Source organism: Rhipicephalus sanguineus, chromosome 1 (genome assembly GCF_013339695.2).
Source record: "Rhipicephalus sanguineus isolate Rsan-2018 chromosome 1, BIME_Rsan_1.4, whole genome shotgun sequence".
In the NCBI taxonomy this organism is placed as follows: domain Eukaryota; kingdom Metazoa; phylum Arthropoda; class Arachnida; order Ixodida; family Ixodidae; genus Rhipicephalus; species Rhipicephalus sanguineus.
In genome coordinates, this window is record NC_051176.1 from 214,401,801 (window position 1) to 214,467,530 (window position 65,730).

Below are 65,730 nucleotides of genomic sequence, written 5' to 3' on the forward strand. Positions count from 1 at the left end.
CCGGAATTGGTATTGCGCGACGTGACTGTGTGACGAACATAAATAACACGAGTTAACATGAAAATCATGAAACGCATGTCATGTACCGCATGACTTACGTGCCACGCTCATGGTGCGCTGGCGGCCGTTTCGCGAGCTTTATCTACCCCGGAATTGGTATTGCGCGACGTGACTGTGTGACGAACATAAACAACACGACTTAACATGAAAATCATATGACAAGCATGTCATGTACAGCATGACTTACGTGCCGCGCTCATGGTGCGCTGGTGGCCGTTTCGCTAGCTTGATATACCCCGGAATTGGTATTACGCGACGTGACTGTGTGACGAACATAAATAACACGACTTAACATGAAAATCGTGACAAGCATGTCATGTACAGCATGACTTACGTGCCGCGCTCATGGCTGGCGGCTGTTTCGCTAGCTTGATATACACCAAAGTTGGTATCTTGCGACGTGACTGTGTGGCGGACATGAATAACACTAGCTAATATGAAATCATGACATGCATGTCATGTACAGCATGACTAACGTGCCACGATCATGGTGCGCTGGCGGCCGTTTCGCTAGCTTGATCTACCCCGAAATTGGTACTGCGCGACGTTGTGTAAAGGACATAACACGAATTAACGTGAAAATCATGACACACATTTCATGTGCAGCATGACTTACGTGCCGCGCCCATGGTGGGCTGGCGGCCGTTTCGCTAGCTTGATATACACCAAAATTGGTATTGCGCGACGTTACTGTGTAACGAACATAAATAACATGAGTGACAGGCATTTTCCTCAGTGAGAGACAAGACGATGTATGCAGCTATTTGCTGGCTGATTCGCATTACATCGATTCACATAATGCGTGGGATCTGGCGGTTGTTTTTTTATATTTCTTTACAAATCATATGATTCAGAAAATATCGCTGCGGTGCGTGCAAGAATGGGCACCTGTCACAGTTTCGTATTGACACGCAAGTCGCGGGCAGTCGCGGGGTGCAACGGTGCAACGTAGCGCTCGGCTAGGGTGGCTAGCTCGGCCTTGAAGACGTGTACGTGATATCACGAAAGCTTGGCAACGAAAAAAATTGACCTTTCTTGGACTGGCCTCACCAACAGTTCATTTTGTAATTAAATAAGTACAGTTATAATAACCACAATTAACAGGACACATACCAGCAAGTGTGTCACTCAATTCAGAAGCGTAGCCAGAAACTTTTTTCGGGGGGGGGGGGGGGGGGGGGGGGTTCAACTCCCCCAGCCCCCCTGGCCACGCCCCTGACTCAATTGTACTTGGCGCACTACAAGATGAATGAATACGTTTTTTAAAGGGGAAACAAAAAAAAAAAAAAACGCGCGTAATCAGAGAACGTATTCAACACAAAGGAAGCTGCAGCACGCAGAGGAGGAGGCCGAGGGAGGCTCGCACTACACGAGAAGGAATGCGACAAGCGGGACGGGCGATTCGGCCGCTTCGAGTTTTGATTCGACGCCTCAGCAGACAGACAATCGAAGGGCAACCGACACCCGGCGCAAGGAATGTACTGAGAGAGGATCCCGTCGGCGCCGGCACGGCGCGCGCTGCCTGTTGTCTTCAGTGCGCGAGCTACTGATTTCGATTCCCAGCGCCGCCGGGCATCCACCAGTTTTTCTAAATGGGGAGAGAGGTAGTAGGTACCCCCGGCGTGACGCTCGGTGTTGTGGGCACTAATTTCTCGAGAAGGTGCCCTTTTCTTTTCACTTCCCCCAACGACGCTGCGCCGTGCTCCCTTATGTGTTGCAGAAATACCGAGTCTTTCCTCGCCTCAAACCATGCAGCGCTCGACGCACCGATAACCCGGTCAGAACTATTTGCTGCAGCCCAAGCAGCAAAGCGCAATACTGCCCCCGGACCTGATCAGTTAACAAACGCTATGATCCGGAACCTGAGCGACGAACACATCGAACAGCTTACTCGGTATTTTAATGAACAGGTATGGGAGAGAGGAGTGGTTCCACAACATTGGAAGGAAGCCAAAATCGTCCTTATTCCGAAACCAGGAAAAACCCACGCCCTACAAAATCTCAGACCAATATCACTAACATCCTGCCTTGGCAAATTATTTGAAAAGGTGATTCACACACGTCTCACGTCTTACATCGAAGATCGAAACCTTTTTCCAACTAACATGTTTGGATTTCGTCAACATTTATCAACGCAGGACGTTTTCCTACTCCTTCGGGAAGAGGTCCTTTGCAATACCACGGTTGGTACAGAACATCTCGTCGTAGCTCTTGATTTGAAAAGCGCATTCGACACTATGTCACATGAGCTTATCTTATCTGAGCTAATTGACATCGGTTGTGGGCAAAAAATCTATAACTACGTCCGCTCTTTCCTGACCGCTCGCACTGCTACAATAGGCATAGGCGCTACGCGCTCAGATCCTTTCCACATGCCCAATAAAGGTACACCGCAGGGGGCGATACTCTCCCCCCTTCTCTTTAACATCGGCATGAGACGCTTAGCCAAATCACTCGACGGCATTCCAGGGCTAGGGCATGCGTTATATGCGGACGACGTTACCCTATGGGCCGCCAGTGGCTCTTTAGGACAAAAAGAACAAATCCTACAAGACGCAGTGACCGCTGTTGAAAACTTCGCTCGCCGCAGCGGAATGAGCTGTGCCCCCGAAAAATCTGAATTTATTAGAATCCGCGGCCGAGGCCGTAGAATTCACGAGCCGGTCAACCTCTTTCTAGGAGACTACCAGATAAGAGAGGTCCAGAAAATGCGAGTCCTCGGACTCTGGCTTCAGAGTAACAAGCGAGTGGACCACACAATCAAAACTCTCCGAACAACGGTGAAGCAGATCTCCCGTATGATTTATAGAGTCACCTATCACCGAAAAGGTTTCAAGGAAGCTGAGACGCTCCGGCTTGTTCAGGCTTTTGTCCTCAGTCGGCTGACATATAGTCTTCCTTTCCAGGACCCCAATAAGACAGATCTAAAGGCCCTAGATGCGTTGATCCGAACATCGTACAAAGCGGCTCTCGGCCTACCTATCGGAACATCCACTGAACGCCTAGAAGCCCTCGGTATCCACAATAATTATGAGGAGCTACGCGCGGCAGTGCTCATTTCTCAACGCGAAAGGCTTAGCTTAACCGCTCCTGGAAGAAACTTGCTATGTCGTGTAGGTTACCCATCTCGTCCTCAGTATGCGGGAGAAGAACTGGAGTCCATGGCTAAACAGGTACGTGAAAGGATCTTAGTAGCCCCTATTCCCAAAAACATGAGCCCACAATACCACAAAGGTCGTAGAAGCGCTCGAGCTCGCAAGTTACAGCGGCAATTCGGGGCAAATCCTGACACGGTGTACACAGATGTCGCCCGATGCGGTACCAACAAGTACGCCCTTGCAGTCGTAGGAGCGGCCGCAAGTCAAGGGCTTCTGACATGCGCCACTACTCGAGCTGCGTCCGCGAATACCGCAGAAGCTTCAGCAATCGCGCTAGCTATTAAAACTAAGGATATCCTGGGACAATCATCACTTATTCTTACCGATTCCAAGGTCGCATGTAGACTCTTTCTCACCGGGAGACTACCACACAGCACCATTCGCCTATTAGGACCCGACCTAACGCAGGACCATGCGATCATCTGGTGCCCGGGTCATGCAGGACTCGATGGCAATGAGAGAGCGGACGGCGCAGCTCGTGCTTTTATCAACCGAGCGGCCGACCACTCCGACGAAAGCCCTTTCTTACCGCGAGACATCCTTGAGCACCAACGGCTTGAGCGACGACAGTACAGTCCACCCCACCCTGATCTATCCGGGCGGGACTCTTACGACTGGCGCCGTATACAAACACATACATATCCGAACCTTTCTTTGAAACATGCCATTCACCCCACAATGTACAGCGATAGCTGTCCGTGGTGCGGAGGCAGGCCCACTCTCGCCCACATAACGTGGGATTGCCAGAACAGGCCACCCGAAATTAACTCGCCGCAAATAGCCGGCAAAATTTCCGGAAGGGAGCAGTGGGAGACTTTGCTCGCCAGCGGGGATCGGGTGGTGCAACTAGCACTCCTCGACCAGGCGCGGCGGGCCGCTCAAGCCAGTGGAGCCCTGGAATAGGGGCCCCACCCACCCGCTCCCTAAACACTTTTTTTTTCTTTTCTTTTTTTCCTCAATAAACGTTTTGATATATATTCACTCTTCGCAGTTTTACCACCGGCAGAGCAATGGAGGCACTTCACGAGTCTGTATCCTTTTTCGCAGATGCATCCCGACCAGACCTGATTTTGTCTGACTACTGCACTAGACTACGTGTGCAACGGACAACGTTCGCTTTCAGAAGTAGTTGTGGTGGCCGGGCAAATGCCATAATTTGCCCTCCAATTTTTTAGTGCGGAGGATCAAGTGCGGTGCTTAAGGTCTTTGTTCAAGATGAGGAGGTGGCAGAAGGCAGCCCACAATGGCTGCTTGCCGTAGCATATTGTAACCAGAGTCGCCAGACAGCACCACCCCCCCACACCGCCTTTTGATTTCGGTGAAATATATCCCTCTTAGATCCCTCACTTTAGGTCCTCAAGAGCTCCGCAGCCCCACCCCCACCCCGATAAATACACCTATTCAAGCGGCGCAAGCTCAAATGTGCTTCGATAAAAAGGCAAGGTGCGAAAGCGCGCCGCCCCCCCAAAAAATCTGGCTATGCCCCTGGTGGTGGGCACGAAAGATAATCTCCACTGCAGAAGCAGGGCATACATGATAAAAATGCCTGGATGGTAATTTTCTATTTAATAAGTGCACCCACATCAAAGCAAAAAAAAAAAAAGGAATGCAGGGGTTCCACTTTGATTGAACGCCTCAGCATAGCATACATCACACAGACAACGCTCTTTGCTCACAATGAGGCTTCTTATGCCAAGGCATTAAAAAGTCATTAATACTATTTGCATTACAGAAGGTGTACCGTTTAGATTCCAGCACTGTGCAAATCTGTGTGCTGTCATAAAGCTGAAATTTCATCTAGGTTTCCAAAGCATTTCTCTGTGCCGTAATGTTGAAAACGATAGTGGACGAACGGAGGCTTCAGAGGTGTTCTTCCAGTGGGGGAGCTCAGCGGAGGAGCTTGAAACATTTGTGGAGGCAGAGTTTTGGTTGGCTTTCTTGTATCAAGATAGCAAAAAATGTTATTTTACCAGTGCTGTAGCCAGAATTTAAACATCTTTTGGGAAGGAAGAAGTGGGTGGAGGTGTTGGGGGGGGGGGGGCTAAAAAGGCAGATGTTGTCTGGCGCTGTTCTATGCTAGGTGTCCTATCGTAAACAGCTTTTTCTATGAAGGAGGGTGAATGGGTCACACACTGTGTGCCACACCCTCGCTATGCCCCTGGATCTTACTACAGAGAGTGATTTCGATAATTGTGGAGGATAACATAGAACATCTAATCAGGAAAAAAAAAGTGAGTCCATCTGGAAATGCGATTTTCAGGATTAGAGAATAACTGAACGTAAAGAATAGGTGCGCGTGTTCACAGTAGATAAAGACTAGATGCATGCTCATGGCTGACACACGGCAGGCATCTAAGACAACGTATAGGGTCACTGCACCTATTCTTATCAAGTTCGGTTTAAATGGTGATGTTCCTTACTGCAAAGATCACACAGTTGGCATGGACATTGCACTGTCCTGCATAAAGATAATGGAATGGGGTGACGGCAGATGTCAGTTAACGTGAAGGTGTCAAGGCATGATTGCCCACTGAGCCGTGATGTAGCAGGCTGACAATGCACCGGCAACCAAGCCCAGGTCTGGCTTTCCGGCATCCTCTGGTGCTTTGCAAGCTACACTTATGCCATTATAGTACTATACGTACTTGCTTCCATTGCTGGATCAGCACTACAGTGCACTGTGATATACTGCATCTGCATCAATTATTGAAAGTCAACGGCGAAACAGCAGCACCTTTAAGAGCCATTATCAACCAAATTTTTCCTAGTTCATTATGAAGGAGAATTTGCTTAGAAATCAATGCTAGAATTGCCTACAATCTTGACAGTATAGCCATGAAAAGAATCACTCAAGAGCCACACTCTATCTTATGCTGCTCACAGTATCGTTCACATTTTATCCTAGGATAATACGCAATCAAATGCTCAAGCAGATTTGACATCAAAGTTTTTGTGGATATGTTTATAAATAATGCATACAGCATAAGAAAAGTAAAAGAAAAAAGCATACGCTGTAATATCCACCGGGGAGAACACCAAGACAGCTTAACACAAGAGCCTGTGGTTACAGTAGCCCAAAAGCACCATGCTCACATTATGACATTAAGTACAGGAGCATGTGCTGTCTGGTACAAGTGGAGCACTCTGGCCAGTGGTTGGCACATTATTGTAGCTAATAAGCGTAGCGGATGCACCCCCTGATAGCACACTCGCGTCTGCTGGCGCCTGCTCCCCAGCAGAAAGACTGTCTTTCACTACGTAACTGGAGAGTTAGAAGTGTCATATCCATACATGCAACTATTCTGTATGCTGTGACAAAGGTACTGCAGCAAATGAAACACAACTGAATGCTATCAAGAAGTGGGGGTGGGGTTGCTAAACATACAAAACGAGATAGCATGACAGCCACACAACAGAGTGCTCTGCTTTTACTAGATAGCACGCACACCCATGCCCACTGTCATAAAGCTCACGACTGTAAATAGGCCCCACCTGCACCGTTACTTTCAGATATACTGCCATGTTCAAAACGTAATCTTGAGTGGTGTAGGTCACTGTGGAGCACTGCATCAGTTTAGGCTAATTATTGTATTCACCCAAAACTCAATTTTTCTTAATTTCATAGCGGCAGATTACACTAGAAAACCATAATGAAAGCCATACTTTCATTTTTTTTTTCATTTCACGCATGAGCCCCAGCACCGATATGCCAGCATGTCATAGATTTCAAATTATTTTCTTGTACTTTGGCAGCTGTGGCATAGTAAATGTTCTTGAAACTTGTTAAGCTCAGTCTTTACATGTTTTTGAATATAATGATGAGCACTTTTACCAATAATTAAACTAAACTACTACTAACTAGGCCCAAGCTGAGGTGATCAATATTCGTGACTTCACAGCAAGCTGGCGCAGAAGGTGGCATCACTACCCTTACTTTGTTTTCCACCTTTACTCTGGGTTGTAAAGCCTCCTTTTAGAGTTGGAGTACCTTTCCTTGTATTGCATAAGCATAGCTTACTAATAAAACTCGGCTTATTTTTCTCTTTAGTAAAAGCTACTCACTTAACAATGAAGCTTTATGTTTGTAATAAACTTAAAAAAAAGGGCATTGGGCAAACTCAAAAGTGCACAGTAAAAATTAATTTGTGGACAGCCCTGAGTACAATCCTGCAACTTCATGTGGACTCGCTGTGACGTTACAGTACCTAACAAAAATATGTTTTTGTTTTCAGAAAACAAAAAGAGAATAAGTAAGTAATGCCAACAATTCATCCAGTTTTGTGTTCAAAAGCAACACAGAAGCTAGTAGAGACCCCAAAACGTAAGGCACTGTGGTAATGTCGACCACCCAGCATTCTCTAAAATACACCTCAAACAAAGTTAACGAGCATATTTATTTTTGCCACCATTGGGATGCTGCTGCCAGTGTCAGAAACTGAACCAGTAGCCTAGTGCTCAGCAGCAGAATTCCCTCAACATCGAGTCAGGGTAACAGTAAGGCAAGATGGACGACTAGCAGCTGAGGGGTCAAATGCCAAGTGCACAGAGATCTATCCCAACCAGGGACTAGACAGCACATTGCTAAATGCTTGGTGACAATGAAACGTGTTAGCCATTACAATTACCAGTACCCGTAAAATTTTAATAAAAAAAGACAACTGTCTTCTTCGACTGACATATCTAAGACCTCTTTGTCCAGTTTAGTAAAGCCATTAAATTGAAGAAGTTCATTACTTTCTTGAAATGAACAGACACTTAAAGAAAAAGGAGATAAAAAAGTCAGAGCTGCATACATCACTAAGGGATTGCAAAAAAACAGTTCCACTGTTGCTGCTGACTGATACAGAGAACTTTACTTCGAGTCAATGGGACATACTTTTGGCACCACACACACACACACAGAGAGAGAGAGAAATACTCGCATGCACCGAGGCCTGCTCCAATGGCCACTTGGGGCGTTTTTTTTTTTTTTTTTTCAACTTCAGCAGTACACATGAAGTTCCACTATTGTCTCCACAAAGTGTCCAGACAAATACCCACAAATATTACTGCATCAGGCTTATTTTGTTGCATACAAGTGAAAAGAAAATCATCACTGCTGTGCATGCAGCAATGAAAAGCAAATTTCCCTTCAAGTGCAGCGGTATGCACATTTTTTTTTTATAAATGTATAGCATAAAGTACAGCATTACATGTTCTGACCATAAGGCTTCTTTATCTTTTCTATGTACTACTCACTTTTTATTAAAAAAACTGCCTGTGAGTACAGTGCACAGGGTGTTCTTGCAGAACTGTTAAATGAGATAGGCTCGCTTTACCACAACTAAAGTTGACGATGACTAAAGCCTCATGTCCTACTTTTACACAAATAATATTACAGACATTTTTTTAATTATAAAGCACCAACAATTAAAAAAATCACTCATGTGACGGAACGGCAGCAGTACCAATCAACGTCGGTTGAAAACGTTCGTTTGTACTGCTTTTATGGTCCAACTAATTAAAAGACTAAAAGCCTGAGTTGACCAAGGGGCTTTTGCACTCGTGCTGCAACGCTGCTGGTTCTAAAGAAGAAAGCCTGTCCCCGCACCAAAACGCAACCGATATGAGAAAAAAGAACATGCCAGTCTTGTGCTTACATCTTTGTCATTTGCAGTTTTATGTGAGAGCCATAAAAAGAGTAACATACGCCGTTGATAAAAGCTTTATGACCGAAATGCGTTCGTCCTGAACCAGCACGTGCTGTAAACGAAAAATTCAATGCACCTGTCCCACTTTAGAGCAAAATAAAAATAAATCAGGCCGTCACTTATTCCACGCAGTTGACAAATTGAAAAAGAACACATTCAATCACTTCACGCGAACCGTTCTGCGACGCCATACACAAAATAATTGGTCTTGTCGTCATAACTTGCTCAATTCAATATCACTCGAGCATTCCGTAATCAACTACCAGCATGTCATAAATTTGGTAAGAAACAAAAGAGAAACCACCGTTATTGCAACGACGAACGCGGGCACCGGTACACCCTTGCATTAGTTCCATGATTCAACCTATGTACCGCTCTACCGTGCACAAATATGAAAACAAAACAGAAAACAGCGATACACACAAGACGCGTAAGCGCGGCACATCCATCAGTGCCGTGTTTATCACACGGTGCTATGACAGCGTTCCTCCGAGTGTGACAACGGTGTGACGTCAGGTATTCCCCAAATGCAGGTGCGCGGAAGGTGTGATTAGGCTACGGCTGGGATCTTCGTCTATGGCCGACCACTGGCTTCTGTTTATGTCGCACCCATATTGTGTCGTTTCGCCGTATTTGGGAAGGGGTTTTATTTACATTATTTAACACGCTTTGGATATAAATTTACAATATTTCTCAACGTAAAACTGTTTCAACGCGTAATGTTCTTTAACAAATCATGCTTGTGATAGCCTTCTCTCATTTTTATAGCAGCTTACAACGGGGGAACTATTTCTTTAGGCGCCCGTGGCTCATGTGGCGCAAGGTGCACAGGCCTCGTTCCAAAACAAAGATTGAGCGTGTTTGTGTGCGTCCAGCACGAAGTGTGCTCGCTGTGCTCTCCGGCTTCATTGAGGCCTCGCCTAGGACCGTGGACGAGTCGCAGCGAGCACGTACCATGCCAAGGAATGGAAACATCCTCGTTGTGGAGAGTGTCGTCTCGCCGGAGGGGTCAAATGTGATGGGCAAAGCGGCCGATGTCGAAGAAGACCTGGCGTCGGCCATCAAAGAGAACCTCAAACTCAAGTCGCACCAACAGCCGTGCCACGTTTGTGGTCAACAGCGTCATCCCCGGTACTCCCCGTATTTTGTGCCTCGTCGGTCGGAAAGCAGTGGCGCGTTGTCTGCCGTGGCGAAAGATGGAACACGGAAGACCTGCGCTGCCGGCCATCACCACCAGCCGGAGGATCCCGACAAGGACCCCTACGAACTTTTGCAGGAACTCCTTCAGCAGGGAACGCTCATACAAGAAGCCGTGCGGAGGCTCCAGGGAAACGTGGTGGGCAAGAAAAAGACTCCTCACTCTTTAGACAGCTCGTCGAGGGACTCGTTTTCATTTTAGGTTCGCATAAAAATGCAAGTTTTGCATCACATCACGGACTTTAGCAATTTCTTCCTGCCCATCATGACAAACGCTGAACGCGTGTGGCCGGCTGGCTCAAAACGTTTTACCCATGTGCGCGTCTCAGTGCGTTCCTCAGCCCCTGTTCGTCTATAAGCGACAGGCTTTCGAGTTGTTTGGTCCCCGCGTGTGCTGTGCGATCGGGTAAGGCCTCGTGTCTCAAATAAATCGGGACTTGGTTCCGTGTTCTCCGTGTAAAGTGTGTTTGACATTGTGTGTGTCGGCCCGTTTCGTTGATCCTTGGGCCAGATGTGTGGCACGTACGCCGCGTCATTTGCCTTAAAGTAGGCTCTGCGATGCCTACAGCGTCCATACCGGAAAATTCCATTTTGAGGAGAGTCGGTTGAACGGGAAGGACGCGGTGGTGCGGTGCTGCAATCGCGACTAGACACCGCCGGGACGCCGCAGTGAAACGCAAGGCTTTGCCATAGATTTTGCCCTTAAAGTGCTGTCTCGTCACAGACCGATACAGTGTACAGATTTTGCTGCTGTAAAACAGCAGTTGGTGTTGAAATCACTGCCAAGCGGTATTTCCTTTCCGTGCAAACTTGTAGTCCATTGCCGTGCATACGTCGCTCGCTACCCACAACCACCACTACTTCCTTCTAAATCGGTTGAAATTTGATCGCCAGGTTGGATTTTTAACATATGGTCAAAAACGTAGGTAGAATGATTAATATAAATTAAATGGAGCAGACGGCTGGCGTTCTTGTTTATTTTTCTGGCATACAAACGCTTCCAACCAATCTCAACATTTTGCCACAATGTCACGTGACTGGTTTGGCGAATCTCCTTGCGTCATTTCACTTCCCTCCGTTGCTGTGCGTTAGGCCTATTCAGTGTTTTGGCTGGTGCGTCTTGCTACGTCTGCCGCTGCCTGCTATTGCGAAACTAGGTTCCAAAATGTGCTTTGCGCTGGATGTAGACAACAAGAACTGCTAGTCATGGCGTTACCTATTTGAAGCCTATTTGGTTAGTTTCATGATCAGTACGAAATACTTGTGTCAAGCGCCTGGTTCTCTCGTTTGTTTGGGGTAAGTAGTTTGGTTGCATATTTACTTGTTTCTGCACTACAGGTTCACGTTTCGTTCTCTTTATGGAATCATATGTGCTCTCTTTTAAGTGTGTTGTTTTTGATAGCTGCAGCCTTTTTGTATCTATGCATCTTTCGTTCCGGTGTCTTCCACATTTAAGTCTTATAAATGGGATTCAAGGTTACCTCCCCCTCCAGAAAAAAAAAAGAAAATAAAATGGTGGGTGGAGGATATGCATAACAGAACGCTTGGCAAGTTTTTATACCGGTACCTGCAAGTGCCACCATAAAGAGAAAGATGGATTGCGTCTTCTGTAGGTGCTTTCTACTCGCGGGTTCAGGTTGTCAGCGTTACGGATTAAAACAATCAACAAAAAAGCGCATTCACTGCGGCATTCACTGGTCTGTAACTTAGCCAATGTTAGAGCTTTTGAAATTGAACCATTCCTTGCGAAATAGTACAATGGGGAAGAAATCTGTACATGCATGAGTTGGATATTGTGCTGAACAATCCAGCGATCTACTGTTCCCGTTATGTGTAGCTTGCACCATTGTCTCTGGAGTGCTCGCCCTTTTCCGTCAACGATTCTTGCGCGATTTGTTCGCTAAAGGAGTTTCTGGTGACGATCGTGTCGCTGTGTGTCTATGATTTATGCATGCCTTTTGTTTCTGCAACAATTCGTTGAGGGCAGGGCAGTGAAGAATACGTAATACAGAACCACGTATTCTCTAACGTAGCGCATTGACGTAGTGCGTTTAACGTAGCGCATGCTGTCAACTGCTGTACCCCCAAATATGTTGCACGTGTCGCATACGGTGTCCAGGAGCGTTTATGGCGTAACTGACGTTTCATGTTTTTTTTTTTTTAAATATAAATATGCACTGTACTCACTCACATGGTCATGCACTGCAAGCTTGTGGCAGAGAAGCATATTCGCTACTGCTATGCTGTGTCACTTTATCTGCTCAAGTACTGTGGGAAGTCATTGGCCAGTGTCAAGTGCATAAAGACTGAATTAAAAAATATATATTTGTGCACACACACACACACACACACACATATATGCTGCTGCAGTTGTTTTTATTATCTTCTTTTGAATCCTAGGGTGACTTTCTCTATCCAAAGATGTCGAGTGAAGCAGAAACTGCCCAACAATCTGCCGCAGCTGATGGCTTAGACAGTGACAACTGTGCTACATCAAAAAGTGAGCCAGTGCCCCCTCAAGGAGCAGCGCATGAGATGTCACGTTACCCTATATCAAAACAAGATAGAGAATCTCTGAGTAGTGTGAGCAGTGACTCTGGTGATGTTTCCAATGGCCACTGCTGCGACATTGAAGAAGAAGGCATAGTTGTCATCCCCGAGTACAATACTCCCATTATCGGCTACGAAGTCATGGAAGAACGTGCAAGGTTTACAGTAAGTTCACCCTCACTGTTCATGTAGTTCCTCTTCATTCTATGCAAGTTTACACATCCATTTTGGTTATGTGAATCATGGAGCACTAAGTACTACTAGTGAAGAACAAATGGGCACTCGTCATAGTGCTTTTTAACATGATAGCGATAAACAGCTCGTTTTGCAGAAATTATGGTGTTTGTATCAATCTTGATTTCTTGCTCACTACCTCATAGGTAGTGAGCAAGAAATCACGATTGATACAAATCATAAAATTGTGGGTCTGAGCTCAAAACTAACCCAGGACTTTTGTGTAGCGAGCAGGTATTCTACCACCGAGCCACGCCACTGCTCGAAACTGTTTTGGGAAAAAAGAACCATATACAGGTGTCATGTAGTGTGAAGAGTCTCGTTAACACATGTAATATCGCATGGCAGAAGCGTAGAATTGCACCAGGCATCAGACCATTTGAATTGTGCAACAAGTTGGTGGTTTAAGGGCCCACCCATTACAAACTGCGCAGGCATAATTAATAGTCGGCAACAGCATCAACAAAGTGTGCAGCTGCATGGGTGTGCGTATTCCATTTCAATTGTATAGTGGGTACTTCACTAAATGATGAATTATGGCGTAGTGGGCACTTACGCAACTGTACTTGCACTAGGCATTCTAGGATTGTTTAAAACAGCCAATTTTACATTTTCAGAAATTAGTTTCCTCAAAGTACGGTTAAGGTCGCCACCAAGAAATGAAGCCTGGCTAGCTAATGAGAAGACGATGTGAACGGGGCCCGATTACACTATTGTGGTCTACTCTTGAAGGCGAAGCCCAAGCGTCCTCCAAGTTTTTCAGGGTGCCAGTTTAATACTGCTCACTTTGAGATTTATTTGTGCATTAACACCTTCTGTGCATCTTTTTAGTGCTTTTACTGTAATGATGTAAAAATGAATTAGTCACGGTATTTTTCATATCAGATTGTGCTGTGGGCAAGTGACAATAGCATGTCTGCAGCACATCAGTTCTCTCTGCCCTATTCTGTGCGGTGTTTCCTAAGCAGGCTGTTTTGATATGCTTTTGCATTAGTGTAGTGTAACATTTAGCAGAATCTACTTATCCATTTCTTAATAGTTAATGGATTACTTGGCTCCCTTTACATGGGATGCCGTGGCTAAGTTTACACAAGCTTGAAGAAAAGACAAGCAAAAACTTGTACAATGTATGGTTATGAGAAATCTACAGTAATTAGTGATTTGGCTAATTTGATAATAGCTAAAAATAAAACAAACACCTCGGCTAATGTTAGCTGGGACACCCAATATATGCATGGCGGCCCCCATTCTCAGCAGAAGTCTGCTTGTTCTGGACTGCTATATTTGGCAGGTTAACTGAAAAACTTTGTGTGTTGGCAACATAGTTTGATTTGTTGTACATTAAGCAAACCCAGTGTGATGTATGTTCAGGTGTTCAAGATCAGAGTGGAGCATGTTGAAACTGGCCGCTACTGGTTTGTCTTCAGGCGGTACACTGATTTTGCAAGGCTGAGCAAAAAGGTAAGCTACCATGCCAGTATTGGTTGATGAGCTTTCTTCTACAAGACACAGAAATAATTATAATACTGTATAGATGGCTGTGAGAGATATGCGTTGGTGTGCATTTCAAATGCATGCCAGCGCACATACTGCACACGTCAAACACTTTCTTCTTCATTCAATGTGGAAGTATACTCTTTGTCAACTGCTTCAAAACCATTGCACAAATTACCAGACTTGTCAAGCTGCATAGAAGAGGTCTTTGTAGAAATTTTCTTGGCTCAAGAATCACCACTTATTGAGACATCACCATTGCTTAATGGCACATGACATACAAGCGCTTAACCTGGTGCCTCATGGAGTGGCTTTGAAATTTTTTGCAAAGTCTATTCCTGAACCAATCGTCAGCTGCTGTACAGGCTTTCTCTAGTTTGTTTTTACGTTCTCTGGTCATTTGCGTGGCAGCATGGCAGAAATTGAGCAGCAAGCTGCTGTTGTCACTCAAAATGCATTTATGGTGGAATAGGTGATTAACAAATAGTTCACGTTTAATTCTAGCCATGAAAAGTAAATTTGTACAAAAACACAAGACTGAGTAAATAAAGCATTAATTAGTATTAGGAATATTTCTGTGGTACTATGCACCCTTGGAACTTCAGTCCAGTGTACAGATATGTGATTTTGGTTTGCATTAAGTTTCTTGTTCTGAATTGGAATTTTCTGGTATTAAACTAAAGGTATTTGGAGACACACTGGGATTTGTGGATTCAAAGGCCAATTCTTATGAGATTTTAGGTTATATGAAAAGTTTATTTTCCTTGCAGAATTCTGCTATTGAAGTACAACCAGGTATGTGATGAAGAGCTCCCAGAAATGTATGTTTAATTGGCCAAATGTAAGAAAATAAAGTGCCATTACCGCTCACTGGAAGCGATGCTGAAACCAGAAAAATGAAGGCCAGCTTTACACCTTGGCATGCTCTCTGACATAGGGCAGCTGCATGTCGAAAAGCTCGTGTTCTGGTATCTGTGTTATATCCACTAATCACTAGGGGCCTACATCATTTACTGACGTGTTATTGAAAGGTTGTTACCATTGCTAGTGCTGCAGGTGCGCTAAAATGGTTAAAATTATGTTATATAAATGGCAGGTCAAGTGATGCTCTGATCACACTCTCCAAGCTTGAGCCTATGCTGCGTGTTCTCCATACCCTTGCCTTTGCACAAGAATTTTTTGTTTTTGCTGCAATGGCTTATGGGAAAAAAAGAGGAGCCGTCCTGGTCACTTTGTCTAATGGAGGGACAGCAGAGTCATGATGTTACAGCTTGAGCCGCAGGACATTGACTACTTGGTAGTTGAGACATTGCATTTCAGATGGTGGTGTGAACGGCTCACTAAGATGGTTGATGGGAGACAGTTCAGAATATGATATGGTTCATCTTACTTTGGAGGAAGCCTTGAAGTGAGCCCTGATGCAGTGTGTGGTGTAGTGTGTGGTGCAGCCACGTCAGTGTTCTTGGCTCAAAAATGGCATTTTAGTTGCGGGTATTCTGCGTTGCTTTTTGGTGGTTGGTGGTCATACAGAGTGAATCTACAGGCCAGCTGGTGGCATTGTTCTGCATGTTGGTGGCATCCAAGATTGGCAGGCACAGGGATTGGTCTGGTTGCTAGGGCAGAATGGTATCAGTTGTGTACAGAGGATGATGGCTGTAAAAGAGGTAGAAGGGCAAGAAATTGGCAGTGGCTTGAGTAACAGTATAGGTGACTGGTGTAGGTGACATGGGGGACAGATGGGAGAACTGAATCGCAGTTGGAGTGATGGGACGTTGTCAAGGGTGCAATGAAAGCACAACATGGCACCATTGGTCTGAAGGCGGTAAGCAATGTGCATGCGCTAGTCCTGTTGCGTGTGTTCCTATTTTTGTCATCGTTTTTTTCGCGCTGCTTCTAGTTTTCGCATCATGAACCGACTCGCCCAAACCTACAAGTTGTTGCTAACACAGATCTATTATACTGTTCGGGAGATACTGTCGGTTACGCCTTACGCGGGACAAGGTCAGACTAAGAGGAGCTTCGCCCCTAAAAGCTGCATCTGTGCTTGCTCTATGCTGTGTATTGATGCCACACTAGTTTCAAACGCTTTGCTGACTCAAGTAGTGCGCATGTGCCGCATAAAAGAAAACCCCAATGGATGCCGTTGATCAGGACTAAAGGTTTGAATACAATGGTTTACAGTCATGATAAAGCCCTGTCTCACTTGGTGTGCACTGGGCAGTCACAAGCAAGCGTCCACCTGGCAAAAGTGAACTAATAGTCTGCTGCCACACCATCCACATGGTAGGCAGTAGTAGTTGCAAGCTTATGGAATTGCAGTGATTCCACTCCTGCGCCAACTGCGCCAAAGTGCGCCAAATTGTATTTACTGTGCCATCCTGATAATATCGACGAAAATTGCGCCACACTGCGCCAAAGTCTCGAGTTTGGGGGCGTCTATCACCGGCAATCGCACGGCCGGCGCGTCAGAACATGTGTAGCTTGATCTTGGGGCTGCCAAAGTCGCAACCGTGGATCAAGAATTATTCCACTGAATAAATAGCGCTCGCGCGTGTGTCCCGAATAAGCCACGATGCCATGCACGGTGCTGACGCAGCTTCTGTTCTGCAAGTCGGCTCGACAGCCAAACGCGCTCTCCGCAGAGGCTCGTGACGTCTAGGCCTCTCGGTAGCGAGAAAGTGCGACGGCGATTCATCGGCAGACGTCGTCTGTTCTAGAAATGCTGCTGATAGCTCGTTTCAAGCATCGCACGGCACGTAAGGAAAGCAATGTTCAGTAAAAACTACATGTGTGCTGCTAAAATGTCTGTCACTTCTGTTTCCGGACATCGCGGAATGAAATCTGGGATCGCTAGCAGTATATATATATGGAACAATATCGAATTTTCCTTGCTTCACGTTTATGGAAGAGCACGCTAACGGTGGAAACGCGTTCACACTTTTCCTAGGATATACTTTATCCATGGATCTTCATTCGGAAGAGCTTTTTCGTAATTGCTTATACCAGCACGTCCGAGTTTAATCACTCTGCGGTAAATACCCCCTAAAAGGCCCTGCCCTTTCTAGCTCACGTGCTAGGGTTCCAATTCGAATTTTTTGCTTGCTTTTTAAAAATCTCATCTCATTAATAAAAGCATATATCCTGGTCGGAGCAGCCGCAAATGCGCAGCTGTCAGTAGCGGGCCCGTCGCTGACGGCCCACAGTGAAGTGGCTACCACATGTTACATGTCCGCCCCTCGCTTTCGGGGGTCAATAGCTGACGGGTAAAAAAACTCAGTTTCGCTTAAGGGCGAAGCAATGAATGCGATAGCAACAAATTGTATTGTTAAACGAAGTAAGGCTAGCAGCTAACCCTTTTGGATTCGATCTCGCGTAACTCAACAAAACACTGGTTTAAGGGGATATGGCCCACTCCAGGAACCGAAGCGTTTTCTTGCTCTGAGTTCTCTAAACACGAAGTAAGCGTTGAGAGTACAGCAAGTTTACGAGCCGCCTCCTGATGCCTCGAGATGGCGCGCGCGCAAGCGACTGCGCCCTTCGAAAGATGCGATCCCCTCCCCGCTCCTCTGGCGTCCTTTCATGCTCCTTACGAAAGACGGGCGGCGCGTTTCCTCTCTGTTTGATGAGCAATCGACGGCAGGCCCGCACGCGGGAAAATGTTAGCTCATGCGCTGCTCCAAAGTGCTCCAAAACGGAAATTTTGCTGCTCCAAAAATCGCTCCAAATCAGAAGTCCTCGGTAGCATCACTGGAATTGTAATATTAGGGACTTTTAGCTTGTACGTATACTTTTTAACGTTACCATGTTACCAGATTACCGGATTGCGTTCACCGTGTTACCGGAACGCATCTTTTAGAAAAGTTTTAGCATGTCATGCGTAAACGTTTACGTACGTACGTAAGTGTATACCTTTACGTTCGCGCAAACCACTAAATGGTGATAACTGAATTTAAACTACATTTAATTTAGATAATATTGAATTACACTGCAGCAAAATCATGAGAGGTTTTTAGCATGTGCAGTATCTCAGTATATGCCAAAGGAATGTAGCAATACCGGGTTACCGGACGATGGTGTCGACATCTTGTGACGCTTCGTGCAACCACAGTCATGGACACGTTTGTTTTCGCCTTGTGTTTTTGAGAGAAAAAAATTATTAAAAAGGCAACTCATTCGTAATTATGCCACTGCAAGGCATTTACACTGGAAGTAGAATGCACGATGTTTCTGCCGTAACAGTTTTGTGCTTGCCTGGTTCACCTTGTCCCCGCTAGATGGCGCCACCTATCCAGCCTGTCAGGGCCCTTAGGCCCCAGAGCCGTATATTCCTTCGGAGAGTTCGGCGGAGGGGCGGAGCCAACAACCATCCAAATTTAGCGGCGGCGCGGCGCTGTCCGCCATTTTGTGCCGCGGCACTGTAAGCTCGCGTTGGCGTGCGCCCGCAACGCTCCGTCTCTGGCGAACCCTTTCTTCAGCGACCGCGCTGCAAGCCCCCATTGCGACGTCCGTGCAGGTCCACGATGTTCCACGCAGCCGACACGTGCACGATCAGCAGCAAAGACACACCAGGTCGGTCACAGAGGAAGCATAAATGCCGACAGGGACGTCACGGGTACAGCATCACGAGAAACCTCGGCACGAAATGGCGTCGGCGGCGCGGAAGCGCGCTGTTGCCAGACTGGCGGCGAGATCAAAAGAGCGCCGAACTCTCCCAAAGGGAATATACGGCTCTGTTAGGCCCCTAACGTTTACGGATTCGGTATTCTAGGTGTTTCTAGCCTCGGTAATCCGGGTGAAATAAGGTAATCGTAAGTGGCACTCGCACGAATTCACCTTATTTTGACTTGGCGGCTGGAGTCTCCGCGGAGCGGATATCGCGTGTAGCCACGAACGAAGGTGGATTTGCGAGATAGGGCCGTAAACGTAAAGCCTCTCCGGCGAGTAGTTTACGTTGCACAAAGGTTCGCGCATGCGGTAACACGGTAACGTAAAGAAGTATACGTACAAGCTAAAGGACTTTAATATCCCTGGAAGGCGAGTTCCTTGCGTAAGAACAGTCATCAGTGTAACAGCATTTAAAATGCCTGAACTCCCTCACTGTCTGCCACAGGTGCAACCCACAACAATAAACTTTCTTCATGGTAAGCAGAAGGAATTCATTTAGAATGTGTGCAACTCAATTGGTCAAGACGAAAAGAAAGTCTCATGTTGGCAGGGCATTTAGAGACTGCATTGTTCTCTCTCAAGAACAAACATTATGTCGTCGATGGACAATGTACATTTGTGCAGCTGCACTGCTTAGCTGTGACCTGCTGTAGCTTCTACTTTACTGCCAACAAAATGTTCAATAACGAAGTAGTAGGAAGACATTTATATAGCAAGCCATTGTAATCTCCATCTGATAGCATGGGAGTAGCAACTTAAAAAATGCCATAACAAAGAAAAAGAAAAGCAGTCACAGGGGCAATATTCAAATAAGCATTTTTATTTATTTTTGATTATATGATGGTAGTAAGAAATAATGCGATATTTCTTTTTTTTTTCTTGCCTAATTGACAAGACACGCTCTTTTGTAAGGAAAACTATGCTCTTCTTCTGTGTTAATTTAGGCTGCACTGTACATTAATTTTTTATATATATAATTTTCTCTTACAAAGCTCAAACCACGATTCCCTGGTCTGCAACTCTGCTTGCCTCCCAAGCGCTGGTTTGGAAACAATTTTGATCCCATGTTTCTTGAGGACCGTGTACTAGGCCTCCAGGCATTTGTCAAAAATATTATGGGCCACAGAGATATAAGCAAGAGGTAAGTGAGCTGCTGTATCTTTAATTATCGTCATTCAAAATGTCGCTGCAGTTATTTACTGCAAATACTTGTTTTTGTCATAAAGAGGCAATTAAACACCAACTTGCCATAGAAGTTCTTTTGCACTGTACAGTAAAGCCTTGTTATTTGGAATATCCACAGTAATTTTAATAGCTGAATTGGAAGGTGGCATGCCTCATTTGTATCGCGCATTTACAGAAATTTGTGCTTTATGTATGTTACGGATTGTCTGAATTATACCAGTGCACGCCGTGTTCGGCACCATTAGATAATACATTATTTTATTAAGATAGCATAATCAGTCTGAATGTTGGAAAACAGTTCACAGAAGCCTGCAAGGTGGAGCAAATTTCATAAAAAGGTAAATTGTCATCCACGTGTTCTGTAGCACAAAGCTACAAAAGACAATACATTCGGATTTCATAAGGAGAGCGCTTCAAGTTAACGAAAATTTTATCTTGTCTGTATGGAAATATCTGTTAATTTCCTTTGTAGCTAGGTGCTACAAGTGGATCACAATTTACACTTTTATAAACCTTGCTTCACCTCGTGGGCTTCTGCAGGACTGATTTGCCGCATTCTGTGTTCCTGTGCTTGAAGTTGTCGATTAATTCGTCCTTGTGCTGCAATCTGCTAGCCTCCTAGTTAGCTCAGATGGTAGAGTGACCACTCCTGAAAAATGTTGGTCTCTGGTTTGAATCGCGTACAAAGATGGATTTTTCACCAACTGGAAGCCTTCCTTCCAAGAAATCTGTATGGACTCTATTTATGCTGCACAACTGGTGGATGGCAATTTACACTTTCATTAATGAGCCTGAATGATCCAGTTTTCTGAATTTGTGATGTGTTACTGTAGCACAATGCACTTACTGAGGTTAATTGGAGGATTACATAGGGCCAACACTTTCAAGCAGCACAAGCAACATTGCAGACTCTTAGCATTACGTTTAAGGCTGTATTAGCTTATTCGTTAGGCTATTAGTTTAAGATGTGTGGGGTCTAAACAGCGCTGCTTTCGGAACAAATGGACGCAGTACACGCCGTTGTACAACGAACACTGGACATTTATTAATACCTTTTACAATAACGATGAGCTCGCCAGCCAAATCTTATAAATAACTGAAGTAACGTGCTAAATAACCCAATATAATGCCGATACAACACACAAACAACATAACACATACATTGTACCGAGAATGCGGCGTCGCTGACGTTCGACTTGCCGCACGAGCTCGTGGACAGAGCCGCGGTATCACCCCCACAGACCCCGCGTGAGAGCTGACCGCCGACGAGCACTGCCAGACCCCAAAAGAGAGAAACAGCTCATCCTCATGTGCCCCGCATAACTTCGCTCACTGCCAGGCGGCACCACTGGTGCCGCCACATGACCACAGCGACATCTCTCACTCGGCGGCAAAGCTAACTGGGCTAACTACGACACGTGTGCACCATGAGGCGAAAACGACTTTATAGGGGGTGATAGCACCCCCACAGATGTTGGCTTATCACATGGGAACATTGACTGACACAAACCTCAGAGGAGTGCCAACTAGAAAACATTCAGCACCATGTTGCAGAGCATGCGCAGTAAGCACTCTTGTCTGACCATTGTGTTCTTAGCTGTTGCAAGTGTATAGACACTAAGCACACTCTTGTCTCAAAATTGTTTTCGAGGCCATTTCATTCAGCCCCACATAGCCTCTTGCCGCTTACTCACTTTGCAACACAGAAATGTGTACACATGCTGTTGTGCACATAAGGGTTACATTGACAATTGCAAGCAATCTATAAGCTTGTGGCGACACAATCTGCGCAGCCACCACACAGCCTACACCTCGCTATCATTTCGCTCGGCGTGACACGGCTGCACAATGCGCACCACAATACGATAAGCCACAGCGCCGAGCAGAATCATCCGAGGCTTACGTCACCACTACTGGCTATATAACCCAAGCTACCAAGCTTGGTTGCCCCTTGTTTATCTAACAGCGAGCGCAGCATCGGCATGTTCGCCCCGCTGCTACTGACACGTTAATAAACGCTGTTTTGTTTCATGTTGGGATGCTACGTTCCTTCGGCACCGCATCCCACATCTGGTGACCCGGACCTTCGAACACGCAACCGGCGCTGCACCGCTGCCACCGAGCTCCGCAGCCATGTTCAAGCCTGCTGAAGCCTGGCAGCCACAGTTCGACCCGCCTCTGCCACCGTTCCGGACATACAACCTCGAGTCCTGGTTTGAGGAATTCGCGGCGGCGTTGCGGCTTAACGGCATCTGGCTGCAGGCATTCATGTTTGAGGTACTAGAGTACCACCTTCCGCGTGACCTCAAACGCAGCCTCACCTATTTCGCGTGGAGCCCTCGCCCTTACGATGATCTGCGGGACGCCGTGCTCGAGTTTTACGGCATCGCATCCAGATGTGGGATGCGGTGCCGAAGGAACGTAGCATCCCAACATGAAACAAAACAGCGTTTATTAACGTGTCAGTAGCAGCGGGGCGAACATGCCGATGCTGCGCTCGCTGTTAGATAAACAAGGGGCAACCAAGCTTGGTAGCTTGGGTTATATAGCCAGTAGTGGTGACGTAAGCCTCGGATGATTCTGCTCGGCGCTGTGGCTTATCGTATTGTGGTGCGCATCGTGCAGCCGTGTCACGCCGAGCGAAATGATAGCGAGGTGTAGGCTGCGTGGTGGCTGCGCAGATTGTGTCGCCACAAGCTTATGAACAGCAGGGACTATGCCATGATCAGTGAAACGACACTCGGACTCTAGGATGCTCTGCATGCAAGTGCCTACGTTTGCTACTTCTGCGGCTGCGTTCCTTGACCGAATGCTAACCAACGTGCTGCCTGGCACTCCTGTGAAATCAAAAACATACGGTAGAGATGTACAGGCTGTTTCACACTTAGGCGAAATCTCATAGTGTATAGCATCACGATGCAGCAAGCGCTGCAGTCACACACTGGCAGCAGTTCGCACAGGCGCAAACGCTCAAAGGGCGTATTGTTGAAGCGCATTGTCTGCTACGGAAATGCACGCTCGCCACATCGTTGGGAAGCGTGCTGCTTTCAAGGTGAGTGATCGGAGACTGAGCACGTTTTGCATACATGTTGATGCCTCTTGTTGCTGCGTGTTACAGTAGCACACACAGTTAAGAAATATATGTGCATGCTCCAGTACCCTGGCTTTTCGGCCAGACAAAGGAAGCATGCTGTCAAAAGAGGTTTGTAGCACTCCATTTTTGCCATTGAAGGCTTACAGGTTGGCGTCGCACAATGTTTAGTAATGATTTCCCGCAGTATTCCCGCGGTAGCAAGGAAATCTGTGCATTGCCCCCGAGAGTAGCACACGCGCTTCCGGAAAATATGGCCAGCGCATGAGTATGATATACTGTGGTAGTTTGGTAGAAGGATTTATTTCAGACAGATTACGTTGTGTTCACAGCGTTCATCATTATATATATATATATATAATACTTCGTCCAGGGAATTGGTATCACAGGGAATGGGAGATAGAAAACGCAAGTGACGCAGAGAGTAGATCAAGAAGAGAAGTGTCCAGCATGAGGGTATAGAGGTATCGAACTGAGGGCTTCATCTTTTCGAAAGTGTAGAAGAGGCAGCTTTCATTCACACTGGACAGCGTGGCAGAGCATCGGCATCAGGGTGCCTATGGCTTGAGTGGCACCCCGCAAGTATTTTGTAATCTTGGATTATTTCTAGAGCAGCATGCAGCATTTGGCCCATGCAATACTGCACCATACATACAAGCACTGAGCAATGAACTAAATCTGCAAATGTCTACCAATAAAGCAAGCAGACACACACACACTCAGTAGTAGAAGTATCTGAGCATGCAAGAAATAAAAAAATCTTCTTTCAAGTCTTCAAAAAGAGCAGGCAATGTGTGCTTTGATATATCAGTGCTGAGTGCTGTCCTTCTGCTCAAGGATCTCAACTGCTCAGTATTGCACTGTAAGATAGAAGACCTTCCTTTTTTGTTTGGATAATCAAGCAGTGCATAAAGGTTTTGCAACTCCCGAGAGGTGGCAGTACCACCCAAGTATTGCCTGGCCTTAATGCTGTGTAAGTATGAAAGTTAGAGCTGCAAGAGCTTAGATTTTCTCATATTCTCAGTGTTTTTGAGTTCATTTATAAACCACAATCATTAAAATTAGGGCAATAAAAAGATTCCTAATGTGCCATCGTGCATTTTGTACTGTGCTTGCAATTGAATGTCATACTCATGTATGATCCAAAAAAGGCAGAAGTTCAGGGGAAGATGGAACCTTAAAGGGGTACTGATGCAAAAGTTTTGGCCTCGCGTTCTTTTGCTGCAGTGTGTTGCTGAGGGCTTGTCAGTCATAACATGGCACATCGTTTGCTGCAGCACGTGACAGATAATTAATTACAGGCTCCTCATTACTGACCAGTCTTGGTTTCGGTTTGAGAGAGCTCAAAAATATGACAAGCCGCCGGGTGCAACTATCACCACCTAGCGTGTGCAATGCTCTACCATGTCAGCACACAGAACTGTGATGCACTTCCACGCCGTCCGCATCAAGAAGTCCTTTTGAACAGGAAGTGGAAACAGGAAATGGGAAGTGTTTTATGCCACCAAACACAAAACTTTCAATGCATGCGCCGCGGCCACGGACTCACGAGCAGCCACCGAAAAGTAGTCTGCTGGCACAACCACGGCAAAAGAGAAATGGCGACTATGACGTCATCATAACTCGGTGTAGTGGACACGACGTGGTAACGTCGGGGAAGTGGGAGTGGTCACCGTAGAGTCACTTTCAAGGGTGTCAATGCCACAAGGTGCGGCGTATAGTGCTGGATTGCGCACGCAAACTTCAACATTCATATAGAATAGCTTCCAAGCCATATTCGTTGTTGATATTTTGCAGATGACATATGCATGTTCATGGGAATCAATCCCACAGGCTACCTCGCCCACGAAATTTTTTGTCACTACCCCTTTAAAGAGATGAGAAATTCTTGAACAAGGGGTGTTGCTGGAACCAATGTTTCAACAAGTAGTCCTGTCTTCAAGTTGCCACCTTAAAGAAGACACGACAGCTTGTCAAAACGTTGGCTCTAGCGGCATCCCTTGTTCAAGAATTTGTCATACTCATGTATGGTATCTTGCCCTAGAAAAACGGTAATGTGTGCAGATGAAATTTTAACTCAGTATGGTGCAGTTACTACAAATCCTGCAAGCAACTTTCCCTGCAGTACATAATGCTATGCGCACAAAAGCGTCTTGACACATGGCAGCATTCACTGGTACACAGTGTTCTACTGCATTATGTGCTCTGCAGCAAAGGTTGTTTGAATTGATTTTAGTTATATACCTGTTACTGTCTATGCATGAAAATTTATTAACCCTTTGAGGGTCGAATTTTTTCGTGAAATCCAGTCCAAAAATGTGTAATTTTTTTATTGCTGAAATTAATTCTTCAGACGATTGTATTTAAAGGGACACTAAAGGCAAATATTAAGTCGACGTTGATTGTTGAAATAGCGGTCCAGAAACCTCGTAGTGCTGCTTTTGTGCCAAGGAAGTGCTTATTTTGAAATAAAATCACGTTTTTAGTGGTCCGCATCGTGTTAGCGCGCTTTAAATCTCCCGCCTGAAAATACGACTTTCATACGTCACTGCTGCCGTGCCCAACGTTGCCCGCTTTTACTGCGCGGCCGCCGACACTAGTAGCAGCCGAGCGGAAGTATAGCGGGACCCACAGTAGCAACAACGGCGCTGCGGCAAAGACTTGCTCGGATGGGCACATTCAAAGCCTTCACCAAGTTGCGGTTGGTCTCGTAATCCTCAGTACGAAAGTGCAGCGAGCACACACGCAGAGGTTTTGACTGTTTAGCACACTGGCGCAATGGCATGACGCTAAGCCACTTCGAGCGTAAGGGTTCATTCCGCGGCACCCAGTGAAAAGACACACCAGTTTCCTTGCTGCAGCACTGGCGTTGTGCAACATTCGGGCATCCGGCAATATCACACGCATGCGGCATTTTGTCGAACTTTCTGTCAGAGCGACTTTCACGAGCGCGCAAAACACGCACGGCAGTACGTGATCCCGAAACTACCACTGAGACGGGCGAGGCGCAGTTCGGCGAAAACGGAACCTTTGAACCACGCGCGCCGTTCCCCATGGCAACGCCACGGAGGTTTCGTTTTCCATGAATCAAGCGGAAACGAACAAACAGCATTTTATTACGTCTTTTGATGCTCGGAATGTTCTTTTTTTACTGCTGCTAGTTTGATTACTAGTGATTTATTGTAGGCCGACTTCCATATGTCATCGGGATCACTTCGAAAATGTCCCACTCGTGGCGCTCATCATGTGATACATTTAGCTTAATTTCTCGGTAAGTAGAGCACTGCTGTTGATAACATTGCCGTTTTAGAAGTTGTCATACATTGGGCTTTCACTCTGACATAAATTGTTATTTGCCTTTAGTGTCCCTTTAAGAAAAAAATAGTCTTAAGTTTTTTTTCGTGACCGTAAAGTGACAAAAAAATCATTTTTGTTGTTACATACACATGGTTTATTCGTAGTAAAATCAAGCAAAATCCTAAAAAAAGAACCTTAACTGTTTTTTATAAATAAAAATTATGCATTGTATTAAACATAGCTCACAGACATACAAAAATAAGCGCACCAGAGTACTTTTCCAGTTAAAAATGTTCGTGTTGTAACACTAAAAACTTTCCAGCGTGTGATAGTCTTTGAAGCATGGCTCGTTGCGCACCCTTTTCAGATGTCGCTCCTTGATCGTCGTCGGAGTCTGAACTCGTCAAAAAATCCTGCTCTAACAAACTGAAATCCAATGAATCAGATTCTGATTCGGCACTTGGGGAATAGTCCGCATCGGAAGAATCGCTGCTCGACCCACCAGCAGCAGAGCAACCGGTGCGCGCTTCCATAGCGTAAGCGAACTGCGTCAGGGAGCACACGGAAGAAAACTCTATGGTTGTGCGCCCGTCCGGAAAGCAAAACGAGTGAAGAGGCTACAGTAATCCTTCGTCTTATCGCCAACAAGACGTAGTTAGTTTTTCCGAGACCCCAAAACAGGAAACGGAATCACGGCGGCGTGGTTTATGCAATTTAGCGCCGCACGGAAACAGATGTAATCGCGCGGGGAGCAATAAACGAGAGAGTAACAAGCGGTCACCCTTTGAGAGATTAGAAACCAAACAGCCATCAGCTTCGCGGGCGCAAGAAGCGACAACCGCCCAAAGGACGAAACCGAAACCAGCCTGACCGCGTGCGCGCGTTCTGATGCGCAATGAAAGCCGCCGCGCCTGTTTGGAAAGGAAAAAAAAAAATGACGGAGAGACATCGCCGCATTAAAAATATTTCACGTATTCCCGAAGAGTGGCAGCACATTTCAAGCAAGAGAAATGATCGAAGAAGGCGCGCTTTTGAAACCAACCGCGCTGTGGGCACGCTCGTTTGCGCAAGCGATAGCCGGCGCGCGGCGCGCCGTTTTGCGAAGCATAAAAAAAGCAACAACGAAGAGACATCGGCGCATGAAAAAGATTCCACGTATTCCCAAAGCGTGGCAGCACATGCAAAGCTAGAGAAATGATAGAAAAAGGCGCGCACTTTAAACCAGCGACACCGCAAATGCGCTCGGATGGGCGAGTGATAGCCGGCGCGCCATTTTGGGAAGCAATACAAAAATACAACGGAGAGATATTGGCGCATGAAAAAAATTCCACCTATTGCCGAAGTGTGGCAGCACAAGCGAAGCAAAAGAAATAATCGAAAAAGGCGCACGTTTTAAAAATAAACGCTATGCCGTACATGTACGACGAAAACCCTTTGTTACCAGGAAGCTTCTGCCGTACATGTACGGCGAAAACCCTCTAGGGGTTAACATTCATTTTTTGTCTAGTTTGGCATCTTGTGTGTGTTAGTATCTTCTAGCACCAGAATTGCACATTTTATTACTTATCAATATCTATGTAATAAATTTATAGAAGCTGTAATACTTTACTGAAAAGGGCAATGTACAAGCATTCTCCAGATTTTTTACATATATTATGTCTGTGCATTGTGCTTTGTTTCCTTTCAGTCCACCGGTTAGAGAGTTCTTCTGCTTGGATGATCCTCCTGAGCCATTAGACACCATAGAAGAAAGCAGGGTTTGTGAGATTTTATTGTTTATAAGATAGCACTACACACACATGTTACCTTGTAGGTTAGTTATCAGATTTCTCAAAACCCATAGAAGCACCGTGCAAGTATTTGCAGCATTTTTGTTTTCTTATGTAGCATTTGCATGAAATGTGCGCAAGCTTGAGTTTGCATTTTGGTAGGGTTAAACACTGCATACTTGTATTCATATTTCCTGAAAAAGAGGTTATATCCAGTCTGTTGTACAGTGAAAGCTTCTTAATTCAGGTTTTCTGTGGCTGGAAAAAATTATTTGAACTTTCATAATATAAACTGCTTCAAGCTTTCTTTCTTTGTATTCATGAGGCATTAAGATAGTTCTCAAGAACAAAGTTTTGGCACCAATTTTGTTATGCAACACACCAGTCAAGAATCCCATGAAGATCTCAATCTGGACTTCTTTCAAAGGGCCTTACAAATTGAGGGGGCAAGCCAAAACAGAAAAATATAGACTAAATCTCACCAGTGCCGAAGCCCCGCTTTTTTTGTGAGCAGTTGCACATGCCCACGGTTGACTGGGAGGGGGCTGAGCAGGTCTCGGGGACAAGTTTTGAGAACAGGGGAGTGGTATCAATGCCTCCTCTAGCAAGCTGCCAGGTGAATGGCTTGCGCTCCCATTGTTCCGCTATCGAGTTGTGCACTTGCTGCGCGGGGTGGCGCCAAGCTATGACACTGTCTCGCGCAGTGCTTTGAAAGTTCGGGACAGCTGCGAGAAAGCGGGACACAGTGGAGACTTCTCGTTCAACGTTCTGTGCATCCAGGTGTGGCAAGTCATGCTTCTTTTGAATCTTTGCTACCACACACAAGGAACCGAGGTGCCCAGTGGTTGCATCATAATCTCTGGACATAGCGCCAAGGGCACAACGAGAAGGTACTTGCTGGGCTGGACAGGCGAGATGTTCTTGATGAGGAGGTCATTTTGCAAATAAAACAAATACAGACCATAGAGGCAACACCAGTCTTGCCATGTAAATACTCCACATGGCTTCGTGGTTCTTGGTCCATCCACTGCTGCTCTGCAAAGTTGTCTACGCTTACAGTACCCAAAAGTTTGTCTTTATCTTGGTCACATTGCATCGGCAGATCAATGGGAGTGCAAGAGCAGTAGTCTGCATTGGAATGCTTCTCTCCAGACTTGTACACCACACTGAAGTTGTATTCCTGGAGGCTGAGACTCCACCGTGTGAGGCATTATGGTGTTTTTTACCCTTTGAAACGTCTGCTGTATAGGTAAGGCCAAAACGTTGATGTAACCCAAACAATGGCTGGGCATTCTTTTTTTATTGTGAAGTAGTTGACTTCAGCTTTCTATAGCAACCGGCTAGCTTAAGCAATGATCCTTTCAAGTCCCTGTGTCCTCTAGTACAAGCATGGGGCCAACTCTTTCGCTGTTTGCATCAGTGTGAATTTCGGTTTTGGCTTCTTCGTCAGAATGCGATAAAACCAGTGATGACTGCAGGCGTCATTTTGACTCCTCAAATGCCTCAGTGTGCAGTGTTTTCCCACATGAAATCAATATCTCATTTTGTCAGGTGCGTCCGATACAGGAACACAGGAGGGCCTGTGTTCATGTACTGGATGACACCGAAAAAAAGAAAAGCAGGTACACATGTCAATATTCATTCAAAACTTTTTACATTGTTTCTCTTATTGTTTTCCAACATTCCTCAGCCTCCATATGCATGCTTGGTCAGGTGGTATTTGTTAATGTTGGGTGGTGCTTCCAGAATATTGGCCATTAGTGAGATTTCAGCATTGTGTGGCTGTTACTCTCTTTTACAAACAACGCCCCCACAACACAGCACAGCATATATACAGTTAACTTTATCCAGAGTTTAAAAGTATGCTGACGCATTTTATGATGATGTGACCAAATGCATGTTGCTCACTATGGCATGCAGTAAGTGAAACTATTTTTTGTGTTCGGCTTAATTGCTTAATTAGGCAAGATTAATTAAATAACCTCTAAAGCAACGAAGCTGGGCAAAATTTCAATTGGAAGGTTGATCGGTTGGCAAAATGCCGGATTAGACACTTTCAAATTTTTTATCTATTAAGTATTCGTGCTTTCCCGCTTATTGCAAATACCCGCAAAATACAAAAAAAATACCACGTGACATGCCCGCTTGTGCACCATATGGCAGTGCTTCCTGACCTTTCTGTGTACAAATGATATGCTTCCCTCGTGGCAGTTCATGGCAATGATAAGCAGTCGCAGCAGTTATCGCTTGTGCTGCTACAAGCAACAGGCTGGTTATCTCATTTGCTGCCACCATCGTCGCTGTTCTATAGCCTTCTAAGCCACAGCACGCTTTGGCCGAACGCTATTGTTGTTTGCTGGCTGAACGGAGCACTGCAATACGGTGTGCAAGCAGGCATGTCATGTCGCTTTTTTTGTATTTCGTGGGCATCTGCAGGAAGCAGGAAAACACTAATACAGGTGCAGTGGCATCAAATTTGTGGCTTGCATGTTCTTTGTTTCAAACGTTTCTCAACAGCCACAGGAAGCATGATACATACTCCAAGAGTAATTTGTTCTTGCTAATTTATGTAATGTTGCCTTATTTATATGAACGACTTTCGGTTTTGGCTTCTGGGCGCCGAATTGTACTGAACGGTGATATCACTGTGTAGGGAGCTTGTACACGTGTGCCCACAAAGCTGTGACGCACGCAGGGCTGCATCATCTGCTCTTGCATGCACGCACGAGCGACCATCTAGATGCCTGTAACACTCGCTAAAATTCTCTGATAGAGAATATTAGCGTGTACTGTATTCCAGTATACACAGAGGTGTTTGTATAATACTGGGTTACCAGACGAAGGTATCGACATGACGTTTTGTGAAACCGCAATTATAGGTGCATTTCTTTGTCTTCGCTGAGTGACCATGGTGAAGAAATGTTTAAAAAAGCAATGAATTCAGGTTTACGCCACTGCTGAGAATTTACACCAGCAGAGAACTTTAATACACCAGGTGGCTTCAGGACCTGAATAAAATTAATCATACCATAACCAGTGACTCCACTTATCCGACCTCTCACGTTTACGGCTACGGTAATCTAGTATGCTAACACAAAAAAGTATGCAAACAAACTAACAGGTTCCCGAGAGGTTGTGAAACACTTCGCAAAATGCCAGCAAGCTTGGCTAGTTCGGCAACACGCTGAGAAAAACAATTGAGTGTAGGTTCGCAGCCGATGCTCTCTTGGCTTGCCCGGTGCAGCGGTGCTGTGGGCACTTCACTCTAACAGGGTCTGACGTCACTAAAACTTTTTCATTACGCTTCCTAGGCAGTGAGGTCGGTGTCAGTCGCGCTAGCTATGGGTCTCAATCACGAGAACGAGCATTTAGGCACACTTTGGAAGCAAATTTAAAATATGTTCTAAATGTTTGCTATGTCCAACACTTTGTGCTGAGTGACCTTGCATACAGAGGAAGCCTACAGCAGGCTTTTTATAGCCTGAAAATTTGGTGACACCACCCCTTTAATAGATCAAAAGTTACAAACTGTTTAATCGAACATCTTGCAAACCAGCCTACAAGTTTCTCATTGGAATTTTTTTTGCCCAGCTTTGTTGCTTCAAAAGTTGATAATTCAGTTTTACCTTATTAAACAATTACGCAGAACACAAAAAATAGTGGGAATTACTCCATGCAATAGTTAGCAACGTGCATTGGTCGCGCCAGCATTCTTTTAAACTGCGGCTGTAATAGCTGGGGCACACTGTATACCGTATTTACTCAAATCTTAGCCAATGTGTTTTCTTTTTTTTTTTATAAAAAGCAATGTGCGAAAGTGAGGGGGTTGGCTTAGATTCGAGTACGGTGATTTGACCGCAGCCGCCACCTACCTAAAGGCCTGGCCACGCTAGCTGCAGGCGGCTCACCACGTGCCGATCTCAGGCTACCGTATGCAAACAGCTCTGCATGCGTGTCCAAGGCTCATTTTCGCGACATCCTACGTTAGCTGCATGGTAACAAGGTCGCTCAGGCTCAGCGGCAGAGTGGTGGTCCCCATGGCTACTCAGGCCGACCACGTCGTCTGCTTTGTACTGTCCATTGTTCCGAAATCTGGCAATCCCACGTTCATGCAGCTAGGGTTGTCGAGCCGGTGAGATTTCACATCGGCGAATGCCACACACTTTGACACCCTCTCTCCTCATGTCGCGTGATGGGATGTGGCAGAGGCGCGAGCACAGAGTTGGTCAGTTTTCTGGAAGCGATCATGCAGTGTAGTCGTGCCTTAAACACGTGCTCGCGAAACGCCTGCACCAACTGTGCTTCAGAAGCGAATGGCACCAACCAAGCGGTGCCACTACAGCGTGGCCTTTAAGTGAAAGGTCGTTCTCGTGGAGAAAACATCAAACCTGCAAGCGCAGCACGAGTTCGGCGTGCTGCTTGCACAACGTGGCCCCTGCTTGCACAACACGGCCCCCGGACAGCGTTCCCAAACTGTTTTCACCCAGTCCTCCATCAAGCCGCTGGACATCCAACTTTTGTCATGAACGCGCACGACAACATTTCTGGGGAACTTTTTGCCAGCTGGTACAGTTTTGCGCTTCAAAAATTATCTATGGGGTAAGCTTTCGTCCATCAGCAGTGCAGCACAACATTACTGTTGTTCGTTGCTTTTCGTAGCCCGCTGTCCTAAGCTTGACTTCCTTCGCAACCTTTTTGTTCACGGTTTATGCGGTGTATGCCATTGGCATGTCGAAGCACACCGGGGTCTGGTCAGCATTTGCAATTTGCCCCAGTTGGTAGCCCTTTTCCCACCGTTTGTCCATCACGTATCGCTGAAACTTGACAAGCTTCTTCTCGAAGTCAGTGGGCAGCTTCTGACACATGGAGGTCTGTCGTCTCAGGCTAAACCCGAACCATTTCATGAAGCGCGTTGCCCAGCCCCTGCTTGCTTTAAAATTGGCTCGTGCGACACCCTTCACGAAGGCAATGTCCCTGGCCTTCGCCTGAATTATATCTAACGCAATGGACGGAAGCGAGGACGATGCCCTCTGGGATGAACTTAGCGACAAAGAGAACAGCGATGTTGTGGACAACGGCGAATAAATGTTCTTCGTAGTACGTGCCCACGGGGTGTGCGCTTGTGCAATAAAAATGCTGGGTTTTCCAATAAAACACACCAGCTGTGTGTTTTCTTTTTTTAATTCGGCCTGCATTCGTCGTAAGTTTTTTTTTTTTCTGGCCTTGCGAATTTCGGGGATCAGCCTGCAATCGAGGGCGGCCTAGATTCAAGTAAATACGGACTCACAACCAACAACTGTTCAGTCACACAGAGGCTGTGGGAGCGAGCGAATCCATTACATATTATTGGTGCCTAATGGCATTTTGAGCAGAAACGATGCCTGTTGACTCTGCCACCTGAAAGTGCTCAGAAATGGTCATAATTGACTTCTCAGGGTTGTCACGTATGATGGCCTCCTCCTGCCAAGAAAACTTGGAACTGTCTGAATTGTGTTTGACTGCTGGCAGTACTTCAGTTCATAGATGGTAATTGCCCATTAATTCTTGCCTCTTCCTATAAACATGGATTATGCAAGCTTCAAGGAGATGGTATTCTTCAAGTGGCATTGGCCACATGAATGAAGAAGTTCTTTATCACATTGTGACGCAGTGTGCTCTAGTGAGTATTTGCGGCTACAAGAAGTCGAAAAGGTGGTTGATGGATTGGGACGTCGCCATTATTCTAGGACGTTTATTAACGATGCTGAGAAGCAAATGCAGAGCGGAGGAGAGAGTAATGCAGAGGGGAAGAGAGAGTTAGTCACGAGCAAAGGCAGTGTCCGTTGTGTCTATTCCCTATCTCCAGGGTGTGTCAGATTCTGTCAGGAGAGCTTTGCGTCCACTGGGCATACAAACCATTTTTAAACCCCCTTATACATTGGGGCATGTGTTCGTGACACCGAAAGACTGCACCCCTGCAGACGATCAGAGTGGGGCTACAAAGTACGGTGCGGTGATTGTGATGCAACTTACGTAGGCGAAACGACCAGAAAAAGGGCAACGAGACTTAAAGAACATAAAGGGGATGTTGACGAGGCCACCAAGGCCACCCTTGCAACGTGTTCCAAGACGGAACTTTTTGAACACTGATGGACGACAGGCCACAGTTTTGACCTGGACAATGGGACAACACTGGCTCGGTGAGCAAAGTTGGGGGAAAAGAATGGAATTCTGATTTATCCATCGTGACACATTGGCATGCAACATAAACCACGGCCCCCTTACCGGGTGTTTACAGATGTATGGGATCAGTGAACGGGTCAGCCTCCCCTCATTTGTGCCAGTGAAGATGCCACCTGCATAACTTTTAATAATTATATGTTTTAATAATTTTTATATTAAGTCAGAGTTAATCCTTTTTCAGTCTGGCATGCTTTCAGTGATGTTGACAGAGTAAACGCGGTTAATATCTCAATTTAACATTTAGAACCAGCTTTCACAGTTGCTGTTCACTGGGGTGACAATTTAACTGTTTACACAAGTTGGTAATGATCTAATATCAGTGCCACATGGGCACACCTCAGTGGTTATCAAGCCTATGGCTTTGAATGCTCTTAACCCGTTCGAGCTCAAAGGCGCTGTGTTATTGCTATTAGAAACCCAGTGACTATTATGATGCCTCAGTAATCTAACTGCACGTTCCCCTGGCTAACCCTTTGTCCAAAACTGTTTGGGATTTCAAAATTAACAGCCCTATCAATAAATTTAAATACGTCACAAGGTGAATTTTCAATGCTTATGAATGTTTTTGATGTTTATGGAATTGATATAAACTTTTTAGTCCCGTTGTGGTCACATTTTTCTGACAAGAATTGCCACTGTAAGTCTGGTTGGTGGCTTCATTACTTTTGTGATGGCGTAGATGCCACATTTTCGAATATGTATGAAAATAAATCATTTATACTGGCATAATGATTTCTTGCTTTATTTTTAATGCATTGTGTATTGTGTTCTAGTGTAAACACACTAGAGACGAAACTGTGCTTGCTCGGCACAGGTGAGTTTTTTTTCTACTCGGTTCAATTGTCTCGGTGTTCAATGAAGCCACCTGTATAGCAGTATAATGCCCCCTTCAAAATGTCTGTATGACACAAGCATTCAATTGGTTTGGGAAAAAAAAAAAACTGTCAGCATGACATTGCCCATAATGCCTGATTTCATGAATCACACATTTTTCGCTATGGTTTTATGGGGGGCATTACATTCTTTATACTATCTATGCAGGCATTGTGTGAAAACTTGGAAGAGCAAGTGTACCGACTGAACCAGCAGTTGCGGGAACGTGATGCCGAGATAGAAGTGCTTCGTTCAGAGTTGGACTCTCTGCGGCTTCAACACGGGGTCCTTGTCAAGGCACTCAAGTAAGGGCAGGTGCCAGCTTTACATTGATGAAGTTTAGTTTGACTGGCCATTGTGCTTTGGCATGGTGCCACCCTCTGCTTTATTGGTATGAAGCGGAAATGCTGCCATACAGTAGTACTTTGGTAGCACTACTTTTTCACTATCTTAAATGTGAAAGCAAGATAACATTTTTTTTAGGGTGAAGGATGCCCATGTGGTCAACATCCGTAAGAAAGTACAGTAAAACCTCGGTGATACGAATCTCGCGGGGTTACCAAAAATATTCGTATCATCCGAAATTCGTATCACGAGAAAACATGGACAATTAGTATGCATGACAAAAGAAAGTTGGCATACGTTTTGATTTAGTGTTTCTCAGGGTCACAGCGACGTCATGAGCAGCTATGAATGGCTGCCAGTAAAGTTTTTAGACGTCAACTATCATACTTGCACTCGTAAATATATGGTGCATGTGCGCGTGTGTAAATATTGAACCAGATGTGTTGTGCCCCGTGAACGCTAGTAGCCCCTTCCTAATCTTACTGCGCTTTTGTGCATGACAGGAGAGTACTGCGGCAAAAACGACTTAAGAAGCGCTTCGCACGCGATAGATAGCGGCCAAGCTCCTTCGCCAAGACCGTGCGCTTTGTCTCTTGGGTCTTCGTCCACGTTTCATGAGACTTCATGACGGACCCACAGCCCAGGTTTCAGTCTTGTTTTATAGAACATCTGATTGCGGGGACATAAGCCATGTGGCTTGCATCGACGTGGCAGGCACATGTTAACTCAGTACAGAGACGTTGCTGCCTCGAGCACAGGAGCACGCGTCAGCGCGCTGAAAAAAAAAAGGCGATGTCAACGTCATCTGTAATCTAAACGCGAAGGCGCATAAAGGCCTCCAAGGTTCACGCATACTAAAAGGCAGCGACTCACCGTTGATGGTCGCGCAGCGCGCATGCCCACGCCCGCGCGTGACTGCCGCTTCTACCAGGACAGCGCGGGCAGCATCTGTTCATACCTGTGCGCTAGCGTACGTTCGTATCAAACGTCGCGGGGTGCAAATTTGTTCGCAACAACCGTACTTCAATACATTAAAGGCTAATGGGCCTTCGCCGGGACCACAGAAAAATTCGTATCACCCCGAAATTCGTACGAGCCGTGATCGTATCACCGAGGTTTTACTGTAGTCTCGTCTTTTTCCACCTGCCAACAATTCATTACATGGGAACTGTTTGTAGCTCATTATGGGTGCATGTTGTATATTGATTTGTAGCCTAATTTCTTGTAGCTGTGTACGTCAAACTTTCGTTGAACCTTATGTCTATCTTGGGCTGACAAGGGCTGTACTGGCTCTTCTGTACATTGCCTGGAAAGACAAGTGAGCAGTACCGCCTTTTGTCACTGTGGCTTTGTTTTGTTGAAAGGATTGTTATGGCAGCAGTGCTTTTGAATCTTTTCTTTCTCTCTTGCGCCTCTGTCATACGTGTGACCGTGTGCTTGCCTTATTCATTTGCATCCTTCACTTTTCTTCTTTGGGCTTCTGTGTATGTTGCTCCCGGTGGTGCAGGCTGGAGTGTTCTCTGGCGAGCTGGGCCAACGCACAGCTCTCGAGAGACCGGCCACAGCTGCCATCATCGCATGCCTTTGGTCTGCACGCTCTCAACCTCACCCTGTCCTCCATGTAAGATCATTTGCACCCCCAGCACTGCACAGTCATACTTCAAATTCCTTGAAAAATGTGCTGGAACCAGCTGGTTATTGTCTCTGTCTGCACAACTATATAACATCTAGGTAATGTTCGAAAAACTGTTATTCCAAAATGAACAGGTGGTGCTTATGTATATCTCTATCATTTTAAGTTCTTTGTCACATGTTTCCACTAGGATAGTTATTATAAGTGCTTTTTGTCATAAATTAGCAGCACATCTCACTATTCTTATTTCAGGTCTCCTCAAAAATGTTTTTAATATTGACATTGGCTACGAGCAGGAAGAGGCACATTCCTTACAATGATAAATGTTTCACACTTGAGCTTTTTTGATCTAACTAAATATGTAATCAAACTGCTCGTTTTGCTTTGAAAATTTTGTATTAAATGTATTCAACTGTTGCATGCCTATATATTGAGCTGCACCTCTGTGGCATGTCGGACTGTCACCCAAACTACAGCTTTTCTTGCAGCCTCTGAGCTTTGGGATGGTAAACCCCATAATATATTGCAAAGAAAAAGAATCAATCAAGGGGGCTCGTTGCGCTCGTTGCCTTATGTCCTGTACTTTTTTGTTTGTGTCGTTTGTGTTCACTAAGCGCACCTTTGAAGATGAAGGGGGCTCTTTTTTTTTAGGCACAACCATATGCCAGTTCTAACAGAAGGACTCATTAGACTTCGCTGTATGTTATTATGTAAGATACTCGTAGTTTTGTGACTTTGGCCTGAGCTGCATCACTCGAGTTTGGCAATAGGTAGTTGCAGATTTAGGTGTGAGTGTGTGTGTGAAAACATGTGAGAGAGAAAGAGAGAGATGCATGCACACCTAATGGATCCATCTCCAAGAAATGGTGGTTGCGTATATGTCCAACAGAGACATGGTGTGCCCTTGTTCAAAATCTCTTCATGGGGTGCTGGTCAGCTCTTCTTTTCTGTTTCCTTCTTTCTCCTCTTGCTTTCTTCTCAGCCACTGGCTTGCACATTTGTTACTACCTCTTTGAGCAAGTTTGTTTTAGGCTTCATGTGAAGGGCATAGTTTGTTGAGTTTCAAGGGCAATTAAAAATGCTGTTTTCTGTTCAGTTTCAACTAAATTTTCGTGGTGTTGTATTCAATAATCATGTCACTGCAGAGTTAATTTACATAGAGAAGAGAAATTATAATTAGGTCAATAAAGTGCAAGACTGTACCAGTTGCTTGGTTAGCATGATCTTGGGTATTGGCTTTCTTTAACAATCCTTACTTGTCATAGAACCTGACTGTGTAAGGTATTGTGTTCAGAGTGCCGGCTTTGGTGTCGTGTATACAGGGACTGCTTCTATTTGCAAACACATGGATATGTGAATTCACGTGGTAATGCTCAAAAGCAGTGTCAAGCTTCACGTAGCACTGTGTAAGCAGTTTTAATGAATTCCAGTGGCATATTCAGAGCACTTCCAGTACCAAATTTCCTGCTCTTGGAGTGAGCCTCAGCGGAAGATAAGTCTTAAAGTGATGAAAAATCATTGAACTGACAATGCCACTGGAGCCAACATTTCGACAAGAGGACTTGTCTTCGTCGAGTCCTCTTGTCGAAATATTGACTCCTGTGACATTCCCTGTTCAACGATTTCTCGTGTTCTCATGTGACATATGTACAAAAGTCGCATTTCTGTCTTATCTGAATCCTTATCTTAATTAAAAGGACAGGCTGCCTTTGTCATCCATCATGGCAGCATAATAGTTTTAAGATCAGTGAAAAATTATATTAATAAATGCTTGCCAGTGTGGATCAAAGAGTGTTTAAAAAGGTTTAATGATACATTATCAGTTGTGACCTTATCCTGAGCTAGGATTTTTCTCCTTATTTTAAGCCATTTTGTAGCATCGTGTCATGCCAGAATCAGCACAGTGCTTTGTAAATGTTTTGCATGTGTAAAGTGCCTTCTCTTTTCTCTTCTCGAAGGGCTGATGGTTCCAAGGAAATGGCTGGCAATCAGGAAGCAGCAAGTTGTCCCATGACATCTGAAACTGGTGGTGGAGATGCTCGGTGATCCTCACTAACAAGCCAAGAATCTGCAAGGAATGCACTAACTGTGCAAATAATCCTCATGGGCTACTTTTTTTTTTATTGTGCCCAATTTCTGAATCGACTACATGCTGAAAACGAGGGACAGTCTTGGAAGTTATGTTCCTATGATGTGTAACGCAACTGAGCTTAGTGCACAAGTATTGATGCTGAGCTTTTCAGCACATGTTATGCTGCTGCATATCACTGGTCAGGCAATGGCCATTTTTAACATTGTTTATTAAAGGCATTCATGTAAAAGTGATATCCTTGGCTTTTGAGCAGATATGAAGATAATGGTATTGGTATTTTTGGTGTCAGCTTGGGTATGGTTCCATCAGTAGCAGAAGAGCACACCTTTAGTGTCAACACGGGAGGCTTCTTTTAGCCTATTGGAAAAATGAAAGCAGCGTTACACCATTGCCAGGATGCATTGCATGACATGTTTATAATGTGTCTGCTGCTTGTGTATGCATTGACTGCTCTTCTCAGGGGTACATGAGTTGTTGTTTTTATGTGTGCCTAGGATATTAAACTGTCATTGGTGTTTCATGGAGACTTTTCATGACATGCTGGAGTACTTTTACACAAGTGCAATACCAATGCCATATTGTTTTATTTCTGACCCAGCTATACCATGTGTGGAATTTTTGAAATATTGAAATGGTGCACAAAAAAAAAAAAAGAAGTTGTACTTTGCATGATTGCATGTTTTCTGAAGTACCATGTGTACAAAATTTGTGGTGCCCTCTAATGTCTTGAACCACGGCTGCTGAAGCAGGTGGTTAAAACTTGAGAATTGCTGTATTCATTCATCGTGTTCAAAGTGGCTAAAGTGGCACTTTTTTAATAACATTCGGTGCTTCTGCTGTTCTGAAATAACATACAGATGTGTACTTCAGCAGATCCTAAGACCTTTAGAAATGCTTCTACTCGTTTTGGACTGTAGCATTGAAGAGGTTATAGACATTGTAAAAACAGAGCTATATATGGATAAAGGAGACCATATATTTACCCATGTTATTTTTGTGTGTACAGTATTTTGTGTTGTGCAGTATCGAATTGGTTCTGTCAACCCCCCCCCCCTCCCTGCTTTCACCCTTCAGATGTGATATGAAGGATTTAGGGGTTTTTTTTATATTTTTTTACTTATTCTTTCTTCATGTTTTCATTACTTCTTAGCATAATACATGGTGCCAACCAAATGGTTAGTGAGTACTATTATTAGATTGTTTGTTCTTCTCGGCTCAATAAGGCACAGTTATATTAAAGCACATTTAGCCAACATACCAGGTGCTACACAAGAGAAGATTATGGCTTCGTGTTTTTCATTGTGCTCAGTCAACTTTGGCAATGCAGAATTTCATTTGTGCTTGGCTGGTTACATACACAGCAAGTTGTAACATGCCATCTAAGGAGCATTTTATTGAAATAATTTTTCAAATTGGTTTGTTATTGAACTGTCCTGTTACCATGCCACAAGGAGTCAAAATGCCACTTGGCAGAAATTTTCCCACTTTGCCTTGGCTAGCGTACACAAGCAGTGTTCCTTCCCTGCATTCTCCCATGTACCTGAGCACAGGGTCTGCATCACGTTCATGTGATGGGCCCCATTTTCTCCTTTTTATTTTTTCTCTTTTAGTTTTGCTTTTCAGCACATTATCACTAGCAGCGTTGCGCTTTTCAAAAACATTGGATGATTAACCAAAGTCTCATGTAATGGTCAGCGACGTTGCAAGTAGTATGTGTTGCAAAGAGCGTTTGTGTGTGGGACCTTGATTCTTGAAACACGACTTTGTCTTTGCAATTTCAGCTGTTTTGTGTCACATAGTTGTACCATACCTTGCACTCACAATCACTATCGTGTGATCCATGCACTGTGCTTGTTCGTTTGGAATGCCCAAACCTGGTGAGGAGCCCTTTAAAGGCCCACCCACATGGAGCGATTTTCCGGCGAAAAAGTGGCGGCCCACTGCTTGAAGGTCGGTGGCCTAAATGGAGCCGCTCACCGCCAAACGAACCGGTCTTGATTTGAGCTGGCATCCAGCCGCCAGCCGGAAGCGGCGAACACAGGTGGGGACTGCGGCCCAATCAGGGTTCGACTGCATCCAACTTCCAGTCGCGAAAACACTGAAATCATCGCAGCGGTGGCCGCCTATTTTTTGTTGCATGTGTGGGCTACACAACGAAGGCATGCTGCCGTGTCGGCGCCTCGGTGCTTGCCGCTGAAAGTTCTCAGGAAAGTATGTTACATGTGGGTGGCCCTTAAGGCTGAGCACTGCAGAGCACACAGCATCCAGGATATTGAATCAAAAAACTTTGTTTCCATTTTGGTCCGGCTTCGACACAAATGGTTATGTCCTGCTTCATCTCCAGAGTAAAAAATGATGGTTTTAACCGGTACAAATTCGTTTACAGGACATAATAATTGTCACTTGAAAATCTTCTTCTTTTCTTTTTGTCTGTGCACTGAAAAGGGTGAATATTTCTACCTTAAGAACTTGTAGTGTTTGTCCCTTATTTTTTATGCCTCATACACCATGTTCACTGAAAATAGTTATCTAAGTGGTTGACCAAAACCCCAAATTTATTGAACACCTTGCATTATTTGTTCATCACTCAGCTGATATGCAAACCCAGCAAGCCAAAAATTATTCACAATACTCTTGTGAAAACTGCTGGTGCATGGTGTTTGTGGGAATTCAACTTCTGAACTATAAGGTAAAAATAGCGTATGCCGATTTGGAAAATAATTGTGCATGGTTTGCTTAAAGGGGCCCTGCAGCGCTTTTCCAAGTAATCATCGAATGACTTCACTTTCGGAGCTTATTGCCTCACGAATCGATTGTCACAAATTTTTTTAATCCTGCAAGTACGAGTGGAGTTACAGGGATTCATCGCCTGCTTTAAGTACTTTTTCTCTTCTTTTGTCCCAACAAGCACGCTAGAGGCTACACAGAAGGGGGATCGCAAAGGGGCAAGAAGCTACGTCCGTGCTTCATGACCTTGAGCATGTGACAATCATCAAATCGGCCAATGGTCATAACCTTCCCTCTGTGTTGCCGGGCCCATCAGTGATGTAATTTGCCGAGAGAAGAGCAAGCAACCACTAGCCGTCTTTGAATTGTAAATGTAAATTTTCTGCCATGTGCAGCGTTTTAATATTTGGCTCTCATATTCTCAGGAGCCTCGACTACTGATCAGCAGCATTTTTTTTTACCATATTCAAAAAGTGTTGCAGGGACGACTAGCCGGGGAAGTGAATCTTGATTTCAGCCACAGTAATTTTTCATTGTTGGGGAAACTGAGTCACGAACTTCAGTCATTCATGAGTGCATTTGACTCGTACCTCCCTCCCAGCATAGCAGATGCATGGACAGAAAGCTTCAGAGGATGGAGTAAATCAGAAATTAAAACAATTAATTTTTTTTCTTTGGATTTTGCTCAGAAGCAAAGGAAAAATATCTTAATGTTGTTCCGGTTCAGTTGCAACGCACACAAACAATGTTTTGGTTCCTGCTGTTTTCCTGGAGGGTGGGGGGGCTTTAGGTTCACGTCCGGCTTGATGCCCTGACAGTATCCATTAAGCATGTTGTAAAAGTGCTCACAGTGTTGGTCTTTTTGAGGGAAACACTGTGTCACCATGGGCCTTTGGAATTTATGTCTCTTGAAATAGACATTTCTTGGATCAACAGGTGTTCATACATTATTTTTTTTTTCCTTATCCCTGCATCAGCAGCTGCACTCAGAGGTAGGGCATGCACTTCCCTTTTTAGCCACTTATATGCTGTTGAGACCAACTCCTGTGAAGTAGCAATCATACTTTCCCCTTTGCAACACCCACCTTAGTTCTGAAACCACTGGTTTGAATGAGGAAAGAAAACAGTGCAAAGATATAAAGTACGAGGAGGACAAGGCGCACAAATACAGCGCTGTATCTGTGCATCTTGCCTTCCTTCATGTTGTCTTATTTTGCTCTTTTTCTTTCCTCGGTATGAACTAACTCATCCACGCATTCGTCTTAACTACTGGTTTTCATCCATATGTACAGTCTGCCTCTTTAGCACCCAGTGCACTTCCCTTTATGGTCACTGCACTCGCAAACTTCCAGTGGCAGATCAACCACCAATGCAGGTTGTGTCTAGAAGAATGGGTGGCCTTATTTAAATGGAGAACTATGGTGTAAAAAAAAATGCAACAAGCTTTGGTGTAACAGGTGTGCAGGGGTAAACCACACAAATATGCTGGTTATCAGTTTTTTATTTTATATATCTCATTCCTTGAAACATATTTTTCAGATGAAAACGCTAGTTTGTTTAGGTAAATGCTAATGGATTTTATCATTATTGCACCTCATTTACCTAAAAGCTCACTTGTGTATCTTGAGCTATGGGGGTAGCCACCTTGGTCACCTCTATGGAAATTTGCAGCAGTGCTACCACATCCTTGTTTTATTACATTTTGCAACTTGTCCAGAGACTGTTATTGAGCCTCTATGCTTATAGAGCAGCCCAGTGTCAGTCAATGGACGTAAGCCTTTTGCACTCTGGCAATGGACGTAAGCCTTTTGGAGACTAATAGTACCGTCGGCATAAATTTAAATGGAAATAAGGAAAAATAAACCTAGTTAACGTGCCTGGAGATTTCAGGGTGCAATATTGCATTGCACAATACTGCATGTCCACACCTGAACCATTGAATGGCAACAGAAGTGGTATATGTGAAGTGGGCAAAAATTGTTTTGTTGGTATGTGTAGTTTAACACTTTCCTGTCCGCGCCTATACTCATCAACAGTATGCTGTTGATGGTTTCAATAAACATTTTATAGCGTTCGGAGCGCTTAAGGACAGCTAGCGCTACCCAGCGCATAAAAGGATAACTATTTTTCTAGTTTCGCTTTTGTGTTTCCTTGTTTCGCCGCGGGGGGATTTTTAAAGCGCCCTTTAATCGCGCCGCTTGACGAGCGCTCGTAGTTTCCGACATGGCGTCGACGTCGCGCGTAGCTGCCTTTCGGAAACGGCGAATTTCAACGGATTCCGATGAGTCTGCATCAGAATTTCGTGATGGTGGTAGCAGCGAAGACTCGGGAGATGACTTTGATTCATCAGACTTTAGCACGGATGGTGAAAGTGCGTCAAGTAGCCCCGGAACTTGATGAGCAACAACATCCAAAGGCTCCTGCGGCTGTTCCCGCTACAAGTGCCTCTAAGGATCAACAGCACAAGCCCCAGAAGCTACAAAGATACAGGAACTGCAAACTGTGCTATCAAGAACGGAAAGTTGAACAAAGAACGAACGTTTTCTCCGCACACTTGTGCTTCACCGCATCACGCAACTGCTTTGTGCGGTGGCACGATAGCCACCATGGCTAACATTTTTTTTTTGTATAAAATTACCTTTTACAGATAGAAAGTTCATATTTGCAGTAATGTTGTATATAGCCTTCTTCTTTAAAATGTATATTTGGAATTTTTTTTAGATTGCGTTGGTGCAAAGCAGCATCGATGTTTTTACGGAGTTTTCTCGTTTTTGTTACAAATATTTTCATTAAGTATTTTTTTACAAAAAATTCTTAACAAATGTTTGCTTGCAAATAATACCATTAGAAAGCACAATCCTTCTGCTACAAATTGATACTCTACATTATAATATGAAGCATTTGGTGTAGCAGTAAAAAAATTGTTTACTAGACCACCCAAAAACTGCTTATTTTCCTGCGGACAGGAAAGTGTTAAGAGGATGCAATTGAAGTGATTACGTGTTTGTCACTTTATGAAAATTGGGGCTTGTATTTTGATGAAATTTCATTTCGACATCCTAGTTTCAGGTGTAAAAGGATAAAAGAACACTTTGCAAGGTAAATAAAGCTCATCACAAAAGGTCATGGTAGTTCGGCAAATCCGACTTTGGTCACATTTGAGCACCTTCCATTCAACACAGGCAATGGCGACCACTGTGTCTAGAAAAAGGTGTCTGCTGCTGCTGGGTACAGCTTGCTCATTCACTGTCGTAACAAAAGGAAATAGATGGTTTAAAAAAAAAAAGGATGTCCTTGCATGACCATGTTAATTTTTTTGTGGCAATACACGGTGATTTTTATAAGTCGAACTTTTTTCTAAATTAAAATTGTATCTTGGTGAAATTTTGCATATGCTTTGTTCAGTATAAGTATAGCACATATGTCAGTGCTTGAAATATCCATATAAAAAACAGCGAGCATTTGCAGCAGAGGGGGTCTGTGATATAGGCGTTTAGAATTTTTTTTAACATGCACTGTTAACTATAGCCTAATGTGATAATTGTAGTTTACAGTTAACTTGTATACATCTTCACTATTAGAAATAATTAGCACATTAAAAAAAAGCCTGTTGGCACTTGGAGGTGTTCCATCGCATTTGGATAGAGCTACATAAAAATGAATGCTAGTTTTAAAATAATTGCTTTCATCATTGCCTTCAAGTTTGACATTTCCATCTTTAGTAATGTAAAAAAAGCATGGTTACTTCAGGTGCAAATTTCTATTCCTAGCATTTGGACAGTGTCATTTTAGACTACTTGGAGGCTTATTAACGAGCCTTATGTGATCACAGCTTTGTACTGCGCACAACTAGTTCACAAGTGTTTAGCTATCATTGGCCAAAGAAAAACATGCCATGCTATGGCCATAAATATTTTACTGGCAGTTGCCTGAACTGTGTTGTAAGGAATTTTTAAAGATTCAGAGACCCATGAGCGAAGTTACTTTTGCATGCTCAAGTTGACAGCAGTGATATTTTGATTCAATGTAATATAGTTGCATGTAGTTTTTTTTTTATCTTGTGAATGAAACACTCCTTAATTCGTAGTATGTGAGGACAGACAGACAATGAACTTTACCTAGGAGTTGCTGACGGGACCCCGTAATGGGGGGGGGGGGGGCGTTGTAACCACTGGCCCCGCCCACGTAGAGGACAGAACACTCCGACGCTCCACCCTTTCCTGGGCCCTCTAGATAGCCTGGGCTTTTTTTTTAGATCCCTAAAGCTGCACCTAGGCCATGGGCCTAGATGCAGCATAGTTGGGGGCTCATCAGCTAAGGCTTCTGAACATGGACACCCGCACACAGATGATTTCGTGTTTCTCTTCATAAAAATGCAGTTGCCCGAAATCAAACTCGCAAATTCATGCTCGGCAGGGGTGCACATCTAGCTTCATTATCGGTCACTGCAGTTGGTACAAATGCAGCATTGCATGGGTCCCTTGTATCTACCAAGCCGCACCTCTTGCCTGCTCATGTGAGGACAGTGCATGTCAATCGCACGTCTGTAGAACAGGTCGCTGCAGGCCCTTTCCAAGGTCTCTCAAGGACCACTAGTAGTTTTTACACTGCAATTTTTTCTGTGTTCTATGGAAAAATTAAATTTCGTAAACACTTTTTTTTTTGCAAGACACTTTTACTTTTGCACAAATAAATATTCAAATGCTGTCCTGATAAAAAAAAAAGTGCCACTACTTTGACTGATGCAGTGTCTTACCTCTTATAAGCACTACATTTGGTGACAACCTAAAGATGCAGTACAAGCTCCACCCACAAAACTGCACTGCACCTGTGCCCTTACATTACAAACATAATTGCCTGCACCATGACATCACAAAAATAAGGGAGTTGAATTGGCTGACACATCTATTCAAATTCACCAAGTTGGACAGCAATTAATAGGCTGGCTACTATATCTGTGTGCTGTTACCAAAAGGATGTCAATGGAATGTTTCAGATATATCCACAATGTGTTGCTGCAGCAACCATCAGCTGCAGGTTTGTGCCTTGCATATTTTAACATAACCTGCTCTATCTAAAGGTGCAATGTGAAGGAGTTTTGAACAACATCTGCATTTTACGCTTATACTTCTCTAGAAACCAGCTTTCATTACGTTGGGGAATGTATTGTACTGCCATTTGAGGGTATGAACTGCGATGGTGCTTTGTGAAATGCAGTGTCATAAGTAACTTTCTGCTAAGTTGCCGCCTTTTGATAAGGGTTTGTATGTGATGGTCCTTGGGTGAAGGCATGCAAATGTCCAGCAGAGATGAGCAGAATGGAAGCTGTTGTTGCATTGTTGATCAATAAAGTGCCTAACTAATGTGATGTGAGCAGGTTGAGCAGTTCCATTTCTTTCTTGCAAGATCTTGCAAGTTTTATTGGGTTAAGTGCATGATGTTTCAATTCAGCCACCACACAGTTGTGCATTGTGTGTGTGGTGGCTGTGCCGATCATGGTTGATGTAGAGCTAATATGGTAATTTCCCGCACATTTAATTTTATGACATGCATATGCAGTTTTAGTTGGGAAACAAAAAAGTTCAATATTGTTGTTTTGAAATGTCATACAATTCCAAGGAGCCACTTTGGACAGTATTGGTATTTTCTGTGAAATGGGTAAGCAAGTATTGCTGTATAAGTTTGTTTAGTTAACTGAGTACCATTTTTCATTATTTATATTGTGTGTGTTTGTTTATACTACTACTACAAAGCTGTACAGTGCTCTTGGAATAGAAAATGTTAACTTGGGGTTAAATAATGTGTATACTTTCGCTGCCACTTCTTCAGTTCATGTCACAGTGGCGTAATATTGGCTCATACACTTTACATAGCAGTCGACATCACCTTGGAGGCCAAATTATTAGTGAAATGATATATATATAGCTGTCTCAAGCAAATTACACATACCAGTTGTTACACTTAAAATTGTGATGTTGCATTTCATTCTGTGAGTACTGTACAAGCTGTTGAAACTGCAAGCACCATGACAAGTGACGTGTTTAAAATACTTGGTGCCAGAAAGCTTGATGGCAAGGTAACCGGATTAAATAGGTTCACCGTTAAGGAAGGAGACCACCTGTTTAGAAGACAGATGTATTTATGTCCCACCATTTCCCTCTGCCTTTGTCCAAGTGCACTGCAGCTGTTGTTCTATTGTTTCACAACCCTTATTAAAGGGGCCCTGCAACACCCAGCCTCCGCAAGTGAGAGTGCACTGAAGTCAGCACAATGCCGTTCCATTCAGTACAGTGTAGATTCGTAGACATTTGGGCGAGTTGGTGTGGTTCCATTTTCATGATTTGGTAGAGCGCAACACTAACAGAGATGAAGAAAGAACATACACAGACAAGCGCTTGTCCTTGTATGTTCTTTCTTCGTCTCTGTTAGTGTCGCGCTACCAGATCACTCAACATAATCCCATAGAAATCATCCTGGTGGACATAGTAATAACAGAGATAGAAAAGGCGCAATGTTTACATTCCCCATTCCTCCTCAATGTTTCCTGTCAACTGGGGTGCACCGACGACAGTGCGTTGCCTTTTTCTGCTTCTTTCTGCTGTGCACTTACGGTAACTCTTTTCAGTGTTTGTGTCCGACAAATATGCCGAAGAGCAGCAAAGGAATCGACACAATGGGTGGGTTTTCTTCATCTGTCAGAAGACTGGAGAGGTGTGCATGCGTGTGTGAGCATTTGGTCAAGATTAATCATGACTGTGAAATCTGGCATTCATGAGACGTCGCATGGGTCTATGATGGCATAGACAGGGCACAATAAGGTGGCCTCTAAAGCTGCAGAAGAGAGCAAGCAATCTCTCCCGAGAGGTTGTCTGCTCTCTGCTGCATGCAGTGGAATGATATGTGGCTCGCATATATCTGGCAGCACTATCTACATATCAATTATATTTAAACCTCATTATAACGAAGTCGCATTTGACATGAAAATAACTTCGTTATATCCGAAAATTCGTTATAACCATATATTCGAACCACTGTATCTATTACCAAGGCTATTCTTCAATTACTTCGTTATAACCAACAATTCGTTATATCCGTGTTCGTTATATTGAGGTCTGAGTATACATTTCCTTACCGTATTAAAGAAGGGTTGCAGCACCCTTTAAGGTTTTAACTGGATTATCGAATGGACACAAGTGCACGGTGAATTCCAACAAATTTGGCTGATAAAATGGACCACAAGATTCAAGATGTTTATTTTGTCTAGTGGAGACATGAAATATGTTTCTTAATTCAAATTAACTGCCACAAATTACATAGATTTTGTTCATGGCCAAAATAAAAGCAAAAGAAGACACAGCTGCACCATGTACTGGCAACTGTAATGTGTATTGCAAGTATCCAATAGTTGGTATGAAAGACAAAAACATGCCAAAATGACGAGGCAAAAAAATCTATTGTTAAAGGTGGCACTAGGTGGTTTCCTTTGCATGGGCTTTATGATCTGTCTTTCCATCTGTCTGGAACTGTTTTTTTTTTGTTTTGCATTCATTTAATCAGGATATGCAGATATTTATTGCACACTTGCATTAAACCCTGCAGTTGCTAGCAAGTGCCTTCGTGCTCTCTCCCTCTCTCTCTCTCTTTTGTCTCCATTGTGAATTCTTCCTCCAGCCATATTCATGGTGACAGTTGGACTTGGAAGTTTAAGAGCTTTAAGCATAGCTGCTTACAGAAGTTTTTCGAGAACCAATTTTGAGAATGTCATTCATTGCATGAAAGGCCTGCAGCCAAGAATCTGGAGGTCGTTCCATCCACTTCTGTGTGCATGTGCAGTGACACACTGTGTTTCCTTCAGGTAGCATGCCCAGACTACGGAGAAATACACTTTACACTTCACTTCTGTATGCCACTTATATAAATGACTACCGTGTTCATTATATCTTGTCCCTATGATAAACTTGATTTTGCTATGAATAGTATAAAAAATACTGGCTTTATGTGTCACAGCAGAGAAGCATTAAATGTGGCAGGCATTATTTTCAACATTGTGTGTGAATATTGACAAAAGAAGTGTAGTTAGTTGTAAACCCAAGTGCCCTGTAATTTACATGACGCTCGCGTACACCATTAACTATGGTGTACATTGACATCGCACTTTGAACTTTTTATTTATTTATTTATTCTATTATTTGTTTTTAAGTGAAAATTCTTGAGTCCCTACAAGAAATACTGGCAAGCTTTGGAATGCACTGAATAATTCACTATAACAGCTTTTCTGGAACCAGTTTTGGTTTTGTTCCCAAGAGGTGTGTCGTGACATTACCAAACAGACAGTTATTTTGTGAGTAGAGTGTCGCACATTTTGCTGCTCACTCATGATCACTCGGCTGTCTGTTATGCTGATGCATTGACCCATGCACTGAGTAGCTGCATAGCAACAACGGAGTGAGCGAGAAAGGTGCTGAAATGCTTGATAAAAGAATGATGATCACATTGATTCAGAATGTGACCATCATTTTTTTTTTTACTTACCAAGAGTTGTGCGATGCAAGCACATCTGAAATTCATTGTAGTTGAACACATTTGTCTTGCGAGGTCGCTACTAGCACTCCTGTTCCTGGTGTATGCATGCTCTAGCATCGGGAATGACATTGCGAGAAGCTTTTCTCAAAGCTGCCTGGTCCAGTTATGACTCATTAATTTTTTGCTTGTTTAAAGCTAACTGCATTTTTGAAGACTATTACATTATGTTAAGGTAACAGGAGTCACATAACAAAAATCACTTTGTTATAATGAAAATTATTGCTGGTATTGTTGTCTAGGTGTTCTACACAAAATAATTATACTGCATGACAATTGAGATATATTATTGCACACTTTTGCTTGAACGGTGTAACAATTAACTTTCTTAATTCTAAGACCTAGTGTGTGTATTTGCCATAGTAGCAGTTTGTATTGTGTTACTAGAGGCCACAGGTCCTCTCAGGTCCGCTTTGCTTGCTCAGAGTGAACCACATTTGTGCACCCATTTCAGTTCATGCATCAGATTTGTGGGCAAGCCATCATGTTTTTTATTTGGCAACTTACATTCTTTCCATTGCTTGTGTTGTGCTAGTACGGTGAGGTTTCTTTAAATGAAGCTAGCCTAAATTGAACTCGTGGGCAAATGAAACTCTGGCATGAACTTTGTTTGGATGCTTATATGCACACTTGCAAACTTTGGTTAAACAGAACTCTTCCTTATTGTGAAATGAAGCTAAATGGAACCAATCTTGAAACCGATGTAGTCCTCGCCAGCTGTTAACACGATATAAACAGCAGCACTTGAACTGCAGTGTGCGGTGGTAACACAGAGCGGAAGATATGCATTCCATAATGCTAATCTTTCCACTGTACTGTCAATTACTCCTTCATAATTTTAATTAGCTTAACTTAATGTGCACCTACTGGTACCTGTCTCTTCATGCGCAATAAAATAGTGACCACATTAAGGTGGTAATCCTTGCTGTGATCTTGAACATTATCCCAGATATTTTTTGCACCAAAGAAATGGCACTTTTGAGATAGTGAAATGCAGGGCCCTGGATAACTGTGATACAGTGTGCACTGCAGTATCAGACCAACCGTAACGGCATAGAGTTAAAATCATGCAGTTGTACTGCATGATTGAACATAAAGGATGTACAGGATTTCTGAACAACCTTTTTCTACAGAGAATTTGTCGGGCAAAAATTAGCTTCAAATATTGAAGATGGGCACAAGGTATGTCATTTTCTGCATCCCAGTAATACAGTCATGTCTCGTTGATATGGACACCCCGTAGTATGGACAGAATTTGTAGCGACCTGTTGGTGGCCATTTTCTGCCTCACTGATATAAAATACTGTAGTCTGGACTATGGATGGTCCTTTCGAGAACAAAAGTGGATGAGGCATGCAATTTTTGTCTTGTTTTTATGGATGCTGCTTAACATTGGATCAAAGCAGCGCGTAGGTGGGGGCCAGCAGGAAAAAAAAGGTGCTTAGTTGGAGTGCTGTTTACGTCGGGAAAGGCGAACAGGGTCCAAATGTGTATCTCTTGATAACAGTAACACCATGACCACGAGGAAATGTGATTGTAAAGCTATATCCACCCCTACTTCGCCCCCTTGGCCAACCTATTCACCTCTGCTGTGCCATCTGATATACTAACGCAACACGAGACATATGAAGGGCAAGGTTGAACACCCTCTGGTTAGTTCTGAGGTGAAAGAAGATTATAGCAGGCATAAAATGTAGGTGGACGCACCTGTCTGCTCAGTTGAAAAAAGAAGTATGCAAATTCAAAGCAGAGATGCCTCCAGAATATTCCAAATATGCATTCAAAGTAGCCGACATTTTGTGCTACTTGGACACTGAAGTATCGTCGAAATCATCAGTGCAAATCTTCATTTACTCACTTTTGACTGAATAAATGTTAGTTGTGTTTTCCTGATGCTTATAGTTTTTTTTTTCCTTTTTAATCTTGATTCATTATTATAAAAGGCTTGCATTATTCACGGTTTTTCTGAAAAACAGGAGCATCCATACTAGCGAGACATGACTGTATTAACAACACTCCACGCTTTTAAAATAAAGGATTATGTAAGGTTTTTGTGTCCCTTACTTTATAGACAGTTTTAATTAGAAATTGCCGGAAGCAGACATAAGCATAGGCATGCACACAGGGCACGAAGAGAACAGTTGTTTGCTCTATAAAAAGCATTTATTTTGAGGTCATGTCTTGTAGCACAAGCCTTTGCGATTGTGGTGATGGCTGACCTGGTTTAGATTTCTCAGATACTACTGAAAACTGTAGTTTAACTCTGCCATCATAAGCTTTTGTTTCCTAAACTGGCATCTACAATGAAGTGATTCGAGTAATATGGCATACTCATATTTGCCTTTTTTTCGTGATTTTCATAGAAAGTGCCAAGCCAATGATATTAGTGGAACACAGTGGCATGTGAACTCATCAGAATGAGATTACAGAGTGCGACATCTTCCCTCTACACTCATTACATCCACTGGGGTGTGATTATCTTTGCTGGCTGACTTAGACACTGATAGGATAATCTACCCTGCCAATTCAATTTCATTTGCAAATAATTTTCTACCAGTTGGAGCAAAGGTGCAGTTTTCATGTGACCTTAGAAAACCTAGCAGGTCGGAATGGTGGATGCACATTTTACTGGGACTGCACTAACCACGACGTAGCGATTTCAAAGTAATATCCTGGTATGTGTCGATGGGTTCAAATACAATTTTTCAATTATGAATCATAGCACTGCTGGACTCATGAGAAATATTTCACATGATTTGCATACAAACGCTGCTTAGTTACTGTGCAGCAGTACATGGGCCTGCAGTTTGCTTGGAAGACTTCATTAACAGCACAATCTGAGCTTGTAGAGCACATCTCAAGTCTCCTTGCATTTTGCTTTATGGGTTAAGAGCTCTTCTAATTGGAGAATACCGTGCATATGGGTTGCTGTGAAATGAGTGCATGCACCTAACTGTTTTCTTGTCAAAAGCATGATCAGTTAACATGCATCACAACACAATGTGTGCAATTGTGTGCAACAAAGGTTTTTTTTTTTTTTTTTGGAACTGTGGTACCACTTAGTGAGGGTGTTGAACATAGCACAACTGACAGCAGTTGAAAGAAAATTGCAAAATCATAGTAAGCACCCAAGATCAGCTACCCTAACACTTCTGAGATACTATGTGTACACTATGGCTTAGCCGAGTTAGATGTCTGCATTCTTTAAACACAATGGCCAGCACTAGACATGCCATAACTTGCTTGTGGTACACGAGCAGCTTGGGCTTGTCAGTACATAACAAAACACTCCGTGTCGTCTTGTCACCTTTGTCTTAGTCTTAAATTAGGGCGTCTTAAATTTTTAATCTTAGTGCAATGCAAACTTTGAGTATGTGAACTGCTGAATGTGCAAAATAAACGAGACCGGTTTACAATAGAATGCAAAGCAGGGTTTAGGATGCTACACTGGTTAGTCATTGCATAACACCAAGATGTTAAGTCTAAAACATCCTATTCACACTACTGTTCTGTTTCTTATGCTGTCGTTCTTGCCACACATCTTAAACTAAAAACACCATTGAAAGAGCACAGATAAACTGACTACTGTTAAGAGGTTTTAGCCACTTAACAATTGCAAAATTCATATTTTTGTATTGGAGCATAATCCTTAAATACATAGTGCCCTGTCGCATCCTGTGTCACTAGTTTATGCAATCAACCTCGGCGTTGTTCACTGCTTATGGCAAGGAGCAACTGCATGCAAAAAGGCACTATTGGCTGTTGTTTCAAGGTTACATTTATGTGCATGAAAGTGCTAATGCTGTGCATCTCTGTGCCTTATAACACACAGCATGGAAAGAAGAAACATGGGATGCTTACTTTAATGTTCAAAGAATCAAGTGCCCTAGCCATCATCAAGACATGAGAAGTTGTGTTCAAATGCTGGTGTGTTTTAACTCTTGGCTTCTAAAGTGCGCTTTAAAGGCTCATGTGTGCACATAGGCGTGCGCAGGGGGGGGGGGGGCAAGGGGGCGAGAAGGGGGGGCGCAAAGTCAGCCCTATACATTGTAGGGGGGCGAGAAGAGGGGCGCAAAGGCAGCCACATACATTGACATAATAGGGAGGGGGGCGCTGTGACGAACCTTCGCCCCCCCTGAAGGGGAACCCTGCGCACGCTTATGCGTGTGCATAGGCTACAGCCAACAGTACTGAAAGAAAGCTTGGCATGTTTTGGCGATGGTTGGAGCACTTGATTTCCTGTATTCACTTAAAATATGCATCTCATGTTTCTTCCTATGCTATGCTTATGCATCTCCAAATGTCCTGTGGCAAGCCTTCCAAGAACACTTGTTGAATTTGTGTATGCACATATCTTTGCATACAATTTTAAGTGCACATTAAATTTCTTCTGCCAATGTGGCTACTTGCTTTGCATCAATTGTCTACTTATCAAGTAAACCTTACTGCATCCAGGGGTGTGATCTTGTACACGTTCTATTGTAGAAAGCTTACAAGATCACACTGCTGGTGAACCCACCTAGCCAAAACATTGGAAAGCAGGCTATGTGTGCACTACTTACCATACACAGACTTATATTAACAAAATTTCTCTCACATCATGACCCAAGTGGAAGAACAGGGAAAGTCCGCTTTACAGATGACATATTTGCTAAGCATTTATTGGCTTATCAGATTCACAAGGGCATCTAGTAGCCGAAACTTTACATAAAATGAGTTTCCATTTACATCAAAACACTGATTAATGCCAGCAGCATGCCAAGTCCATTGCCCGCACCAAAAAAATTGTGCCAATCCACAAAACCGAGCTCACAATTTCCCTGCAAGTGCTCGTTAACACCTCGGGATAGCATAACGTTTGCAGTATGCTTCAAACACCTGCCCATGGAACAAGGCTGACTATTGACAGCAGTGTATAACACCACATTCATGCGGATGTCACATGACCACACAATTTGAACAATTTGAATGCTTCAAGCAAGGCTAGTTGCTTCACATGGCCAAAGGCTTTGCAGAACACTCAGTACAGCAGCAATACAGGTTATGTTCATGCTGCATTTACAAGCTGGGCTGTGTGCAAAGCAGAGTTTGGGAAAGGTAAGGATGAGCAGTTCTTTATTACAGCGCCCAGAATAGCACGATTAGACAAAACAAAAGGCCCAGCCAGTGGCCAAACTGGGGAATGTGCACAATGCACATAACCATGTTTTATCAGCGACTTAAATATAACTACACAACAAGCCCTTTGCAACGCAAACATTCAAACATGGCACAATCTGTGCGCAAAAAGTTGCAGGTTTCATTTTCAGCAGTTGGACAAGAGACACACGGCTACACTAAAGTTATAGGAGTACACCTAAGGAAAGTCCCGACAATGGCCTTTACAGGGACCTGCAGGTCTAGAGGAAAAGCAAAATGCGCTATATTGGAATGTCAGGGAAGCAAACCTAGAATTTCATGCCAATAGTGAAACTGGAAAGATAAAGCTATTACACAGCCATTACACCAGATACGGGAACCACTTAAATTTTGAGGAATTGCAAAGACCTGCTTACAATCTCATAACAGCAATGACAACAAAGAAAGGACAACTCATTACACAGCCAAGCCCACCATTATGCTACAGCAGCACAAACAAGATTCGTTTCAAGAGCATGTGAAAGAAGGACAAAGAACCAAAGAGCACATTTCAAAGAGAAGGTGGTGACCATCACATGCGAAGAACCGCATAAAAATACGAGGTATCACAATTGACCATAGTGTAACAGACAACATAAAAAAAAGGACCTCTCTTGTGCTTGAATCTCAATGTAGTGAACTACTTGATCAGTAAAAAAAAACTATGAAAAGAATGCCAGTGTCGCACTGTACTGTGTTGCTCTTGATGTGACTAGCTTAAATCTTGCCACAGTTTGACATTACACATTCCTCTGCGTGCTCACATAATCCGTACATTTTCATTTCCCTGGACTTGTAGGAAGGGACTGATGGAAAATGCAACTGATCTGAGGTTTGATGAAGACTGCTTCTGCTCATGCTAAGTACACAAACTAACAGCATAGAACAGCTACTGGCCAATAAAAGAAATAAGTGAAATAAACACATCCACAGGAAGAAACTCCGACACCAAGCTATTTAAGTACATTTCTTTTTAACAGCAGAGGGGGGGGGGGGGAAATGATCAGTCAGCCTGATGAGGCCTGGGCACTTTAAAAGTGCTCCTGGAGCAGGTCAACTAGGATCTTGGACACTCCATCCTTGCTGCTTCGAATGGTAAGTCGATACATCTGTGCTTGCCGGTTGGGCTCAAGTCGCAGCAAAGAACCAATTTGAAGAGCACGAGTGTGGATGATGCCAGCGCAGACAAAGTTGTCTGGGTTAGGGTCGATGCCATCCAGGAGCTGCATGCCAAAGCCAGAGAGTTTGCTGCGGATGCCCTCATTCTCCATGGGAAAGCGTGCCTTGAATATCTTCTGTTCCTCTTGACCAGGGCTACTCAGATTCTTCCAGCGAGAGAAGAATGACTCGGAGTTCATAATTGTTGGCTCCAAAAACTTGTTAAGAAATACCGGCAGCTGTAGAGTAAACTTCTGCTGCACACCACAATAAACAAACTGCACAACCAGTCCGGGAGCTTCTGCGAAGTCCTGAACGCACTCCACATTGACCATCTGCTCGACTTGTGCTCCTGCTTCAATGGCTGGCTCCACTGGTTTCAACTGGATGCTTAGTGCCATGTTGTCAATTGTCACGTTGGGCAGGAAGCTCTGAAACTGGGATGCAGTCTTGTTCCCATAAAAGAGCCCAACACGGCCAAGATTCTGCCGAAATTCAGCCTTGACACCAATCTGCAGAAGATCATTTTCAAACAAGATGCCATTATGCTTGCACACAAATTTTTTTAGACCTTCCTCACTAGAAACCACCACAGCTGTGCTGCCCTGTGCTCCTGAAGACTGGTCTTCAAACACATCTACTAAGCAGGCTGTTGTGCCATTTGTTGATGCTGCTGGGGCAGGTGGAGCAGTCTGGTCGAGAGAAAGGCCAAGAAGGTCCATAGTTGCAGGGGCCGTCGTTCCATTTGCAGGAGCAGCACCATCGACCAACAATGGCGCTGCACGAAGGTTTTCTTTATTGCTGGCATTAATGCCTTCAGACATGCCTGGTTTCTTACGCTTAAGGATTGCCAGGATTGAAGACTCTCTTTCAGGAAATGGGGGCATCTCCTCCAGAACTGTTGCCAGCACATCAGGTGAAGCAATCTGGCTCAAGCTCAAGTATTCGACCGCACGCTGCTGCAACTCTGAGTCAGCACAGCGAATGTTGCTGTTGCTACGAAGGATGTTCTGGATTTCAGTTTTAATCTCCGGGAAAAGATTGATGAATTTCACATAGGTGGTCAACAAAAGTGCTCTGGTACCGGCAGAACAAAGATGATACTTGGAGTGCAGTAGTTGAAACTGGATCAGAGGACTGGAGCGCTGATCACCAGCAATTAAGTTGCCAAACTCTCCAAGGATATAACCAGCGACCTTGACCATGTTTTCATGGCAAGCAGGTGCTTGAAGTGCCTCAAAGACGGTCTTTGCGGCATAACCTTGCACGTCCTCTCTGTTGATAACTATTTGGATGACACGGTACCAGACCTCCTCACTGACGTAGTCCCCTGCAATGCGGATGAGGTTCAGGATGACATCCACGTACCACGTGTAGTCCGATGCATACTTTTCTGCCAGAATGGCAACCTTGAGGACCATCTCTTCACGGATGGAGTAGTCTGCTGTTTCAAGGTAAGCCAGCATCTCTGCCACAATCTCTTCCGCATTGGACTTGTCACACATGGCGTAAAGCAGGTCAACGGCTCGCTGACGAACGCTCACATCGCGCTCTGTCTTGAGGGCGTTCACGACCGTCTCCTGGTGCTTCTTCACGGCCTCGTGGGAGAACTCCGAAGTGGCCAACAGGCAGAGGCTCTCCAAGGCCAGATACCTCAGATTAGTCTCACGATGCTGTAAAAATTGCCCTAGCTGGTTGCAGGCTCGCACGAGCAGATTCGGCTCGATGACAGCGCCCAGTCGGTCCATGTGGATGATGAGCGATATCGCCTCAAAGAGCACCGCATTCTTCGCATTGGAATGCTGCACTTTCTTGGATTTTGGCGGCTCCTGAGCCTTGTTCAGGATGGTCTCGAGACACTCGTTGAGGCGACCTCGAACACCAGGGTCGTCAGGGGGCGGATAGTTCTGCAGCAGGCGCAGAAGCTTCATGCTCAGCCAGGGAGCCGGCACAAAGTAGTACGTGTAGTCTTGAAGGTCCGTGTACGATGCTGTCACGATACGGCTGAGCCGAGACACCGCCAAGGACACGCAGCCCCTGTACTCGTCCGGGTTCTTCTTGACCAGTGCGTCAATGAGGCTCACGGCAGCTGTAACGACGCCCATGTGCTGGTCGTTGAGTAGGTGGATGATGCGCGACGTCCATTCACCGCTGGGTGTAATGTCCGGCAGGGTACGCAACAGCCGCAGCAGGCAAAGCGCAGCGCTCTGCTTCACCACGTCGATGGTGTCGCCCGACACCAGGAGCTTGGGGATCTCGCCGCCAAAGGTCTCGGCCATCTCGCGGCTGCCGATATTGGCGATGCACTGCAGCGCAAGGTTCACGTGGATGGGGTTGCGGGCGCACAGGTCGTTCTTGATGCTTTGAATAATGAGTCGCATCAGCTCGCTGTTCTCGTTCAACAGCACAGAGATAAACAAGTATCCTATTTGCTTCTCGGAGTACTTGTTCGAGCTGAGCAGGTTTACCGCCTCCATGTGGCCGAAGTCAATGTCGTGGCCCAGAAGGAAAATGAACAGAAGCTTACACACGTACTTCTTCTTTTGGTAGCCATCGAGTGTCTTGTCCCCCTTAAACTTGGAACGAATGTTTGCGAGCTCCTTATTGATGCGCTTGATCTCCGCCTCCTTGCTCTTGCAGTTTCGGATATCCGATATGAACACCGCCAGGCCACGGATGCCGTCCCCTCGCACTGCAGGCATCTTGGCGCTTAGCAAATCGGTCGGTTCGTCGTTCTCTCACCTTGCTCGCTTGCTCGCACAGACGCGCGGTTTCTCCAACCCCTCAAAACGGCGCAATTGTCGGAGAAAACGCACTAAGTGCAAAGGTAACGTAAGAAACCCTTGCGATGGGCTCCGCGGAACAGCCCCTCGGGAACGCTGCGGCGATCAGGGTTGCCTGTACCGACCGGCGATTCCGTGGTTGTTTATATGATTTATATTTGCCTGGACGTTGTCCTGCAAAGAGCAGCCACTGTCACGGAATTAGTCAAAAAATACTGACATTAATATTTCTTATTCATTGAACATGTTAAATTGTACGCGTATTTCACTCAGCGCCGCAGCTCCCTTCTGACCTGTGTTAGATATTTGCTCAAAAACACAACTTTCGTGCATCATTTTAATCGTTCTGCAACATTATAACTAAGGGCATAAATTTGCTTTAATATAATTGCATATGTCTATTGGTTAAAGTTACATTACGGCCTGTTACACTCTGAATACGCAACTCCACCTTTTGCGATGAAGTGGCCAAATCGACTTCGTTCAGTAAATGTATAGCGTTTAGAATAAGGGATAGTGCGACGAACACCGTCTGTGTTAGTGTGACGCCCACTTCAATAGTACGGGGGCCGGTAGATATTCTCTGCGGGGGCCGGCAGAGGTCGCAGACGTGTAGATGGGTGTAAAGTCACTGGAACGGGAAAAGTACCGCGTTCCTTTTCTCTTCGCCGCCGTGCCCTTTCGGCGGCTTCGCCACATAAATGGTCCAGCTCGCTCGCCTCGCTAGTGTCTCCCGGCCGCAGACGCACGGCGCTTTGGAGGGCGATTGTTTTTATAGGCTCAGGAAAACGTGCAGGAACATTACAACATCCCGTATTGTTTTGAGACTTCATCGAAAGCCTATCGAGGCATCGAAGAATGCCCGGGTGCTGCGCTTTTGGGTGCAGCAACCGGCGGGAAACGGGCAAGGCCCTCTTTGCTATTTCCAGCGGGAAAAAGGATGCCAAGCGACGGGCTGTGTGGCTGCACAGAATAAGGCGGGAAAAATTTGTTCCCACGACTGATACCCGCATTTGTGAGCTATAAGCGGTAATTCATTGAGAATTCGCGAATGTTGTTTCGGGCAATGTTTGCGGCTACCCTGCACTAGTGCAGCTTGTTTCGCGTGGTTGTCGCAGGAGGTTCATGCACAATAACATTGCCGGGCGGCTCTTTATTATGTTTGGCGTAAAATTGACGCCTTTGGGCTCGCATATAATGATCAGCGCGCCATGAAAACTGACTCCTACAGATTGGTACTGCCTGACGTATGACGAACATAAATAACAGGTGGTAGCATGAAAATAAAGGCTGATGCTCTCGCGGCCGGTTCGCTTGCTTGATATGCACCAAAATCGGTATTGCGTGACGTGACTGTATGACGAACATAAATACCCTGCGGTAACATGAAAATAATGGTATGCATGTCATGTAAGGCATGATTTACATGCCATGCTCATGATGCTCTCGCGGCAGGTTCGCTTGCTTGATATGCACCAAAATTGGTATTGCGTGACGTGCCGTAATGCGAACGTAAATAACAGGCGGTAACATGAAAATAATGGCACGCATGTCATGCAAGTCATGATTTACATGCCATGCTCATGATGCTGTCGCGGCCGGTTAGCTTGTTTGATATGCGCCAAAATCAGTACTGCGTGACGTGACTGTATGACGAACATAAATACCCTGCGGTAACATGAAAGTAATGGTACGCATGTCATGTAAGGCATGATTTACATGCCATGCTCATGATGCTCTCGCGGCCAGTTCGCTTGTTTGATATGCACCAAAATCGGTATTGCGTGACGTGACTGTATGACAAACATTAATACCGTGCGGTAACATGAAAATAATGGTACGCATGTCATGTAGGATCTAGTTCACTATACAATGCATGTTTGACATGCATGCATGTTGAATCACAACGCGAATGAAACGTACGTATATTCTGGTATATACAACGCATGACCTGTAATTTATGTTCGTCACGCACCCATGTCATGTCATACCAAATTTGCTATAGGGAGCTTTCACAAGCGGCGGAGGTGCTGTGCATTGTGGGTAGTCCGCCATTTTGAAGTCATAGTCAACCAAGCCGGGAAGCGCGTGCGTGCGGCAGCTCCGAATAAACAAACAGACGTGCCGGCGCGATCGCGCATGTTCCTATTGTGAGGAGCACCGAGCATTAAAGGCCAACTCCGGCGATTTTTCGAGGTCGATGGATCTCAATGAAATTCGCTGGGTACGTTCCTTTGCACGTTTCCGTCATTTATGCCAAATTACAGGCTTGAGACATGCGCAGATTGTTTGCAAATGAATTTTAAAGATTCTCTGCAAACTCCCTCCTGGCTTCCCACAATTATTGGCAACATTGCGTCTGTGGCGGAAGTGACGCAGCCGAGGGCACCGCTAACTTCGGCGTTTCGGCCGCTACAGCGAGCGTCTGCTGTGCACAAGGCGACAGACGGCGTTGGTTTGGCCGGCGCTTCGCTGGTCGTCCCGGCTGTCACAGTTTTCATACTCCGCGCCGGCGTGACCGGAATGCCTTGCACGACTTCCGTTTCGTTCGTAACAACGTCTACGTCATACGTAGACAGTACACTCGGTTGAGTTTCGGTTTCGGTGTTGCGCTTTTTTGCTCATTTAAAATTATTCTCCAATTTGCCGAGTATTTCTGCTATCGGGCCCGTAACAGGAGCGTCTCAGGAACATAAAAGCACCATTACTTTGACATGGCCGAAAAATCGCCGGAGTTGGCCTTTAACTACGAAGTCAGCGAAGACCAGAATGTACGTATCCACGCTCTCCCTGAAACACCGCGAGTGATACAACGAGAAAATCCAACTACCCGGAGTGGACCCGTTCACGCTACAGGTAGCCGACTGTGAACTTGTGACCACTCGTCGATGCCTCGGACATTCGTGAATTTGTGGTCTTGCGGACGTGTTTTGTTACGCGGCAGCAGCTCAAAGGATGGGGGGCCGTTGGCGGCCACAACTTCGTGACAAGCGGCTGGGTAAGCGAGCCGCGAATGAAGCAAGTTGCTGCCGATAGCGGGATCATCATGACACAGGTAAGCTTGTAAGGACGCTTTAGATATTTATCTTTTGCATTCTTTTGTAATGTGACAAGCCTCAAGTCGAAGTGTGGTTCCTGGGGAAGGGTTACGGAGAAATCCTTGCCGCGCACGGCCTGAAACGGCGAGGCGTGTTCCCACATCGCAGCGCTCCTCTTTTACGTGGAGTACGGCCTGCGAGCGCGTGAAGAGCGCTCGTGCACAGACGGCTCCAAGAGCTGGTTCCCTCCTACCATGAAAAAACTTGAGGTGCGGCCCGTTGCCGCAATGGGCTTGTCGTCATCGGCGATGAAGAAGTGGCGCATCGACACTGCAACAAGCCAACTTGTGCACCGCAGCCTTGACCGCGACCAGTTTCTCGGCGTACTGATTGCAGCTGAGTATCGACCTGCAGTAGCGAGCACTTATGTGTCGTCGGTGAGAAGCAGCAAAGGTGCCGATTAGCATCAGCTCTTAGAGAAAAGTGCAATAAGTTTTCATGAACTTTTGGCAAAATATGCCAAGGTGTACAGCACGCTGCAATGTGCGAGCACGCCTAGCCGTTTCCGGCCATGCACGAGCAATGCGCAGCAAGGATTTCTCCGTCACCCTTACCCAGGAACCACACTTCGACGGGAGGCTTGATGCGGGCCTGCGAATGGGTCACCTAACAAAAGAATGGAAAAGATAAACATCTAAAACGCCCTTAGAAGCTTACCTGTGTCATGACGATCGCGGCTCGCTTACCGGCCGCTTGTCACGAAGTCGTGGCCGCCAACGGCCTTCCTTCCTCTGAGCTGCTGTCGCGTTACAAAACACGTCCTCAAGACCACAAATTCGCGAATGTCGGAGGCATCGACGAGTGGTCACAAATTCACATCCACTATGCCTTCGCCTGCCTGCAGCGTGAACAGGTCCACTCCGGATAGCTGGATTTTCTCGTTGTATCACTCGCTGTGTTTCGGGGAGAGTGTCGATGCGTACATTCTGGTCTTCGCTGACTTCGTAATTATTGCTCGGTACTCCTCACAAGAACAACAAGCGTGATTGCGCCGGCACGTCTGTTTGTTTACTCGGTGCTGCCGCACGCGTGCGCTTCCCGGCTCGGTTGTCTATGACTTCAAAATGGCGGACTACCCACAATGCACAGCGTTTCCGCCGCTTGTGAAAGCTCCCTATACATCCAGTTAACAAAACGACCGGAAGCGCGCCAGGACAGTGTAATGAAAATCGTGCCGTAAATGTCGTGCATGTTATTCTTTTCATGCTACCACCTGTCATTCATGTTCGTCATACAGTCAGGGCGCGCAATACCAATCTTGGTATATATCAAGCTATCGAAATGGCCGCGAGCATACCAAGAGCATGCCATCCAAGTGATGCTATATAGACACACAAGTCATGATTTTCACGTTACCACTTGTCATTATTGTTCGTCATACAGCAGGGGCGTAGCCAAGGGGGGGGGGGGGGGGTTGGGGGGTTCAAACCCCCCCCGAAATTTTTCGATTTTGCTTGCGTGTATAGGCACGCACACATACAAACGCACGGACGAACATACATAAAGTATGGTTGAACCCCCCCCGAAAAAAGTTTCTGGCTACGCCCCTGTCATACAGTCACCTCACGCTATACCAATTTGGGTGCATTTCAAGCTAGCGAAGCGCCCGCCATCACAGCATGAGCGTGGCAAGTAAGTCATGCCGTACATGACATGGAAGTCATGATTTTCATGTTACCACCTATCACTAACGTTCGTCATACAGAAATAGCGCGTCATAAAAATTTTGGTATATATGCATTTCATTAAACGACCGCGAGCGCCCCGAGACAATGTCATGTAAATCATGTTTTACATGGCATGTCTCTTATGATTTGCACGTTATAACCAGTCACTTATGTTCGTCATACACTCTTGTCACGTACGCCATACCAATTTTGTTGTGCATCAAGCTATCGAAGCGGCCGCGAGTGCACCATGAGCATGGCATGTAACTCATGCCGTACATGGCATGCATGTCATTATTTTCATGTTATCTCCTGTAATTTATATTCGTCATACAGTCATGTTATGCCATACTAAATTTGGTGTACATCCCATAACGAAGCAGCCAGGACAGCACGAAGTCGGGGGCGGCTAGATAGATAGATAGATAGATAGATAGATAGATAGATAGATAGATAGATAGATAGATAGATAGATAGATAGATAGATAGATAGATAGATAGATAGATAGATAGATACGTACAATGTCGCAGAAATTCGCTAAGAAATGCTTCGCATTTAATAAATGCAGACAGCCGAGCGCGTAAACGCCGCGCAGTTCGCATTTCTTTATCGCGTTAGTACGCGTGCGTGTGCATGTAGGCAAGTGAAAACTGCCGCTATTTCTTTCCTAATCAGTCAGAGAACAACGATATGTTTCATTCGGGGCTGCAAAAGCGCACGCAATGCGTAAAACATGCGTTACTCCACGTGAAATCAGCACCGCACCGCCGCCGCTTCGGCCGCGCTGGACCAAATATGGCGGCGCGCAGGATGGTCGCGGTACTTTTCCCGTTCCAGTGACTTTAGATGGGTGTAGAGATGGTGTAGAGTCTATATATATGCTACTCTAGATGGGTGTAAAGCCAGTAAAGCCCCTTATTTTTCCAAGTTATTTTTCAGGAACTTTAGATAGATGCAGATCATGCCTGTCGTCTGCTTCACAC

The 65,730-nt window shown here is 44.8% G+C and overlaps 3 protein-coding genes across 4 annotated transcripts; 2 read left to right on the forward strand and 1 right to left on the reverse strand.

The window, feature by feature from the left end:
* Positions 1 to 9,704: 9,704 nt before the first annotated feature.
* LOC119407294 (uncharacterized) lies at positions 9,705 to 10,553 on the forward strand. The gene has a single exon (XM_037674197.2). The coding sequence runs from the start codon at positions 9,720 to 9,722 to the stop codon at positions 10,305 to 10,307; it is 588 nt and encodes a 195-aa protein (XP_037530125.1). The 5' UTR covers positions 9,705 to 9,719; the 3' UTR covers positions 10,308 to 10,553.
* A 409-nt stretch (positions 10,554 to 10,962) lies between these two features.
* LOC119407282 (sorting nexin-16) lies at positions 10,963 to 40,832 on the forward strand. Of its 2 annotated transcripts, XM_037674179.2 has the most exons (8): positions 10,963 to 11,401; positions 12,506 to 12,820; positions 14,261 to 14,350; positions 20,041 to 20,189; positions 28,309 to 28,378; positions 35,654 to 35,790; positions 37,338 to 37,451; positions 39,422 to 40,832. In XM_037674179.2, exons 2-8 carry the CDS (start codon positions 12,527 to 12,529, stop codon positions 39,507 to 39,509), a joined length of 942 nt encoding a protein of 313 aa, XP_037530107.1. In that variant the 5' UTR covers positions 10,963 to 11,401; positions 12,506 to 12,526; the 3' UTR covers positions 39,510 to 40,832. The 2 variants fall into 2 exon arrangements, with proteins under 2 accessions (XP_037530107.1, XP_037530117.1); XM_037674189.2 differs by lacking the exon at positions 37,338 to 37,451 and having other exon boundaries at positions 10,967 to 11,401.
* A 14,662-nt stretch (positions 40,833 to 55,494) lies between these two features.
* On the reverse strand, positions 55,495 to 60,102 carry LOC119407302 (AP-2 complex subunit alpha). The gene has a single exon (XM_037674210.2). The coding sequence runs from the start codon at positions 59,898 to 59,900 to the stop codon at positions 57,072 to 57,074; it is 2,829 nt and encodes a 942-aa protein (XP_037530138.1). The 5' UTR covers positions 59,901 to 60,102; the 3' UTR covers positions 55,495 to 57,071.
* Between the last annotated feature and the right edge of the window lie 5,628 nt (positions 60,103 to 65,730).

What these genes read in the sequence shown, in the direction of transcription:
- LOC119407302 (XM_037674210.2), bottom strand. Translation starts at nt 59,900, where the DNA reads ATGCCTGCAGTGCGAGGGGACGGCATCCGTGGCCTGGCGGTGTTCATA.
- LOC119407282 (XM_037674179.2), top strand. Translation starts at nt 12,527, where the DNA reads ATGTCGAGTGAAGCAGAAACTGCCCAACAATCTGCCGCAGCTGATGGC. An exon ending in ACACCATAGAAGAAAGCAGG is followed by an intron (nt 28,379 to 35,653) that starts GTTTGTGAGATT and finishes CTATCTATGCAG; the next exon opens with GCATTGTGTGAAAACTTGGA. An exon ending in GTCCTTGTCAAGGCACTCAA is followed by an intron (nt 35,791 to 37,337) that starts GTAAGGGCAGGT and finishes CCGGTGGTGCAG; the next exon opens with GCTGGAGTGTTCTCTGGCGA.
- LOC119407294 (XM_037674197.2), top strand. Translation starts at nt 9,720, where the DNA reads ATGTGGCGCAAGGTGCACAGGCCTCGTTCCAAAACAAAGATTGAGCGT.